The 72,089-nt window shown below is 38.7% G+C and overlaps 1 protein-coding gene across 3 annotated transcripts; it reads right to left on the reverse strand.

Moving 5' to 3' along the window:
- Positions 1 to 14,694: 14,694 nt before the first annotated feature.
- On the reverse strand, positions 14,695 to 33,798 carry ISOC1 (isochorismatase domain containing 1). 3 transcript variants are annotated; one of them, XM_024757178.1, is made up of 6 exons: positions 33,409 to 33,798; positions 23,395 to 23,514; positions 23,092 to 23,295; positions 22,148 to 22,251; positions 21,371 to 21,487; positions 15,769 to 15,901 (listed from the first exon to the last, which is right to left on the reverse strand). In XM_024757178.1, the coding sequence occupies exons 1-5, from the start codon at positions 33,709 to 33,711 to the stop codon at positions 21,394 to 21,396; spliced, it is 825 nt and encodes a 274-aa protein (XP_024612946.1). In that variant the 5' UTR covers positions 33,712 to 33,798; the 3' UTR covers positions 15,769 to 15,901; positions 21,371 to 21,393. The 3 variants fall into 3 exon arrangements, with proteins under 3 accessions (XP_024612945.1, XP_024612944.1, XP_024612946.1); XM_024757177.1 differs by lacking the exon at positions 22,148 to 22,251 and having other exon boundaries at positions 14,695 to 15,901; positions 33,454 to 33,789; XM_024757176.1 differs by lacking the exon at positions 22,148 to 22,251 and having other exon boundaries at positions 14,695 to 15,901; positions 33,409 to 33,787.
- Between the last annotated feature and the right edge of the window lie 38,291 nt (positions 33,799 to 72,089).

Below are 72,089 nucleotides of genomic sequence, written 5' to 3' on the forward strand. Positions count from 1 at the left end.
ACAAAGTACATTTAAGTACACCAATATGTGACGAGTTTACATAACCAGTCTCTAGTGTTTCATTAGTGAATGCAGCTGTTTTCTTGCTTTTTTACCCCAGCACATTTTTTCAACATGATATGTATGTCTCCACTGTCCTATGTCTCCATGACACAAGACAACAAACACAATTCTGGCACAATAATTTAAATAGTCCATGCAAAAAGCCATTACTTGAAAGTAATCTCTATTTTTATAGCAATTTATAGGAAATATGGGAATGCTTATATATACATATTATCTACTCGTGAATTTATATAAATTCATATTCATGTGTTTAATTTGCTTTAAGAAACTCTTAAGGGAAAATAGAACACGTACTCATACTAGACACATTTTAGTATCTATGGTTAGTACGGTATTTTTATGACTAACATTAACAAAATGCTAAGGAAGGAATATCAAAGGTCAAGGTGCTTTCACAGGGGGAAAGAAGACTATCATGGATTTTTATTTCAGGGCAAAACCCTTAGGCCCTGACAAATGTTTTCTGAACTCCTGCTACTATTCAACATCCTTCCTGAATTGCATTTACTGGATGAAAACTTCTTTGCTGAAGTCCCAGGAAGAAGTAGAACATCTACTTCTATTTGAGAACTTAATGTCAGCAGCTAAGAAAGGCAAATTTGAGAGTACGTGGCAGAGCTTTGGTGGCCCTGGTACCAGAGGACAGGAGAAATAGACACTTCCCTAAACAGAACAATCAGGAAGCAGAGATGAGGGACCACCTCAGTCTACTTCACAATGTAATCCAATGTTAGGTCATGACCATGCTTTACGTATCATCACTTAAAGAGATTTTAAACACGTATCTTAAATTGGCAATGAAGGATCATTTGCATATATATTTAGGAGTCCCTCAACACTGAGAATTTATTTTCATGTATTCATTTTGATGCTAAATAAAAGGAAAATTTGTTTTGCTATTGAAAAGCCAAAAATTCTCTTTTGCAATAATACTTCCAACTGGAAGACATTTTCAGAGAATAATGTTACAGCTCCTCAGGTTAGTATTTGTCAAACAGAGGTATTTGGAAGACTATTAAGTCTGAAAGATTTTTCCCCTTGAGCATGGAGAGCTCAAGTCTGACTTGACAAAGACTAAATAGGGAGACCTACAAAGAACAACTGTTGATGCTGAAGGTGACCTTAACATTTCTATTCAGTCCGAAATAGATTCAGGAAAAAAACAAACCCTCTGCAGGTAGACCTTCAAGAAATGCTCAGCGGGCTTTCCTGGTGGCACAGTGGTTGAGAGTCCGCCTGCCGATGCAGGGGACACGGGTTCGTGCCCCGGTCTGGCAGGATCCCACATGCCGCGGAGCGGCTGGGCCCATGAGTCATGGCCGCTGAGCCTGTGCGTCTTGAGCCTGTGATCCGCAACAGAAGAGCCCACAACAGTGAGAGGCCCACGTACCGCCAAAAGAAAAAAAGAAATGCTCAGCGTAAAATTGTGCAGAGGACTTAGAAAGCCACTACAGTAATGGGATATCAGAGAGTTAAGCTAAGGGGAAAAGCTTTTTTGGAGACAATAATTAAACATCCTAAAACTTACTGGGATAGATGCTTCAAGCCCTATGGCACTTACTACTCTCAGTGTTTTCCAGTATGTGGCTACTGCCATCAGAACCACTTGATAAAAAAAACCAGATGCTTGGCCCAGACCCAGACCTACTGAATCACAATTTCTTGGGCAGGGGCCTGAAAACCTGATTTATATTAAGCTCCCCAGGTCATTCTGATGCACAAAGAGATTAAGAACTACCACTCAGTTTTAAAAGGTACTTAGGAAATACCACATACCCCTGCATAATCCCGTTTCTTCCTCCCCACTATGGCTAAGACATAGAATATACTGAAAATGGCAACAATGTCAGATACATCTCAGGACTATGTAATGATCCAGGGGCATCAGTGATGAGAGAAATGTCTCTGTAGCTTCTTCATTAGTTTTCTCATTCTTGAAATTCTCAGAATGCTTTACTGTCAGAAGAAGTTTGGAAAAATGATGTTTAGAGAGCCTAATATTAGCTTGACAATGATGGTTGTAAATAAACTTAATACACAGTCATACATTCTTGTATACAGCTAAGGCCTCTGTGGCCCAGTTCAATACATAACATCTCAGAACACTTAAGAGAGCAGGAAATTGTTTAGCCAAAATATTTGAACCTGATATTTAAAAAGAACAGATGTTCATCTTTTAACTAGAATGAATTAAGTAACATGTATTTCTGATTAAGTACATTCACTGAAGAAATTTGGAGAACACTGAAAAGCATAAAAACCAAATCTAAATACATTAAATATCAGCCTCAACTAGAATGTAAGTTCTATAAGCAGATATTTTTGTTTCAGGCATTGCTGTATATACAGTACTTTGACTAGGTCCTGGCACTCAAATTGACTATTCAGTATTTTATATGGTTGAAAAGAAAATAACGATTGATATTTTGACAAATATCCATCCATGTCTCTTCTCTCATAAGCAAACATCCATTTATGTATCCCTTAATGTTTCACTCCCTAGAACTTACTAAAATTTAAAGAACATGTCTATACATATACTTTTAAATTTACCATCTTCCCTCTGGAAAGTTTTTACTAATTACACACAAAACTGTACCAGATTGTCTTTCTGTTTGTTTGCTTCCTTTTCCAAGTACCGTGGATAGTAATAATTTCCTATTTTCACTTATATATATATATATTTTTTTTTTGCAGTACGCGGGCCTCTCACTGTGTGGCCTCTCCTGTTGCGGAGCACAGGCTCTGGACGCGCAGGCTCAGCGGCCATGGCTCACTGGCCCAGCCGCTCCGCGGCATGTGGGATCCTCCCGGACCAGGGCACGAACCTGCGTCGCCTGCATCAGCAGGCGGACTCTCAACCACTGTACCACGAGGGAAGCCCCACTTACATTTTTCATGATAATTTTTCATGCTGTGGTCATCTGCATTCTTTTTTGGTAAACATCTGGCAATTTCCTATTTGCCCATATTTCTAATATGAAAAAAAGAGCTGCCAGTTTAAAAAAAAATTGCTAACAAATCTTTACGTTAAAAAGTGTAAGTTCTTTTTAATTATATGCTGCAGAATTTTCCAAAGTTGATGTTTGCTTTTTAATATTACAGAGTTATAAGATTTCACTTATTTTGTGGTTACACTTCATAGTATTTTATTACTTTTTTCAATGCTGAGATAAGCTTAAAGTAATCAAATGTGCCTATCTGCTCATTATGTATGGGGGATCATTAGTTTAGAGTTCAATTTGGTGAAGCTGTCTTTATTTTGGGAAATGAGACCTGACTTACGGTATCAAACTATCAATAAATGAGTAAAGTATGCTGCAACTTCAAAATTATGAGAAATTTGTGAAGAGTTGGTCATGTAGTGAGTTAATAACTGATGAAAGAAATACAAGTTATAAGCATGCGTATTTGGAATACTTTTTACAACGTGGTACTTAAATGAGCTTATTATCATTCTCTCTTCCTTAAGATTGAATGAGGTAAGCTTAGAAAATGAGCATTGATCCTCTGGCCCTAGTGGGCATCTTTTCAAATCTCCCTTGTTAATGGATATTCTCAGTCTCTGACTTCTTTCTGACATTATGGATGACCTTTCCACGTAAGCCCAGGCTACCCTGTCAATTAGCTTCTGAGTGTGCTTCCTTGAGAGAATACAAACAGTGTATTTAGAGGCTACAGGTATAACCTTATATTTCCCTGAACTTACCAGCTTACCTTTGTCCTCATTTTAGGACTGACAGTAAAATCGGCTATGAGAATGCAAATGGATTTAGTTAAATTTTATTTTTAAAGTACAAAAAGAATTCTCTCTGTATTGCTTTGAAAATGACCTAGAAAGTAGGTCCAATTCAGGATAGTGAAAATTCACTTTGGTTTTAATATTTAGGTGAAATAATGCATACAAACTAATGATTTGTTATAAAATTTAAATAATTCTCAATATTACTCCTAAATTTCATATAAAGTTTGTTTTTAATAATCTGAGATCACAGAAATCACTAGAAATCACTGGGAAAAAATGCACTGTTGTATTATGACTTTGCCAAAAGTCTTTATCTGATTAAATTTATTATGTTTCCTAGCATTCCCTAAACTGACACAGTGTCTAACTCCATTTTTTTAAAAAGTAACATTTCTGAACTCCTAAACCTAAAAATTGATTACTAGCAGGAATTACGGCTAAGTCTCACTTTTGAATTCTTTGATGATTAGAAATTACCTCACGAGTAGATAAGTGCCTTAAGATGGGGCAGTTTCATATTATGTCTTTGTATCTTCAGAGTTCATCTGACATGCAGAACATACACACACATACAAATCATTGTTGAAAAATTAAATCTGCAGAGAGAAGGATGGCTGGAGACAGAACGCAACCAGGAGAAAGAAATATTAGCTCTGCCAGCCCTGTTTCAGTCATACTTTTGACTATTTATAATAAAGGAAAGTTAACAGATTGGAAAGCACCACCAAATACCAATAATTAGGTCCGCAAAACTCTCAGCAAAGCTGTGGAGTTTTACTCAAGTCACTCATGTCCTCTCTCCTACACGACTGCCTTATTCAGGCCTCACTGCTTTCACAGTGCACAAGGAAGCACTGAATCCAAATATCCAAATGTATGCATTTATACAGAACACAAATAAGTAGTTCAAAATCTCAGGAATTTGTATCAAATACTGTATACTTCTTATAGCTAAAGACAGTAGGCACACCGATTAAAAAATGATTTTCTGATTTATAAATTTGTATTTAACTAAACAGTAAGTAGTGAGTCCTCATTTTTCATACCTTGGATCAGCTTTTCTTAATGTGAAGTCACCAGGTCTTTGAGCTTTGGTTAGCAAATAAACAATATCCCCTCAAAGCTCTGAGGAAATGTGAACAGCCTTGATGTGGCCTGGTTAGGAAGACATGAAAACCCGATGAACAAATCACTCGTGGAGGAGATGAGTTTGCATTTCAGTATCTCATCCGTAAAGGAAATTCGATGAGTTAATTTCTAAGGCTAGATTTACTGAAAAATTCTTAATTTCTAATTAGGCATTCACTATTTCTCAGTGTATTTCACCATCTAGGTTCATAACAAATCACATACAAGATACATGCCTTTCCACAAACAAACAGAAAGCCGGGGGGAAATACTAAGAAACTTGTTATCAAAACAGACTCCAAAAGGAATGTCTGAAAATACTGGATCTCCTTTCACTGAGCTATTACCACTTTCTTCAAGTGATATTTAGATTACATGATCCATTTTTATAAAGTGAAAGCCGAGATACCATCATAAGTTACATCCCACAAAGGCAAGGACTTCACTTTTCTGTAAATGAAGATTTATATGGAAGATAAATAATAAAACATGAGAGATGAGCTGCTCTGGACGAAGCAGTGTTGAGAGCCCTATTCCCATATCATGCCCCGAAGGGGTGCCATAGAGCTTCTAGTGCACGTGTTCCTGGACTAGGATCCAAGCGTGCTTGTACTGAGATACGGATGTTTCCAGCCCTCTGAGCAGCCAAAGCATTTCAGTACGTTGCCTCTCCTGATCAAGCTTTATCAGTTTACCCTAAAGTACTCTAGAAATGTTAGTTTTCTTTTTTACTTGCACTGTGATAGAAAGATTGAAAACCACTGTAGCACGACAGATAAATTAGCCAGTCAAACTTGAGTTAACAGGTGTGACCTGTTGCCACTGACAGAACAACCTTAATATGGTTCTTAAAGTACTTGTGATTGGGATTGCAGGCCCACCCACCTGAATTTGCTTGCCAGCCTGCCCCACAAGGCTGAAAAAACTGAATCGCTCAATTCAACTGCTTACTTGGGCGGGGGGCGGGGGCGGGCACTTAATTTTTCTCAGATCATTTGGCTTATTGGGGTACCTCTAGCTCTTTATGATAAGCCATGCCATCTATGCATAAGAAAAGGTAGCTATTTTTCTATTTTTTGATTGGAAGGCATGCAACTAGTTCATTAAGGGGGAAAAAATGCCTTAATTTGGGTAGAAGTTAAAGAAATTGGAGCCAAGGTCTTTGATATACACCACTTGAGGTGAATATCTTCCATCAGGAGAAGACCTGCCCTGTCAGATTAGACTTTCAGAAGTATTCAGAGTTGAGACTGTGTTAAGTGCTTTATAAACATTATATGAAGTTCTCATAAGTAACAAGATCTTCTTTTTTAACAGTTGAAAAATCTGGAGTTCACAGGAGTGATGATAAAATTCGATTTATTCCAGGTGATCTCTAAGTCCTAACAGATAAGACAACCTGGTTGGTTGAACTGTTCCAGTAGCTTACTGTGGGCCTGTGTGTGGGTGACTAAAAGCACGTGCCCTTCACCCCATCAGAATTCTGAGCTCTGTGAAAGTACACTAAATGTGGATGCAAGGTCCCCAGATGGTTTTGCTGTATAGATAGACTGAAAACCAAAGTGAAGGGCTGCCTGTTCACGAACGAAGGCAGACTAATTCTTAAGTCCATCTTCAAGAGTGGCAGATGAAGAGTTACTTAATATCAATGATCAGAAAACATTCAGACCTAGTTCAACTAACAGCTAACAACATTCAGCTAACAGTTTTGGAAGCAGGCAAAATTCTCCCAGTGCCTTTTTCAATATGAAGTAATTATCAGATGACTCCATACAAGAAAGATGTATTGGGTGAAGACAGTTTCATAGAATTTCAAAGTGGAAAAAAAAAAAAACGTGAATTACAGGTGTTTTTTTTTTTTTTCTAACCCTGGCATATTAAGATTCACTGTGGGACAATTTTTTAAAATATTGATTCCAGGATTTTAACCAGAGATCAATTAAAACAGAATTTCCAATGACAGATGTGAATATTAGTGCCTTTTTGAAACTCCCTGCTGATTTTTATGCGTAGCCGTCATTTAAGAACCACTGTTCTAAGGCTTTAGAGTGAGGTTCAACCTGTCACTTGATTATTAGGCAATGCTTCTCTAATTTTAGCCTGCATAGAATCACCTGGGAATTTTGGTAAACCACAGATTATGTACTAATAGTACTAGCATGGGGCTTGAGATTCTCTATTGCCCACAGGTATGACGGTGATGATTTGAGGGGCTCGTTGAGGAGCGAAGTCTCAGAGCACTGGTTCTCAAACTTAGCTGCACACTTATCAGGCCTACCTGTCCCATTTCATTTATTTGTATTGCTTGCCTCACCCCATGGGCAATCAGGTTTGAGCGCTCTGGGTTATGCAATGCCTACTGCACATTAACCCCCAGTCACCCGGCACGACTAGCAACACCCCAGCAGAGCTGTCTTTAATCGATACATACCACGAATAATTGGTCTACTCAACAGAATTTTTTTAGACACTGCCCTGGTATACGTATCGTGAGCTGTCCTTCCCCATAGCTGATATTTAGGAATATTCAAGGCTATGCAGTTAGTGGGAGAGCCCGTAAAACAGGGTTCATTCATACCAACTCCTAGCTCCAGGTTCTTAACCTCTCCGTGTAAGGATAACAGAAACAACCTGACAAGGTTATGAGTATTAGGGAAGTCACAGCATCTAAGTACCTGGCTCAGAGTAAGTGGTATCAAGCTCCTATTACTGCCCATTTTGTACGAAGCCCTTCACCTGTGTTGGGCATGGCCAGTGCAGGTTGTGCAGCTCTTTTTAGACAACTAGATTGTAAGCTCCTTCAAGGAGTAAAATGTCCTAACCTGTTAAGGCAGGAAATGTTACAAATATTAAAACGAACTATAATATAGATTATATATTACAATATAATTGTATCTATTAAACCAAACTAACCAGCCAAAGGCCAAAGAAACAAACCCTGCCAGAAAGAATTAAAATGAAAAGGTTCCAGGCCCTGGATTTAAAAAGCCGTAACCCATCTGGGGAGAATTTGTTTTCCAGCATTCCCCAATTATGTCCAGGACCTCATCTTTGTACGAACCACCCTGTGTGACCTGTTTTGTCTCTCATTAGACTGAAGTTCTTCAGAACAGCTCTCTCTTCTGGAGATATTCCCCGGCAGGGAGGCTTTCACTGGGTAGGTAGTCAATAAAGCAGTACTGAAGAACAGACAAACCCGTATATACTCACTCCAGAAAACTCTTGGTAGCCAAGGTTTGCTTGCAGTCTATTTCTTATGTGTTAAAGTACTTCAAAACCTGTGCTGCTGGTCTATCAGTGACAGAACGTGTTTGCTGGATGATGTTAATATAAATAAACCCCATGTACCGGAACATCTTTCCACATTCTAAGTAGCCAAAACAGTTTTGTGTACAATCTAAATTTTAACAGTGAGAGCATGATTGGATTTTCCAGAACTATTTTTGCTATTTTGCAAGTTAATGTGGACTCAAATCATTTAACATCTTCCCAAGTATCTTTCATTTAAAAATTTAGTAGTTCTTTCGAGTAGAATTTTTCAAGGGGTGAAAAGTAGATGCTTAACCTATTTTTGAGAAGTTTCGACCAACAAAGCTGATGTTAATGTAGTAATCTTCAGCAAAATTTGTGAATTCACAGAATCTATTCCAAAATCTAAAATAAAAAATCTATAAAATGTGTTTCACAAGATTAAGTAATGAGCTCTCATTCATTTGTTCTTGAAAAAAAATCTCAAACAATGCATTCAATCTAAAATCTCTTAAGCTGGTCCAGACATTCCATAAAGATGATAATTTTTTTAATGAATGCCCTTATGCCTTATATAATCATTGGAATTTTTTTGTTTATCAAAGAAAATGAGGTAACATTTCTTGTTCACGCTTTTATAATTGTGTTTGCGTTAAGGTATGTCTCTTAAAATTATAAAGGGCATCCTTGTTTGAACCAATACAATGATTCATCTTCTCTCCTAAGAATCCATTTAACACTTGAGGGGAATCAGCCATTCTGTGCTCGTGTTGCTTGATTTTGTAAAAATTCTGAGGCTCAATTTTTAGCCTTAGGCAACCTGTTCAGTCTTATTTTAAATGAAGGTTTTCAGAAAAGTATAACCCTAATATCTAGATGAAAGAGTAGATATTTTTTGTCATCTCATCCAACTCCATTTCCTATACATTTCAAGAGAACCTAGAGATGTCTCAGAAAGGCTTGTTGAAGGCTGCTGCAGAGAGCTAGGACAAGAACCAGAGCCCTGCCTCACTACCCTTTCCACTAAGGTTCACCACACCTGTCTGCTGGGAGGTAAGTCCTCCTTTGAGCTCTTGTACTCCTCCAGGTCTTGCTGGGTGTGCCATGTCTTCAAGGCCCTGAACACTACTACCCAGCCCACTTCTCAGTCTTGTTTATGCAGCCGGTAACCTTGAGTAATGAGGTAACAGCTTTTTATGGACAAAGAACAGGTTTGCTTACTGTTTGCTATAAAAGTTCAGTGTAAACCCACTGAGCACATGGCATCCATCTGGTACATACTGCATCGCCCCTGTGGGACTTAGGTGTAAAGGGAACCAATGCACACATGCTACTGCTCACAGTGCTTGCATAATTAAGTCCTTTGTCTCTGATCCAGGAATGTCATGTCTTCTGCTAGCATCCATGAAACAGTAGCATGGTCATTATCTTATAAGAAGTGTACAATCAAATCCCAAGCCTGCCACTGATTTTAGCTTGAAAAGTCATGTCTACAGGTTGTTATAGCAAATGATTTAACTAGATTTATTCAGAACATATGAGATTGGTCAACATGGAAAGAGAACAAGGGCGACCGCATAGGTGTGTTCCCACTCCTCTATAATTCTAAAAAGCTTTTATGCTAATTTTGGTTCTAATCATGTCACTGAAGACTTTTTATTCAAAGCTAACTAAAATATTCAGGTATTTAAAAGAGATGGATTTAGTTTTAGCTAAGTATAGTTATTTTGTAATTAAAATATGCAGAAAGTAATTTGTCAAAGTCAATATTCGCCAGACAAATTAAGCTTCTATTTATCTCTGGAAGATTTGAACACAGAGGTTGGGCGAGTTGACAAAATTTCTAATTACTTTTTTGAATGCATAGCTAAATCAATTTAATATTTAAAGGAAGACTAAAGACAGCAAGACGGTTGGCATATAATGGAACTCACCTTTCTCAATGAGCTCTCTAAAGAATATTTTAAAATGTTTAGTCTTCAAAAAAGCTATTTATAGCAAACAGAGCATAAAGTTGTCTATACAGAAATTTTTTTAAAACTTGGAAATAAAGAATCCCCACTTGCCACCCATGCCTCACACATCATTACTTGCTCACAGAGGCTTCCCTCGCACAATGACTGGCTCTCATGATGGCCAGAGGGAGTACAGCATAGTAGTTATGGCAGTTACAGCAGTTTCTAAATTCTAGGTTAAAATCTCAGCCTTCTCACTTCCAACCAGATGGATGACCTTGGGCAAGTTACTTATTCACTTAGTTCTTCAGTTACATTATATGGTTGTTATCAGGATTGAGTTACTTAATATGACAGACGTTCAAATATTAAATTTGATTCACTGTAAAAATCTGAAGTATACAATTTAGAACTGCAATGAACCTTACACATGGTACAGTTCAGTCCAACCTCTTCATTGTACAAATGAGACATTTGCTCCCAGTGTTAAAGCTATTAAGAATGAAGCTGGGTCTACCATTTCAAAGCTTTTCATTACACGATGCATCACATAACCAGTGGCTCTTTCTCCAGTATTTAAAGGCAATCCCCCATTCTTCTCTTTCCTGCCAATTCCCTCCACCAACAACTCCAACCATTTTTTTTTAATACGAAAAGAAAGGTATGTAATAGATAAACACACACAATGTTAACATCTACACCATGCTGTCTACCTGCAGGAATGAATTGCTGAAATCCAATATGGACATCATAGGACCCAGTATTTAAGTTTTGCCAAATTCTCCAAAAGAAAAAAGCACTTATTGGCATACAAACAATACAACCAAAAAGATGTTAACATTTGGGTAACAGCTAACAATGTACACCTGCCTTCTTTGTATGTTTCATGTATTATTTCTAGGTCTTAATTTCTTGGAAAAATCCCCACATTTCTGACATTTACAAAGCATTCCACATTTTTAGTTGGGGCTGCCAAACAGGCTATTTTGTGAAAGCACAATATGTATCTTCCAGAAGTCCAATTAAAAGCTGCATGTATTCAAAATACGTTAACAGTGAGCATTTGTGTATTAACCATAGGTTCTGAGACACGTCACCTTTCATTTCTTGCATTTACTGTCTCAAGTGGGAGGAACAATTCAGCAAGGAAACAGCTGTGAGAACAATGAACAAATCTGAAGCCAAGGGACTTCTACAGTTTAGTGAAATATACCGTGCAACTAACAATTATATCAAGAAACAAAGCCTCATCTATGACAGGTATGCTCTAAGTTGACTATTTTCTGCAATAAGAATGACAAAAAGCTAACCTTACAATGAAAAATGCTACATAATTAATACAACAGACATACACTTTCCCTCCCATCCCACTTTTCTGGAAATAAATGAATAGAAGCTAGATTTACTGTCTTGATGGCATCCCACTTATTTTCTTCCTCTTTTTCTTCATATAAACATGATTGCAAATCAAAAAAAACCACAACAAACAAAAAAAGTACATTAATTTTCTATTGCTGTGTAATGAATTATCACTAATTTAGCAGCTTAAGAGACGTTTACTACCTCATAGTTCTGGAGATCAGAAGTCCTGGCACAGCATGGGGGCCATCTCGGCTCAGGGTCTCACAAGGCAGAAATCAAGGCATTGGGGGTCCCGCCCGCATTCTTACCTGGGGGCTCTGGGGGAAAACTTGCTTCCAGACTCACTGAGGTTCTTTGCTAAATTGAGTTCCTTGTGCTTGTACAACTTAGGAGCCTGTTTCCTTGCTGGCCTCCCAAATCCTCAGCCTTGTAGTAAGCAACAGAGAATCTTCTAAGTCAGCAACAGGGAATCTCCCTCCCACGGAATCCCTCCCACAGACTGAATCTCTTTTGCCAGGAACAGCCCAGTCCCTTTTAAGAGCTCACCTGATTCAATCAAGAACACAAAGGCAGTCTCCCTATCTTAAGTTGAAATGATTTGAAGCCTTAATTACTTGAGCAAACCCTTTACAGCTGAACAGAGATTAGTATTTGCCTGTCAGGGGCAAAGTGTGTGTACACCAGAGTGGGAACCTTGGGGCCCAATCCAAAATTCTGTTTCCTACAACAGGGAAATCAAGATTACAGTCTCTTTAACCGGAATTAATAGGTTATTTTACTTGACCACCACTTTGGACTTTAATCTCTTCTAAAAATAAATTTTCAATAAGATGTCTGCTATTCAGGCTTAAAAGATAAAGAAAAGCAACATGGTAATAAGAATTCTAAAAGCCAACTGCAATTATTTCATAACCATATCAAAGTAATCGATGTATCTCATTATGGTAGCCTAGTGATTTTTAAATTTTTTAAGTGGGAACCTTGGGGCCCAATCCAAAATTCTGTTTCCTACAACAGGGAAATCAAGATTACAGTCTCTTTAACCGGAATTAATAGGTTATTTTACTTGACCACCACTTTGGACTTTAATCTCTTCTAAAAATAAATTTTCAATAAGATGTCTGCTATTCAGGCTTAAAAGATAAAGAAAAGCAACATGGTAATAAGAATTCTAAAAGCCAACTGCAATTATTTCATAACCATATCAAAGTAATCGATGTATCTCATTATGGTAGCCTAGTGATTTTTAAATTTTTTAATAATCATGGGTTAAACAGTGACAATAATGCTCCATGGAGGATCAAGGAAGCATTAGTGATGTAAGAATATTGATTTGTAGTTATCTGAGGATGAAAATAATGGTAATTTTCATATGATCAGCCATTCTCCCAAATTAGTTCAAAACCATCTGGAAAGAAGTAAGGCTAGACTGAAGATGGGGCACAGGGAAAGTTCTCGGCGCTGGAAGCAGCCCTTTAGCTTTGCGAATGTAAACAGTGTACTGTTTTATAGATTCTAAAATGGATCCTTTTTACTGTTCTCCCCCCTTTCCTCCTGAAAATCTCTAGCGTTGTCAACTAATGTAAGGAAGCCCAGGGCAACGTGTTAAGTAATGTAGTTGTCATCTTGCTGAGCCTTTCCTCACCTCTGCAACTAGAAACATCTATCTCTGGGTCTCACTAGCCACACTTGTGAAAGAAAACCGTTCTAGAATTTTACAGCTGAAATGGACCTGAGATCATGATCTTTAAAGTTCCACCCAGATCTAAAGTCATATTTACCCAAATATCAACTTTCAAAAAGAGAAAATATTCTTCCTAATTAGAGAAATGTGGTAATTAAATGGATGTTATAGGGTATTTGGTTTCCTGGTTAGAATAACTTTTATTACTTTTAATTTGTTTAATTTAATTTGAAATGCATATGTTTTAGCATTTCAATAAACGATGTGTCTTGATCTTATTTCTAACCCCCTTGCAATTCAAGACACTGGACTATTCTTTTGCTTATGTTCTCAAGGTCTTTATTTACATCAGTTAAAAGAATTTTGTTACCTTACAAAATTGGAGACACTTCCAATTCAAAGACTAATGTATTAAAATCAATTCAGGTTTCCTATAATTAGGCCTCATCACCTTGCTTGCATGATCTGCAAAAAAGAAGGGAGAACGCAGAATTCACAAGTATATTACTCTAAACTTTGTTGTACTGACATTCCTGAACCTTTGACATAATTCAATTCACTTTTACTGAAAGGTTATGATACATCTGATTTTGTACCAGACCCTAAGCTTCCTTGGGGCATCTTTCTATCCTCAGCACATGTTTAGAACTTAGTAGGTTCTCAAAATGAGTTTCCAGAATGAGTATAGAATGCACAGGTCCTGTTTTCAAGAAGCTTAGAATCTAGTGGGAAAGACAGATTTTAGCCCCGTGAAACCCATTTCAGATTTCTAACCTACTGAACTGGAAGATAATAAATTTGCATTGTTTTAAACCTCAAAGTTTGTGGTAATTTAATATGGTAGCCATAGGAAACTGACTCAAGTTCACAGAATTGTTTCAGCTGTGAAAAGGCTTCATTGGGGTGGTGTTTCATGAGAGGAAGGGCCAGGACTCAGTGGAGGAAAACAGGTGATGTTATATAAATCTTTGCTACTCATAAAGTATGGTTGGTCTCTTCTGAGCAGGGCTGGTAGAAACTGGCTTTTTTTTTTTTTGGAAATGCAAAATGTCAGGCACAGAAGCCAGACCTATTGAACCAGAGTCAGCATTTTAACAAGATCCCCCAGGTGATGTGTATTCATATTAGAGTTTGAGAAGCACTAGGTTAAATTTATTAAAAACTATTTTAAAACGTGTAGAAATCTTTGATTCTTCTTTTTTGACACACAAGTTTGCTGGGAAAAAAATTTAAACATAACCCTAAGAAGAATGCTAGATTACTGTTTGTTATACTGACCAGAAAAAAAACAACAACAAAAAAATTCTACTGCTCTTAAATAAGAAGGCCCTTCAATAAAATCCATTTACCCCCATGGACAAAACATTTTCATTCTTCGAAAATTTCCATGAGTTGAAAGATTACAAATGTCAAAATTTTTACACCTTTAAATAAATATTAGAATCCCTGGAAGAGTACTCAAAGAGCCATGTTGTGGCAGACAAAAGAACTTCATTCACATAATACGTTTTCTTTAATTACTTTAATATAAAAGACACCAATGTTTCATATTTCACATAATATTTTTTAAAAAGTTTTAAAACCCTATAATAAGTATTTAATGAAAATAAATTTATTGAATGGTAGTAATGACTGCAAAAGCAATACTACCAAATGATTACTGAGGCCTTTTGCATTAACAGTAATTGGAAGGTAGGTGGAAAAAATTTCAAACAAGAATATGGATGTTTTAAAACTACATTTTATCCAGCCTTTCCCTTTTTGCTAAATCTTGTGCATATTAGATGTATTCAAGATGGTTATAAAGCTATTCAGCTAAAGTAATACTTCAAAGATGTTAAAACAGCCCTCCATTAATGATATGGTGTTGCAAATCCTCCCATCTGTTTACAAAATTAAAACAAGCAATGAGCGAATGAGTCTTTCTGGGTAAAAGATTCAGTTAAAAAAGAGAACATTAACAGAGAATTAGTGATGGTGAGCAGAATAAGAAAACTAGCATAATTAAGAAAGATATGTAATTATTCAACATAAGTTTGTCTGGTTAAACCAGTGCAACGTAATGAATAACTTGACTGCATCGTGAGCGAAAGGGGCAACACGATCCAGAGTCCTGTTTGTAAATTCTCGTTTAATAATCCTATTTCAATCAACCTGTAAAGTAAAAGCACTGAATCCACATTAACATTATAACATACCTCTTACAATAAGACAAAAGTCAAACTATTACTGGTAGATCTTTGTCTTTAACTGTGCACAACTGAAGAAAATTTCACAAGAGTGCACTTTGGAAAGTATGATCAGTGTATACGGTATAGAGAAAACAGGCACCTCCATTATAATTTTTTTAATAAATAAAAGCACATTAACATAAGAAGAAGGTAAGCAGCACCTAAAACCTTTGACATCTGTAACCCAAATGGTCTAATTGGTTAAGTTTTACTAAGAGGCGCAAAAAAGAGCCAATTTTTGACTTAACGTTTTAATTCTACTAGAGACATGAGCTTGTCCAGGCTTGCAGTCCTGTCACCTGATGGTGAGTAGCACACCCGTTCTTCACATGTCTTATACTTTGGAAAGCAGACCCGACTCTGGAGCACTCGCCTTAATTAGATTCTGAATTTCCTTGAATTTTGGATGATCTTTATCAGCCACCAGCTGTAGCAGAACAGCTTCACTTGTAGTCACTATGATCCCAGTTCGAGCAAGACGCTTTAAAAAAAAAAAAGACAAATCAAGAAATTAAGCATGAGAATGAACACCGTATTAAAACAGCAAAAAGCATGCCAGGACACAATGATTAGTGTCCTCTATCAAAACCAGGGCCCTTAGCCATACCATCAAATTCAGAGATGAGGAGAGATTTCAAACTAGCCACACCACAAACCCTTTATGATGGTTCTCAATATTAGTAATAAGGACTAGAAACAAGTAAAAGAGAATAGGCAGCCAATATTCTCACTTGCCAATATTCTCACTTACATGCACCAGGGACAGAGGGAAATCAAGGCTAAGGACTGTAAAACAATGATTCTTAAGTTCTTTTTTTCCTCTCTGCAAATATCTGACATTAAACTGCATGCCCTTCCCGTAAGTAAGAAATGCTGGTGGTAGAGGAGCCTCATGTGAGGTTTAAGAACGTGCCCCTGGACGACAACAGAACCACTACCATTGCCACCATTGTAAGCTTTTTAGAATCATAAACAGGAGTATAAAATGTAAGGTTGTATAGAGTTTCACTGACAGGTGAAAGAACATCCTTGCCAAATTGTTCCAGTGGAATCATAATAAAGAGCTAAGGACAGAAATCTCAAGGAAGGGGAGGAGGGAAAGGGAAGGAGGAGGGCAAAGAAGAGAAAGTGGAGAAAAGGGTGGGAGAGGGGAATGGGAGGAGAATTCTAGAGCAGAGATCCATTTTCTGGATGTATTTATCAGAAACCTCAGGGAAAAAAACAGACCAACTGTTTGTTACCCCAAGCAACATTCACTGTAAGAGCCTTAGAAGATGAGGTGGTTAGACACGATTCCTATGCAAGTTAGAGGAAAAGACGTGGATCAGTGTCTCGTCATAAAGGGAGTCACCTGAATAAACAGGACATCCCAATGGAGCCAAAGTAAACCCTTCAAATGGCTGCAGATCCAGAGACACAACCTTCCCACTGGCAGACTCTTCCTTTTTATCCCCAAGGATGCAGAAGGGAGCGTAAGCCATAGCCTACTTATCAGATAGCAAGCTTGGACCTCAAACACCAGCACAGGAGTGTGCAGAGCAGGCTGACCACAGCTCTGGAGAAATGAAAAAACAGCAGAGGGTTACATAGGAAAGAGGAAGAAATAAGTGAGGCTGCTAGTGTCCTTTATGTTGGGACAAATCCCAGAGGATGAGTCATCACTGAGCTCTTTAAAGACGTCTGGAGACTAATTTCCTCCTCCTCGCTTTTCAGTCAACTCCTGACTATCGTATCAAACCCTCAGAAATCTCAAAGGACTGTGTGCTTGCTTCAGACAGCAGGGTGGGGAATAAGACTAGCTGCAGCTCGATGCCGTGAATGTCCAGCCATCCAAATGCAGCTCTCTCCCTGGCTGCCTGCCTTCCTTACTGCTCCCTGTTGAATCAACGGACTTTCAATCAGTCAGTCTGAATCTGAATCATACTTTCAATGTCTGTGAAAGTGCCTTCTATATTCCAAAGTGCAAACAAAGGTCAGTTCTCAGTAATCTTTCTAGTTCCTTCATGAGGCAGGAAGGACAGAAAACTGTTTCCAGGTCTGAGGAAGAAATGTGATGACCCAGGAAGAAGGCAGCTTTTGTCCATAGTGCTCTCCTGACCAGACTAGAGCAGCACCGGATCCACCCTAAGCCAGCAACCCTCAGGGATGCTGTGAGTCCGTACACTGTGGCAGGGGCAAGCTGGGACACTAGAGGCACACAGAAAAACTTCAGTAAACAGAAACATAAAATTACTTAACTTCAAGACGGAGATATGCCCAATACTGATTGCATTCGAAAGTAATCAAGCCAAGAACCTGTGTTAGGGGAAGGCGTGGCTCACGCCTTTGCTAAGATTGCAAAGTCTTTAGATCAGACTAACAGATCTTCCCACGGTGCCTTCCCAGCCCCAACCCAGAAGGGTACCTGAGCAGAAAGAGAACAGCAGCACTTTTTCCAGACACCGGCAGCTTCCTGCCCACCACCTTGAGCTATGAGGACACCTACAATACTGGTCCCACACTCACTTTATCTCCTGGCTTTAGAAGGGGCAATTAAAACTCCAGCTGTTTAATGCAAATGGGTACACGGCTTAACAGGCTTCCTGAGTTCTTCCCTTACACTTGCAAAACCAGTCCAACTAGGCCAAAGGAAAGGTTACTCTGACCCACAAACCTAAAAATGCAAGAACACAAAGCCAAGATGGCCTCAGAGAGGGTGGGGAAAAAAAAGACTAAACCCATTAAATTCCCAAGTAACACTAACAACTCCCCAGAAGTACAAGGACATCAAGCTCATGAGACGGTTTTAGTCTATTTTATCTCACATTTACTCTACAATTGTAAGTTGAAAGAAAAATGCCTGACAGATGGTAGGTGCTCAAAAAATTTTGTGGAATAAAGCACACACCACAGATCCCGGCAGAGAAGTTTTAATAACGGTAACTATAAATCTTATTAGTACAATGGTCTTAACAGGTAATATGGGGAGTCTCAGGAATGACCTTAAGTAGTTGCGTTCTCAAGGAAAAAAAGAAGGGGAGCAGACCAGATCTCTATTTCACTTTCATAGTCACAGAAGAAAAAAGGAGACTTAACATTTCTCCCAAGGACTGAGGGACTAAAGCACCTCCATAGCAAATTAAGACTAAGAGGGAAAATCTGAAATGTGGCACACATCTTCCCCCATCACCACCTGACCTGCTTCTTCTCTCCCTTTCAACCTCAGCACTTTAAGCCAAGGCAATGCTGGCTGCTCCAGGCTCTTCCAAATCCACCCCAGACCATATTCCTTCCTTCCCTCCTCAGAACTTCTCAGGACTAGTCCATTCTGGGTCTTGGGAGCTGATAAATGCTTATACTTTTCTGATCAGATGAACCTCATGAAGACAACAAAAACAAATAATAGCTACAGTAAAAATAAAAGCAACAGCTAACATTTGAGTGTTTACCATATCAGACACTGTACTAAGTGCTATCGATACATTATTTCATTGATTCTTCACAAAAATCCTCCCACGTAATGACTATTATTTCTATTTCACAGTCGACAAAAAATTAATCCATCAATCTAAGAAAGAAACAGATGAACCTATTTGCAAGGCAGGAATAGAGACACAGACTTAGAGAACGGACATGTGGACACAGGGGTGAAAGGTGAGGGTGGGATGAATTGGGAGATTAGGATCGATATATATACACTACCATGCATAAAATAGATAGCTAGCGGGAACATGCTATAAAGCACAGGAAGCTCAGCTCGGTGCTTTGTGACGACCTAGGTGGGTGGGAGGGAGGTCCAAGGGGGAGGGGACATAGGTATACATATAGCTGACTCACTTCATTGTACAGCAGAAACTAACACAACATGGTAAAGCAATTATACTCCAATAAAAAAAAAGGAAGAAATGGAAAATTTTATTCAAGCCAAAGTGAGGATTATAACCTGGGAACAGCCCCTCAGAAAGCTCTGAGAACTGGTCCACCCGTTAGAAGTCAAAGCACAGTTACATAAATTGAGACAGAGGGCTGTACATTAAATAGCCTATTATTGACAGTTTACATAATCCAGATCTAAGTGCCATTGTCGTGGGTCATGTGACCCTTTAGAAGATCAAGAAGGAACGTTATCTTTTAAGGGGTTGTCTGCTCTTTATGGTTGAGCAGGTATTTCTGCTGATGGGAGGTTTGGTCGATGCATACTTTAGATACACAATGCACAGTAGGGAGGAGAGAGGAGGCCAAAGGGCAAAGAAAATTTTTTCATGTTTAAATTTTTCTTGTCTTGCCATAAAAATATGAATTTTATTTCACATCACCAATGAGAAATCTGAGGCAAAGATATTGGGTAATTTGTCCAAGGACACTAATTTACAAAATGCCGGAACCTGAATTCAAACCCATATTACCGCTCCACTGTTTAGACTCCTCCTAATCAGTAAGATTACAGACTACCTCCAAAAGAATGAGGCTCAGATGGTAAATGGCTGTTTTTATTCTGAGTCTTGGTAGAACATAGAACTGCCAACAATCAAGATTTTCTGTAATAAATGGCATAATAAAGACATCTAAAAAACGAATGTAGGACGAAAGTTCTTGAAATCGCTTTACAAGCAAGGAAAATTTTTGGTTTTGTATGTTCTTAGTTTTTCGCTTCCTTGGAAACACTTCAAGTTCTGGACCTCAGCATTACCATAAAGGTATTCAAAGAAGAAAAGAGCTGCCTGCCGAGGTAGTACGGATCTGACAGTGGAAGTGTTTAAACTCAGATTACTAAGGAAATTTGAAAACTGGAAGCTAACTATGACTGTAAGAACAGCGTAAAGATCTCTGCTGAGAGGGGAAGAAGCAACACTTAGTATCTAACCAACCAGAGAACCCAGTAGTCCAAGTGGATTTCAAAATAGTTGAATAAAATAAATAAAACCATTTCCACCTATAATCGCAAAATAGGACTCACTGCTCAGGAATAAGAGAAGGGATGGCCAACCAGGGCCTTAAAACCACTGCTGCTGACAGCTACCCGCCTGCTTCTATATCAGCCCTCCCCACTGACGTGAGTCTCCTTTCTTTCCTCTCTTTCTTATTTGCCCAACTCACCACCCTAGGGAACATTTTAGGCTAGAGAGGTGATTGCGCAATCCTACAGAGAAAGTGGTTCACAGGTCAGCTTATGCATGGAACACTGGAGGGTCTCAAAAAAATATCTACATTTCCCATTCTCAATAAAAATAATCAGTTAAAAATTCAGCAATTCAATCCAGATTGACATCACTTTAAAGCTATTATAGAATTAGAATTAAACATGAAAGAGAGAGATGCACAACGCGGAGTGAAGGTTCAAAGGATTAATTGTGGGAGTTTGTTTTTCAACAGTCTCGGAATAGGCAATGCTTACGTAAGGCTACTGTTATGCAACACTGATGAAAGTCATCAACTCCCTGACTCTGAAGTATATCTTGACACTCCACGCAGAGAGCCATTAAACACTGTGTGTGAGTGGTGTCCACAGTCAGAGACACACCTCCTATCCCCAGAAATTCAAGTCTGAGGAAATCTAACAAGTGGCTGAACCAGGCTTCGGCCCACCATACCCTAGGTGTTGGCTAGACCCTGGACGAGTTAAGCCTAGGTGAACTGTTGTTAATTTGCAAATCTTTCAGCAGTTCAGAGTAAGCTGACTGGAATACCTCTTAGTTGATGTGCAAAACTAGCAAAGTTACGAAAGAAGATGTAAAGGAGCATTTGGCTTTACTAGACATCTAGAAATAAAGACAGAAGATGTAAAACAGGATATGATGGTGAGACCTCAGAGGTTTCTCGTGCGTAGTAGAGACCCCGGAAATCAGCCTGATTGTTGTCAGACCAAGCTCAAATTTAAGAGGTAAATCTTTCACTGCTGTTACATATTTGATACTCTCCAAAGTTACTTGGAAGCCTTGGCTAATGATTTATTTTAAAGCAGGACAATTACCTCAAGAGCAAACATCCTGTCCATCATGCTTCTCGACGACGTGGCATCAGCAACAATATGAACCTCAATACCTCTGCCAACGAGCTCCAGAGCTGTCTGTTGGATACACACATGGGTCTAGTAGGAAAGTAAAAACCATATGTAATAACGTGGTAAACTACAAGTATTTTACAAATGTGCAGCAACACGGTAGAGCAGAAAGAGCACTACAGGTCTAATGGCCTTGTCCACATCTAGTTTTGCCTCCAACTCACTAGTGATCTTGAGCATAAACAGCATTTCTGGCTTTGGCTGCCTCTTTGTTAAGTCAGGGACTGCATTACATCAATGTTCTTTGTACTGGGAACCTTGAACATATTCTTAGAGCTCTGTGAGCGCTTTTTTTAAAGATTTTCATCTATGTCATCTGGACGACCTTCATATGGCTGACTACTACTACTCAGTTTTGATGCCACTCGCAGTTGGGTTTATTTCTGTATTCACACCAAGTGCCTAACACAAAGAACGCGTTTGCAGTACTGCCAATTGAGATAATGGTGGGAAAACTGAGTTGTTGTAAGGCACCCAGTAGTATAAAGGTAAGCCAAGTTAAAAATAACTTGCAGCACAGGCAAAAAATACCCAGTATACATCACCAGAAAATGAATTATACAGATTCCATCTTTGTAAGTATGAACTTGTAACAATTCATCAGCAGAGAATAAAGAGTAAAAACAGGCTCCAACAATAAGTGGATTATATAACCAATGAAAGCAGATTTTAATAATGCCAACCAACCTTATTTTCATATGACAAGAGGGCTGTGGAGAATTATCAACTGACAACTCATTAAAATTAGCACTGGAGGACTGCCCAAAGATGATTTTGATTAGACATGAGCTCTAATGATGAACAAGCAAGAAAAGTGCAAAAGTCAGCATTTGGTGTGACATATTTATACAAATAGGCTTCCTTTATTTTATCATTATTTAAGTCAAAATACAGAAATATTTTATATCTAAACCTGAGGCTATTAAAACCTACTACTCTGAAACCTACTATCAAAACATCATGGATGTCTTAAATATTATTTGGATTTCACTGTTTTCATGGTTTTCATAATTTTAAAATTTTAGTTCAAGAGGTGTTTAAAAGCTATGAATAAATACTTATATTCTGTTTCTACATGTCAAAAAAACAAACCAAACAAAAAATCATTTTAATCAGCATTAGGAATCCATGAGTATTTTTTTTCCTTTAAAAAAATAGGTACACATGATTCAAATGTGAAGGACAATGAACTACATGACTTCTAAGGTTTTTCTAAAACAAAAGCATGACCAAGGTGAGCTCCTATAACACATAAATAAACATACTGTCTTTGGTGAAAATGTGTTCCAAAAGTTGAGGTTCAAAGTAAAGGCCCAAGAATCTATCAACCTACATTCAAATGCAGCTTCATCGAACTTTAACTAACTCTATGACCTTGGGCAAGACACACAGCACCTGTGTTTGAGTTTTCTCACCTACAATATGAGACCAAAAGTACTTAGCTCAGAGGATTGCTGTGAGAGTTCAACAAATTAATATAGATCAGTGCCATGCAAGTACTCAACACTTAAAAAATGGTAGCTGTTTTCTATCAGATACCTACATGGTATTCTATATACAAAATTACATTCTGGAAATAACAAGTTTTCTACAAATGATATTGTGTCCAAAACAGAACAAGAGGTACTCACTTCTACTCCAAATAACACAACACTCCTGACTCCAGGAATCTCTGCTAATGCTGCTTCTACTTCTGGTAATACCATTGAAAACTTGGTCTTTGGAAGTACCAGTTTTACACCCGCTAAATCAATTTCTTGAACAGTGCTTCCAAGACCTTTAGGGTACTGTTCTGTTACAATAACTGGAATTCCTAAAATCCGGGCCCCTTGTAACTGGAGGAAAAAAAACACACAAAGATAAGTAGCAATATACATATGTTTGTGTATGAATCATGCTTTAGCAAATTGGAAAAAATGAACAAGCAAGCATACCAATCTCTGTCCCACACTAATAATATCTCCAAAATACTTGATGGCTGGTCTGAACCTTTCCTGCATATCACAGCAGAAAAACACAGTGCTTGAAGGTGTAAGATTTCCCAGGGTAGTAAGCTGAAGAAAAAAGAAAAAAAGAATGATTTAGCATTTGTTATACAATGACATTTATTTTCAGCTGGAGGTCAGTAAAGAGAAAAACATTCCTACTGTTTGACCCATTAAATCCATTTCTACAACTATTGTCTAAGAGAAATGATATGAATAACAGGGAAAAAAATTATGCGCAAAGATGTCCACTGAATTGCTTTTAATAGTGAAAATTAGAAATAAACCAAGAACCAACAATACAAAAATGATTTCACAAATTTTAACACATTCACATAACATTTTTTAGCCTATTAAAATAACGTATGTATATGTTTTCAAAAACTGTGCACCATCTAAGAAGAAATGCCATAATCTAATGTTAATTTTAAAAACAGAGCACAGTTCAATAGTATTTCAATAATGTAAAAATATGCATAAAAAGTAGAAGCAAATATATGAAAATATGAACACGTGGTTATATAGTTAGGGATGCTGATAACATTTTTCTTAATACCTTTCTTTTATTTTTCAAATGCTATTTTAAAACATTTGCTAAATGTTATTTTAAAAGATGTATTACTTTTATAATAAAAAAACAGTAAAAAACTTAAATCTGTTGATGGCATTGCTTACAAGAACAAAGAATAAAATTTAAGTAATCTGTAGCAAAGATTATGGAACAAAAAACTAAAAAAACAGAAACAAATCTAGATATACTGCTATCATCAACACAGAAATATTAAGTTGGTATTCTCAAGAATAACTTCTTAGACTTCAAATAAAATGCAATGAAATGATGCCAAGCACATCACCACTGTCAAATGGAAAGACGTAAATTTGACATCTGAATTCTTACACATATTTATCACAATCAGGAAAGTCAATGAATTAAGATGAAAACTGGGTATTAGATTACCATGCTTTACATTAATTGCTGCAGTTGGTCTATTATAACAACTTGGGCCCAATATGGATCTACCAAAAAGGGGAAAATCACTGTTGAATACAAGAATTTAATTCTTAAAAGTCCATGGTACTTTTCTTTCTACCTTCTCAAATGAGAGAAAGCTCTGGAAAGGATGCAGTCTGACCATGAATGAACCCATGCCACTACTCTTACTAGGCACCCCGTTAAGTCTCCCCTCTAATTAACCTAAACCACCCACAGACAATAATTACTCATAATTTTATAGAGGAACCTGAGTCCTGATTACATGGTGGTGGCTTCACCACCAGCCTGGCCCTAGACTCTGCCTTAGTATCTGTGCACATGGCATACTCCCAAGAAACAATTACTACAAGAATTAAATGAATCATCAAAAGGAATCTTTTATCCTTAACAGTATGACTGTTCTAGTCAGTTTGCACTTTTATTTATCTGTGTCCTGGTCTGAAGGACTCCGACACCTTAATCTCCCTCTGGTATTAACTCTATAGGTGTGCACTGATTAACCGTGTGCAGTCCAACACCAAGTTCATGTCAGAATGCGAGTGCCATCTTTAATTCTAACACTATGTGGACGGTTTTCCTACTCTGCCAATAAAGTATGTTTAAAATAAATATTCAGGCTGCTTCCTTACTTAAATTTTTAATGCAAGTACCATGCTTCCATTTTGGTCATTATCAAAAGCAATGAGTCTGATGTATAGGTAAGTACTTAGGGTACTTGGTTGAAAACCAGTCACTATGACCATGTATCTTAAATTTCAGTAAACATTAAATCTTGGCTCAAAAGGCTTAAAATCCATATATATATATTCTTTTAGAAATTTGAACCAGGGGTCCCTAGTCATCCACAATGTGTTGAGGGGACACTATGAAAAGCAGTTTAGCTGTAACTGTCTTGTTTCAAGTAACTGTAACGCACCTTAGCCATCTTGCCATTCTACCACATGGGAATACCAGCAAGCAGGCAAAATAAAACTCCCAGGCAGCTGCCCAAGTATGCTGGATGGCCATGCACTAACACACAGCCGACACTTGCTTCGATCTCCAGCTTTCAGATCTTATCTCAGACGGTACTGACTAACTCTGTATACATTCCTAACAAGTTTGGTTGTCTGGATTATAAATTAACACAGGATTGGAAACAGCAAATCTGAAAGGGAACTGCTGAAGACAGGCAAACTGATAGCAGCAAGAAATGACAGCTGAGGAAGCAAAGATTAAAAATACAATAAAAGCAGATCAAAACTCAACTAGTTCTCAGTCTAGACTCCAATGAAGGAGTAGCAAGCTGTATATAAGTTATAAATTGGGACAAAATCATTTTATCACACTCATTAAGAAAATAAGTTACATAATATTTTAGGACTACCATATAAAGTGGTCAAAATACAGAAAATTGGGATATTTAAAGTAATAAAACCTTACCTACTCAGAAATCCTAGAATATTCAGACTTGCGGTCTCCTGGGGTTCCTGTTACCTGGTGCTTCCCTATACCTCATTTCAGCTGTGATGTATCTGTTCTAGGCAGGGGACCACATCAGACGTATGTCATATTAGACACAGATTGAGGAGGTCAGAAAATGCAGCCCTGAAATCCTTAGCACCCTGCAAATCCTTTCTAGCAGAGGAATTCATCACCTATAAACCTTCAGTTAAAGAAAGAAACCATAGAGATAAGCGGGAGAGGCATATTTTTATGCAGAAATGACTGGTTATAATTTCATGAAACAAAAATGCCTTAGATATTCTCCTCTCCAGGAGTTGACATCCCCTTGAATATGACCTGCACTTAGCAATTTGCTTCTTCAGAGTATAGAGGGAGGATAATGGTGAACACGGCCTCAGCCAGGTGATCAAGATTCAGGTAATCCATGGTGACAGTATTCAGCTTTGATATGTGATGAGAATGACCTTCATGATCTTCCTCTCAAAATCTCACAACCCTGGCTGAAGCCTGAGGAAAACATCAGATAAACCCAAAATGAGGTCATTCTACAAAAATATCTAATCAGGGCTTCCCTGGTGGCGCAGTGGTTGAGAGTCCGCCTGCCGATGCAGGGGACACGGGTTCGTGCCCTGGTCTGGGAAGATCCCACGTGCCGTGGAGCGGCTGGGCCCGTGAGCCATGGCCGCTGAGCCTGCGTGTCCGGAGCCTGTGCTCCGCAACGGGAGAGGCCACAACAGTGAGAGGCCCACATACAGCAAAAAAAAAAAAGGAATAAAAAATATCTAATCAGTACTCCTTAAAACTGTCAAGGTCATTAAAAACAATGAAACTCTGAGAAACTGCCATAACCCACAGGAGTCGAAGAAGACATGACAACTAAACGTAATCGGTATCCTGAATTGGATCCTGGGACAGAAAAAGGACATTAGGGAAAAGCTAGTGAAATCTGACTAAAGTGTGGTGCTCGGCTTATAGTAATGTACCAATGTTGGTTCCTTAGCTATGACAAATATGCCACAGTAATGTAAGATGTTAGCAAGAAGGGAAACTAGGTCAGGTATAAAGGAGCTAGCTCTCTGTACTATCCTTTGCAACTTTGTTGTAAATCAACACTATTCTAAAATTAAAAGTTTATGGAAAAAAAAAAAGGTCTCCCTATGCCATAGTAGTAGGGGGAAAAGATGCTACTTTATGAATAAACTCCATATCTTACAAGACAGAAAAAGGAGGATTTGAGGCTACCAAAACAAAGAACAAACAAATAAAAAACTACTGAAAAACTCTAACCAAACCCCCCATCCACCCCAAATCCACATGAATTTCAGTAATTGTTGTTAAATTACACACTGACTCTATAATTCAGGGACTTTGTAACTTGACTCAGAAATTCCTCTTAAACCAAAACCTTGTACATAACTAAAGTGCTGCTCATTGTCAAACATGCTGCAACTGCAAGACAGCAAATTAAAAGTGACCTTGACCAAGTGCCATCATGAGTAAAAGCGAAGCAATTACAGATCAACACATATTCAAGAAGTATGAAGAAATCACATATAAAAGTAAATATGTGTATACACACACACCTTCATATATTTATACACATAAATCCCTACACATACACATATACATAAAAAATACGTATTTCAATATACATATTTCAACACAAAAAGTTGATCACAACCAATGGCTTCCTCAAGCAACAGTTTTAAGAGATAAATTTCAAGTATAAATTTTTTGTCCACTTTCTTAAGAACTGTCTTAGCTGGCATTCAACCTTAGATTTCATATTCAAAAGACTCTTCATCCCCAAGTCTCATTATTACCACGATCATAACAGTATTTACCCTCCTTCACTTCCACATGTGCTCTGACCATTTTCTAACAATGGCTGCTACATCTGCAAGGAATCTGCTCCTCCCTTGCTCGGTTACTCAGGACAGGCACATACACAGTGGCTGGCCTTGCTTAGTGATACATGGTGCCCCACTTCTGTTCTCTCCATAAACGTAATGCATGGTGAGTGTTGTATGTTGAATGGTGTGCTCTAAAATTCATATGTTGAATTCCTAACCACCAGTACTGTACCTCAGAAAGTGGCCTTATTTGGAAATAGTCACTGAAAACATAATTAGTTAAGATGAGGTCATACTGGAGTGGGGTGGGTGCCTAATCCAACATGAGTGGCATCCTTATTAAAAGGGGAAATCCAGGCACAGAGAAGGCCATGTGAACATGAAGGGAGAGATCAAGGTGACATGTCTACAAGCCACACAATGCCAAAGACTCCCAACAAACCACCAAAAGCCAGGAGGGAGGCATGGAATGGCTTCTTCTTCACAGCGCTCAGAAGGAACCAAACCTGATCTAAACCCTCCAGAATTATGAGAAAATAAATTTCTGTTGTATAAGCCACTCAGTCTGTAGTACTATACTTTGTTACAGCAGCAACCTAGCGAACGACTACAGTGAGTAAATTGTATATCTTTAGGAATGATTAAAGTTTGGAATTGTAAATGTGATGTTTTCAAAATTTTAGTAGTCTATTATAGTCACAATATAGGCATGATGTGCTTGGGAGAGGGGTCTAGAAGGGGATATGAGGTATCATTATTTCACTGAGAAGTGTTTCCAAGGAAACCCGATTACCACAGGCATAGTAAGGCTTTGTTCCAATACTGACTCAAAACAGAGGTCTGTGACATGACTCTCCCAGGTTACAAGAGTGCCTACACAGGACAGCCCAGGCGCATTAGAATCTGAGTCCAAATGTCAATTTCACTAATTTCAATTACATGAAATGCAGCAAATCATTAACATCTCCAAACAGCTGCTTCTTAATCTGTAACAAAGTAATAAAAATAGTATCTACCTCACAGGGCTATTTCAAGGATTAAATCAGCTTCATGTAAATCAATCAATAAATGTATTAGGTTATTGTGTATCCCTCCTATAGGAAACATACGCTCTGAAGGTCAGCACATGTTAAAAACAGTTCTTCTGTAATGAGGTTAAAATACCACTTACTACGAAAATCCCTTATGAAAACAATAAATATATAGAAAGAAATACTGATATTGCCTCACTTATGTTAACATAGTCTACAGAATTAAGAAATGATTCATAAAGTGGATTTCTAAATGTCACCAAAAGACTGACAATTACATGATCTGCTCCTGGCAAAACGGTTTGGGGCTTTTTAATTTAGACTACAAAAGAATATTTATTTCACTCTTATTTTACAACCTACTCACCTGCTGTAAGCACTTGTGTCACTTGCACTGAGGTTACAACTCCAGCGAGCTGTCTAACTGCCTAAGGGAAGCCAGCCAACTGGCTCCATCAATTTCAGTGTTAAGGACGATGGATTTCTTTAGACTGTACCTGAGGTTGGAGTGAAGGTGAAGCTGGCCAGATCCCAGGAACACAGTGATATCTGAATCTACTTTGAATTCCCCTTGGCAAACTAAATGACAGAAAAAAATTTCCAAACACAGTTTGGAAATTGTGTTTAGCTCCCACTCAAACACAGTTTATTTATAGGTAGCCTCTAATGTATCCACAAGAGGCAAAATGTGTACAATGCTTTGGGCAGTAATCTGCAATGTTAAATTCTTAAAAAGTGGGCGGGCAGACAATATCATACCCTCAGGATCCAGCTGTTTTCTCCAGTGCCCCTGACACTGTGCGCCTCCCAAGATAGTTCCTGCCTGCTTCTCTAACTCAAGAGTTCTGAGCATTAGCTTATCTACCTGCTCCTCCTACACGCTCCACAGTAAAGGTTCTGAAATCAAAAATCACCACCTTCCAGGCTTCCCTGGTGGCGCAGTGGTTGGGAGTCCACCTGCTGATGCAGGGGACATGGGTTCGTGCCCCGGTCTGGGAGGATCCCACATGCCGCGGAGCGGCTGGGCCCGTGAGCCATGGCCGCTGAGCCTGCACGTCTGGAGCCTGTGCTCCGTAACGGGAGAGGCCGCAACGGTGAGAGGCCCGCATACTGCAAAAGAAAAAAAAAAAAAAAATCACCACCTTCCAACTAGTAAGCCCAAGGGAGACCCAAGTCCTTTCCCCTTTCTTTCCAAACCCTGCCTTCTCTCCCTTCCCACCATGTACTCTGGGGTCTCTTCTAGCTATAAAACGTCTACCCCGCTGTTTAAAATAATCATAGTACTAATAAACTTCCAAGAAGTAAAACCTGGAGCAGGATCCCTTCCAAATTAACTACCTCAGGAAAAAGTCGAAATAACCTTCCCAGGGAAGCCCTTATCTTCTGCCCAGACGAAGCTGCCAGAGCCTTCCCTCCTACATACCGAAGTAAAATCCTCTCGTTGGTGTCATTCTTACTATGTCCTTTTCTTCCTCTCTTCTACTTGGGCTCTGCCCAAGTGTCCAGGGTTGAATTCTCCGTTAGTTAAAACTTGGGAAATACCTTGTGAAAAATTAACACTTATAAGTCATGAAAATGACCTAAATTCCCACTGTATAATCCTCTCATTTACATTTCTTCCCCTGACTTCAAGCATTTTGACAAGGCTGAAGACTCATAAACCGTGCTTGAAACATGAGCTGTCTTCAGCTACCTGAGCTGTCAGCAGACACTCGGTCACTTGGACAGAATATTTCAGAAAAGAAGACACTAAAAAGTTACCAGAGCCTAATACTGGCAATGGGGGTCTTAAAGATCAATCCCCACAGAACCACTAACCAACCACCAGCGCAGACAGTGTGGCACAAGCAGCCACTGTGTTTTACAAGGTCACTAGCAACGTCAGTCAGAACAAGCGTGAAAGCAAACTCGGACCCCTGTGTAAATTAAGAATACATTCTAGAATATTTTGTATGTTAGCCAGGGCCACAGAGGCTATAAGGCCTATTCTTGGAGAAATAATAAATGGCATTATTTAAGCTGTGGATTACATGTGGCCAAACATGCTCTTCATCCCTGCCTCTGGGAGAAGGGGCCTATACCCAGAGCATGGCCTCACTGACAGGCCACCTTGAGTCTTGCTGAGTGACAGGCATCTGTTCCCCAGAAACAACGAATAGCATCAAAACAAATGATGTTACAAGCTCAAGTGTGCGGCTTGTTTTCCATTCTGCTTGCTATTTTCATTAAGCGTGAAAAGAGAACATAAATGCTATGCCCAGCTGTAGGACCTTCACACGCTTTGCCATGGAACCTCAGGCAATTTCCTACATGTTCTGCTCTTTGGTAAAACGAAGGAGTTAGATTACTAGGTACGGAACAAGAATTGGGTCTTACCGATGTTTACATTCACTGGGCCAGGCACTTACAGCTGCCACTCAAATGGGGAGTGAACTCTATGTTCTCATCCAGCCATAAAATGTCCATGTCTCTAGGATTACACAGCCAGGTTCCAAAAAAATATAGTAAAACGGTCATGAAAAGAAGTATCTTCCCTTTTTCTTCTGAGAATATCCATACACATATACACACACACATATATATCTCTTTTCAAATAAATAGGTATCAGAATAAGTATATGGATATATATGATATGTGTGTATATTCCTCCACATTACCTATTTTTAAGCTGGGGGAGGCACCTGGCTGAAGAAGTCAAGCTATTGTGATTACTAAAATGAAAGAATATAAAAATATTTTTAAATACTTTAAAATATATAAAGTATCCTATAACAGATGCTTAAGAATTATTGGACTATTTAGTGGGGAAAAAAATAACATTTTTAAAAGAATGGGACAGAGTAGTGATATTATCATTATTATTTTAAACATCACCACAAAAAAATAACTATATTTTATCTCCAATACCAAGCAAAAGACTTCAAAAGCCACATGTGACCTGAATTATATAATGCCTTTTGAGAATGTACAAGACATTTCAGGTATATACAAATATTTCATTAACTTCTAAACTGATAAGTTAAAAAGAGTTCTCAGATCCAGGCTTTAAATTTTTCAAAATAAGAAATCCCATTGTTTGGGGAGGGGGAAGTCTTAAAGACTTGGGGAGGGTGCTAGTTTGGCATAACATCTTATTAGGTAACAGCCCACTCTCCCTCCCAACCACTACAGGAAATGCATCACAAAGAAGTCTGCATCCTCAGTAAAGCTCCAGATCTCTTCAGCTAGTATTTGGATTCTCCCCTTTATTAATGGATTTGTCAAAGGTGCATCCAGCTTCTTCCATATTTTGGCAGCAATAATCTAAACAGACTGACAAGGAAGGCTGCAGAGAGGTGTCAGTCATGAAAACTCTTGAAGGCATAAAAATGGGTGGTAGTAAACACCTACCAACCACAACTCTCCCAAGAACAGGGCAAATTCTAGGGTATCAGACACCAACTGCCTCCCTTTTGGCTCTCCAAAGGTTGACCACAGAATCTCACAGCCTTTGCCCTCTGGTTAAAGTATCTGCTTTGGAAGCTTCTGGCCTTCCTTTGCCATCACTTGCTGGAATAATAGCAAACAAGACCAATTCCACAGACAACTACAAATGAAAAACAAACAAACAAACAAAAAAACCACCAAAAACTACATAATAGTCCTCAGAAAATGACACTTGAATATTAAAATGCCTTCTAATCCTGAATCCCACATTTCAGTTTGGTCTTCCAAAGAAATGGCTTACCGGTTTCTCAACCAAAAAAAATGGTGGTGGTGTAGTACCTAAAATACACCTTTTGTTCTTGCTTTTCAACAGGATAAATCTTCCGGTGAATCCTCTGAGCTGAGCATAAAAAGAACACAGGAGGCAGATCTGCGCAGTATTAGAGCACGGCTTTTTAAAAATATTAAAAAGGCATAAAATAATCCTCAAGTATGACAACTTTTTCTGCCAGCACGACCAGGAAAAAATGGTCTAGCTAAAGTTGGGTATTTAAGAAGGTGCTGCAGTGCTGAGTCAAACGACTTTTTCAAGGTAGGCAACGTATATATGTAATCAACAGATTCAGTTGACAGTTACTTGGAAGAGGCTAAACAAGGTTATTTCACTTAAGGTTAGGAAAGACTTAAGATCAAAGGAGCAGAAAACTGGGGAAGAGGATGGGTGAAAGGATAGGACTCCTGAAGTTTCTGTTTCCGCAAGTGGTAAACACAACTCCGGGAACAAACCCTAAGGCCGATACTCCCCCACAATCTCTTTTCCCCGGTTCTGCATCAACCCAAATAAAAACACAGCTTACTCTGCACAGCCCTTCGGTTACGCAGGAGGCTAGGACTCGCTCCCAGCACACAAAGCGGATGCGGGCGGCTGAGGACCACACACGTGGGGGCGTTCGCGCGCGCCGCCAATAGCCGGGAGGCCCACGCCCCGTCCTCGGCCGAGGACAGCCGGTGACCGTCACCTTCGGACAGGCGCCTTCGCTGGGCCATCCCGGACGCTTGCGACAGCGGCACGACCCTTCCCAGCGGGCGCGGTGCGCAGGGCCCGCCGCCACGGGGCACCTGAGGAGCGCCGCGGGGACGGGGACGCGCGGGGACGGGGACGCACGGGGACCGGGAGCTGCGGCTCGGCGCGCGGCCCTCCCGCGGGACCCACCTGGATCTGCAGCGGCACGAGGCGCACCTTGCAGCGCTCGCTCACCGTGAAGCCCTTGGGCAGGTCCACGTACTGGCCCCACTCCTCCGCGAAGAGCTGCATCACGAATTTGCGGTGCATGTCGATCTGGTCGCCGTACAGACTGAGGAACTTCTGGATGAGCAGCTCGTAGCCCGCGCCGTGCGGCACGGCTGAGGGCCGCGCGAAGACCGAGAAGCAGAAAAGCACGGGGACCGTGCCCGACGGCGCCCCCAAGCCACCGCCGCTGGGGAGCGCTGGGACCGCGGGCTCCGCCGCCGCCATGTTCCCCGAGCGTCTGCTAGCTCCGAAACCGCGAGGCGCAGACACCGCCAGCAGCCGCGGCCCCGCCTCCTCGCGCCGCCTGTCGCCTGCTCTGGAAAGCGAGGGGGCGGGTCCTGGCGGCCGCGGCTGCCGCGCCCTCCTCCATGCCCGGCGGGGGGCGGACCCTGCGGAGGGCTTGGCTGTGGGGCCGGCGCTCGGACGAGCGACCCCTCCAACTTCCGGCAGCGCGCGGCCCCTCCGGCGGGCCGCGAGGGGCTCGGTCGCCTCGCAGACCCTCGACCTGCCTGCGCTGCCCGGTGCTCTAGTCCTCAGAGGAGATGTGTGGCCCGCCTTCCACCCCGCTCCGCCCACCGTCGAGCAGTGTGCTCCGGAAGTTTGGGCCTGTGCTTGGGGACACGGGGCTGCCCGGCTAAAACTGCTGGGAGGCGTTACCTGTCGCTCTTGTCCAGAGGCAAGCAGTACTTGAGGACGGCGGCAGTAATCTTAAAACCAATCGGGCAGGCTGATCGATGCTAAGAAGAGTGGTGAGAGTCGATGCTTCCTTAGGAGGGCCATCCGAGACTCAGAATTTCATGTTTTTCCACCCCATGAAACACAGTTATCTCTCTAGTCGTGGATTTGAGGTCTTGCCCTCCCTTTATCTCAACCCAATTTCCAGGAGAACTTGGATGGGGAATTGCAAAAAATATAAAGGGTAAAAAGAGTAAAAATCAGGACTTTATATTCAAACTGAGGATTCTGTTTTTGAGCGAGTAAAAGCAATCACCCTCAAATAACTTCTGACTTATGAACACTGTAAGGCACTATAATTAGCTGGAATTAGAAAAGTATACATTATGAACAAAGTTTCCTTAAACAGAAGGTCCTGGGAAGATAGGCTTATGACTCTAAACATACAATTCGATTTTAGATATTAGGGGTTTCTTCTTTTAGAAAGAAAGAAATGTCAGGGTTTCTCAATTGGCATTGCTGACATTTAGAATGGATACTATTTCATTCTAAATGACGGGGGTGGCTATCTTGTGTATTTGTAGAATGTTTAGCAGCATCCCTGCCTCTACCCACTAGATGCCAGTATCACCATGCACCTCCCTAATTTTGACAATCAAAAATGTTTCCAGACATTGCCAAATATCCCCCAGGGGGCAAATTTGCCCCCATTTGAGAACCATTGCTTTAAAATAATGCCAATACCATCCTTTGGCCTTTACTGCTCACTTGTATCCAACCTACTGAAAATAGTCTGTTTTCTGTCTTCTCATCAAACTTGGAGATTCCATTTAAAACTGCTGTCTGAACCCATCAAACCAAAATGATATTTTTGCAGATATCATTCCACTGAAAGTCTTCTGTAGGCAGATGTGCAAATCTGTGCTAAGAGAAAGGTACTTTCTCTAGACTAACTAATTACAAAAACGTACCTGTTCTAGGGGGACTAATTATAAAAGTGTTCCTTCTACTCACTAATGCCTTCTGGGACAGAGCAGATTGGAGATTGGAAATTGGTCTGGACCTCAGTCCCCCTCAACAAGCACCTCTGCATCTGCACAGTCTCTTCTGATGGCCCCGAGTCAACATACTTATTCCACTCAGATTTTGTAAATGGTTTCTTTACTGAAAGTCAGGAACGTAATTTCCATATCCATTGTACTACCTGAGATTGGCCTTTGGCCATTTAATAGTGCAGTCTCTGTGGTAATAACACATCAAATAACATTAATAAAACAGGTATTTGATGGACATATTCACATTTATTGAGTACCAACTGTGTCAAGCAGTGCATTCCTATGCTAGAAAAGCGCCATGAGTGCACCTTTCACTGATAATTTACTATTCTCAGGAAGCTAATTATTAGAGTATTAAGTTTTATAAATGTTGTTGGAGTCAATGAATAAGAATCCATAAGCAGATATTCTAATGACAAGAAGAAAATAACTATCCTAATTGACAAATCATTACAGGTAAAATGCCCAAAATGATCTCACATAGGACTCTAAGGACGTTTATTAGTTGAATTTAAGCACTTACTTTCAGAATTTAAATTCAAAGCAATTCAAGAAGTTAGTTTATACAGTATTGATTAATATGCTAATGCACTGCAGAAACAAACTTCAAAATCTCAGTGGTTTAATACAACAAAGGCTTATTTCTTACTCCCCCTAATTAGCAGTAACTTTTTTTTTTTTTTTTTGCGGTACGCGGGCCTCTCACTGTTGTGGCCTCTCCCATTGAGGAGCACAGGCTCTGGATGCGCAGACTCAGTGGCCATGGCTCACAGGCCTAGCCACTCCGTGGCATGTGGGATCCTCCCGGACCGGGGCATGAACCTGTGTCCCCTGCATCGGCAGGCGGACTCAACCACTGCGCCACTAGGGTAGCCCAGCAGTAACATTTGACAAGCTGATTACTCCTTCCATTTTGAATCATATTCTTTACTTCATCTCCTGGATACCATTCTCTTTTATTTCTCCTTCTACTTCATTTTTAAGTTCTTTTCCCACGTTCTCCTCATTTCCCAGACCTCTAAACATTTGAGTACACCAGGGCTTAGTCCTCACACCCCTTCTTTAAGACCCATGGCTTTAAATACCACCCACAGACTTTTGACTGCCAAATTTATGTCATGCAAGATCTCACTCCTGAATGCCAGACTCATATACAAGTGGCTATTCGATATCCCCACTTGGAACTCTAACAGATTTCTCACATTTAATTTGGTTTTGCACCCTCTCCAAACATTCTCCTGCCTGTGTTAGCATGTAAGCAAATGTCAACCTCATTTTAGTCACTAAGCACAATAACCATGAGCTTATCCTTTATTCCTCTTTCTCTCTCCCTCCAATCTATCAACAAGACCTGATCATCAAAATCCAAAACTTCTCATCCATACCAGTGCTACCACCCAAGGCCAAACCACCATCATCCCTCATCTGACTAAAACACTATCCTCTTGGACTGTGCCTATTTGTTGATTTTTGTACCCCAAAAGGCCACTTACCACACTGCAATCAGAGTAGTACTTTAAAATCGTGATTTCACAGTACATCACTCATCTGTTCAAAATTCTCCAGTACATAGAAACAGACCTCAAGAAAATCCAGATGTTGGAATTAAGAGAAAAGAGCTTTAAGGTAGTTATTATATAACTATATTTAAGAATTCAAAGGATATTTATAAGAATGAACAGAGAATATCGGCAGATATTGCTGCATATCAGCAGAGAAATGAAAATGACAAAAAATAAACAAATGTATGTTTTAACACTAAAAAGTACAATATTTGTGAAAAAATTCACTGGATAGTCTAAATATCAGATTATAAGTTACAGAATAAATGATTAGTGAAATTACAAAAAAGATTTATAGAGTTTATCCAAGGTGAAGAACACAAGGAGATTTTTAAAATATGAAGATAGCCTTAGAGATCTGTAGGACACTATCAAGTGGTCTAATGTATGTGTAATTGGAGTCCAAAAAGGAGAATCAAGACATAGTGGGACAGAAAGAATATGATGAAATATTGGCCCAAAATAGCACTTCTTAGTAAGTCCTCAGCATGCTAACATTTATCTCACAGTATGGTATCAAGGAAACCCACATGTGACATTTGGTGTGAGGAATGATTCAAGAAAGTCACCGTGAATGGGATTTGAAAGCTGTCAAGCTAGTAATGAATACCTTACCATTTCCAGAGAGTGGAACACAGATAGTTCCTGGCAACTGTCCTGGCAACTGTTAAAACTTCACCAAGAGTGAACTTGGATCATATTCCAGTAGAACGAAGTGCCTTAGCTTTATCAACCATTTGAAAAGTATGGGGGAAAGAATAATTATAGAGATATAGGAATAATAATTATAGAGATAAAGAAAACTTGTGACAGTTACATGTCTTTATTGATGCTCTAGAAAAAGATGATAGAAAGATAATTGCCAATTAAAAGATAAGTGTGAAATCCAGAATGCCTTTCTTGGTAGCATTGATAGAGGCTCTCTATTCCTACAGTGAGCAGATAGAGAATGCTGAGGGCAAGGACTAGGACTTAAATATAAAGAGTAGCAGAGCTCCAAAAAACATTAAACTCTTTTTAACAATACATATTTTCTATGCCAAGGTCAGGGCCCTGGTTGGGAAATGGAACCATGACACACGAGATGGGACTGATAACACCAAAAATCATGAGTCCTCAGACTCTTTAATGACTAGCATTCCCCAATATTTTGAAGACAGTGCAGAGGCTTTTCCTCAGCAAGACATGAACTCTCCCAGGATTTTCCCTTCACCTTCCCTCCTGGTACCTAGGCCCACACGTAGGCTTAAGCAATAGCAAAACCAGGCCATAGATGTACTGGGCCTGATAAGGAAGGAAAGGAATGATATCTCAAAGGAATTGTAGAATCTAACCAGCAGGAGCTGAGACCATGCATGGCACTGGAGTATGAGGGTGCATGATCAAGGAGGTGGAGCATAAGTTTATCAATCAAGAAACTTCCAGCATACAGAACTTAACACCCTCGTAAAGCTTTTGGGAGATAGACCAGACCCAGTGCTTCTAGGGCAGCTCCTCCATGGACCACACATTTACATTTCTCAGTCCAAAACTATGGTAGCTGTCTTTCCCTCTGAAGAGATAAAAAGTGCCTGGACATCCTGCAGAACATCACACTCATCTACTATATTGATAACATCATGCTAATTGGAGAAGATAAGGAAGAAGTAATTATTCCTGGCAGGGTTTGGTGAGACCAAAGAGCTCCAGAGGGGAGAGAGAAACTCTCAGAAGTTTCAAGGACCAATCACATTCGTAAAATTTTAGGGTCCAGTATCTAGGGCATTCTAAGACACCCCCGTCAAAGTCCAGGACAAATTACTGCTTCTTGCACTCGCTATTCCCACCGTGGAGAGGGAAGCACACAGCCTAGGAGACCTCTTTAGTATATCATAGAGACAGCATATTCCACAACTGAGCATAAGCCAAGACTCATGCTGCACAACATGAAATGCTGCCAGCTTTGAGTGGGGCCGAGAGTAGTAGAAATGGCTTTGCAGTAGGTCCCAGCAGTGGTGCAAGCAGCCCTGCCTCTCAGACCATACAACCTGACAAATCCTATGTTACTGGACGTACTAATAGTACAAAAGGGTGATGTTAGATTTATGGTAAACCCCAGGGCAAGATTCACAATGCAGACACCATAAGTTTTGGAACAAAGCCATGCCACCTGCAGCAGAAATCTATATTCTGATAGGACATAAAGTAACCATGCAGATGGAACTGCCCATCCTGAGTTGATTTCTGTCAGATCCACCAAAACCTAAGGTTAAGAAAGCCAAGAGGAAACCCATAGAAAGCTGGAAGTGATTTTTATGGGATCGATAATAAGCAAGAATGGACAGAACAACTGAACTACGTGAGCAGCTAGTCTAAATACCCACTTCATCCACCAGTGTTTCACCAGTGCCTGTCCCTCAGGTCAGATAGGGAATTCACTATCACTAGCTGATGGCGTATAAAAAGTTTGAGCTTGGTTCACAAATGGATTGGCTTAGTATGTTGGTATAAGTCTTGGAAGTCAGGAATGAGGGGAAATCCTCCCAGTGGGCAAAACTTTGAGCAGCAAGCTGGTCATCTACTTCGCATGGAAAGAGAAGTTGCCTGAGCTGAGCTTAGAAAAAACAGAGAATCATGGGCTGTGCAAATGGCTTGGCAAGCTAGTCAGGAACCTGGAAGAAGAAAGATTGGAAAATCAGGAACAAAGAGATCTGGGATAGACACATGAATGTGTTCATATGGGAATAAGCACCAAGTGTGACAATTTTCATATTGTATGGTAATGCTCACTAAGAGGAGCCTCTAGAAGAGAGATACTATCCCACCAGGTAGACAAACAGAATATATAAAGGATTCCTATTAATCAATGATAAAAAGACAGCCCAATTAAAATAGGAGAAAAAGACTGGAACAGAGCCTTCATAAAAAAAGATAAATGTCCAAAAAGTACATGAAAAAGTGCTTAATGTCACAAGTTGTAAGGCAAGTAAACATAAATCAACAACAACAGGGCTTCCCTGGTTGCGCAGTGGTTGGGAGTTCGCCTGCCGATGCAGGGGACACGGGTTCGTGCCCCGGTCCGGGAGGATCCCACATGCCGCGGAGAGGCTGGGCCCGTGAGCCATGGCCGCTGAGCCTGTGCGTCTGGAGCCTGTGCTCCGCAACGGGAGAGGCCACAACAGTGAGAGGCCCGCGTACCGCAAAAATAAATAAATAAATAAATAAGTAAATAAATCAACAACAAAAAATACTACTTCACCGCACTAAAATAGCTAAAATTAAAAAGACAATGACAATACAGAGCTAAAATTTTTATACACTGTAGTGGGTATGTAAATGGCACAGCCATTTTGGAAAAATTGATAAGGAAGCTTTTTACACAGGTAAATACATACCTGGCCTTTAATCACAAAATCTCAATCCTCACTATTTATGCAAAAGACATGACAACATATATCCACAAAAGGGCTTATACATCAACATTCATGGAAGCTCCATTCACAATTTCCCCAAACTGGAAATAACCCAGATATCAATGAGATCTGAGAAACAGATGGTGATATATTTATACAATGGAGTACTACACAGAAATAAAAAAGAATGAATATCTGATACCCTAAGAATGTGGTTGAATCTAAAAACAAAAACAAAAAACAAAACCAGGAAGCCAGACACCAAAAAGTGTGTGTTGTGTGATTCCATTCAAATGAAGTTCAAAAAGAGATAAAATTAATCTCTGGTGATAGAAGTCAGAATAACGATTCCCTGTGGGAAGAAGTGGAATGATTGGAAGGGGTGACAGTATTTTCTGGGATAATGGAAATATTCTGTATTTTACCTGTGTACTTAAGATCTGTGCATTTTACTGTATGGGAATTTTTATCCTAAAATATTTAAAAATAAAAAGTACAGTTCAATGTCTTATTTCTCTGATCCTAATTTCTGTCACTCACCCTCTTCTCCAGCCCCATGGACCCCCTGTCGGTCTCAATCTTTGTACTTGCTGCTCTTTCTGCCTGAAAACTATTCTCCCAGACAGCCACACTCGCTGAGCTTTATATGAGTCTATATGAGTTTTGGCGTCCTCATTTAATTTAGATCTGTGTTCAAATAAGGACCTCAAATCAAAGCCATCTACCCTTGCTATCTTATATAAAATATATCACTTACTGTGATCACAATCTATACCCATTTCCTACTTCATTATTTCTTCTCTTTCTTAACACTTATCACCATTTGCATAGATTGTGAGAGCAGAGACTTGCTTGTGTTGTTCCATGCTGTATCACAACCCAGCACACAGTAGGCTCTCTACAAATATTTGGTGAAGGGTTGTTACACTGAATTTGTCTTCAAGCTTATCATACTTCAAATCCAAGGTATATTTAGTCAAAGGGGATTTGTTTCTAGGTGACTGCTCTGTCTGCATTGTAAATGAATCCTGAGACAACTATTATTGGATTATTGGATTTCTCAGCAGGCTCCAAACAAGATTATCTGACTCCATTTGTGTTTTCTGGAAAGTTTGTGGTAAGGAAAGCAAAGAAAGTCAAATATCAAAACAGCTTTTATACTCTCCTCTCTGGAGAATTCTGACAATTTTCTGCAAAGGAATGGGAAGCGTGTCAAGATGTCATTTTATACATAGATAGATTATGGTACAGTCAAATGATTTGAAGAGCTACCGGATAAATTTTAGGACCAGAGGAGACCTTAGAGATCACTTAGTAGAGACATCTAGCAGAACCTTATTGCTAGGATTTATTATTATTATTTGATCACAACATCACCAAAGATCTTACAGTTAATTGCTGGTGCATCCAGCTGTGAGTGCCAGTCATAATCTTATTCAAACTCACATTAATATAAAATTGAATTGTTTGAATTTTTCATCAATTTATTCAATCAGTGAATAAGATTGAAGGGAGTTCGGGCTTCTTGTAGGACCAGAGACAGTTGTTCTATTGAGAATGAAATTTGGTTAAACATACAGGCAGGTTAATAATTTTGGAATAAGAAAATGAGGGAGTTGCTTAATTATATTTTCTTTTGTATTATTTACAACAAGGTCTTAAATGTCTATTATCCTTATTTCTTGGCATAATTTAGATATATATTACTATATTAAAGGTAGTCATAATTTTGGCCCGGTCAGGTATTCCTAACTCTGTCTTTCCTTATTTTCTTTTCAAAGAACATACTTTCAGAGTCACATTTCTATTTTAAAACATTCACCTTACCATGATCATATTTTGAAGACAGAAAGGTGTTTATAATTTATTCTACTTTGTATTTTAGAATGTCCACAAATCTCATCAGGAAGTTTCTGTGCATTGCTGAGTCTGGCTCATTTTTCAATAAAGGGGTTCCTAGAGTAGAAAGGAAAAAGCAGAATTATAAACTCTTTCCTAAATCCAGAACTCCTATTGTGTCCAAAATTTATCTTAAGATCTTGAAATCATCAACCTAAGACAGTTTAGCAACATCTCACTAATCCCAATTAATTTTAATCACAATTTGCATGGCTTTAATTTCCTCAAGTTCGGTTATGGCTGGATTGGAATCCTTAATCACATTGTTGCTTGTCTTCACTGCTCTGCTGCAAATGGCTGTGTCATGCCTGGCAAATGCAGTTTTGTGATTTGCCATTCTTTGACAAAAGTTAGTACAGTTGTCCCTTAGTATCCATGGGGGAATAGTTCCAAGACACCCCCCACCTCAGATACCAAAATCTGTGGATGCTGAAGTCCCTTATGTAAGACGGCATAGTACGCAGAGCTTTTCAGGTCAGCACAGCATTTACCATCCACATCTTCCCTCCTCAGAAGCTGAAGGAAGCACCCTTGCTCCTACCAAGTGCTCCACTTGGGCTCTGGATCTTCCATCTCTCAGAGACTTCTGTTCTTCAATTATCCCCACTGCTGTTCTACATGAAAAATTTCTCCCTCTCTACTGATCTCTCTCATTAGACATGAAGTGAGGTGATAATGAATTAACTCTTTTCCTCTTCTCCTATTAATATGAACCCATTTCTCTGCTCTCCATAGAAAAACTTCTTGGAAGAGGTAATTCCGATTCTCTTTCCATTTACTCCTTAACTCACCCCGCTATGGCTTCTATGTTCCTCAGTCCACTGCTCTTGTCAAGGTCACCAGTGATCTTTTTGCCAAATCCTGTGACCATGCCTATGGCTAAGGACCGTATCTGTGCCCTGAACTTACCAGACTTTTCAAATATATTCAACACATCTCTGATCACTCTCTGCTTTTTGAAACCTTTTTAGGTTGTAGCTGCCATTACTTTATATTCCCCTAATTTTCCTTCTTGCTGACTGCTTTCACCAGCCTTTTTTTTTTTTTTTTTAATGTTGTTCTTTCATTATCTGACTTTTAAATGTCAGCACACAGCAGGCCTCAGTCCTGGATCCTCTCTTCTTCTCTGCACACTTTCCTCAAATGATTATGATCTATTCCCATCATTTTCATGCCATCCAGATGTTACAAAAACCAAATTTATTTCTCCAGTGCCGACTCCTCCTTGACCTTCAGACGCATGTGTCAAACTGCCGGCTTGACCCCTCCACCCATGTCTCCAGGACTTCTCAAACATACCATGGTCAAAGCAGAACTTTTAATTTTCATTCTGTAAATAGTTTTTTTCTAAGTCTTCCCCATCTTAGAAAGTGGCACTAACTCAGAGAGTGACACTGCTTCACAGTGATCAAGCTAGAAACATGTGAGTCCTTCTTGACTTATCCCCCTCCAGCACGACAACATTCATTTCACGAGCAAAGTCCATTGCTTCTACCAACTATTGACCCTCAGGTTGCAACACTCCTAGTCGAAGCACATCAGCTCTTATTGGATTAGTGCCAAGTGGTTTCCCTGATTCCACTCTTGCCCCCTAGCCCTCGCTCCAGACAAAGTGAACTGTTGAAAACATAATTGAGAACATCCTACTTCTCTCCTTAAAAACCCTCATTAGCTTCCAATTTAAAGTGAGATAAAATCCATTTCCTCACCTTCGTCTGCTAGGGCTCACAAAGTCTGACTTAGGCGCTGCCTCTCTGTGCTCACCTCATGTCTGTGCTTATATCACACTGCCCCAGCCACACTGAATTCTCTAGGAATTTTCCTGCTTCAAAGCTTTGTACTTACTCTGCTTGCAAGGTTGTTTCCCAAGATTTTACCATGCTGGGCTCCTTCTCATCCTTCAATTCTATCTAGAGGAGATTCCGGCAGTGGAACCCCCTCACTCATCATATTATTATCTTTGTTTTTCTTTTAAGCACTTGCCATCCAGTATTCATCTTTTCCATAAGTCTATTTATGAAGTGTACACACTACACAAAGGCAGATACTTTGTTCACCTCTTTCATCAAATTATTCTCAGTAGCACAGTACCAGTCAAATACAACTCAATAAATACTCGAACAAACTAATGAATAACTAAATTTAATTGATTAGTCTTTCTCCTTAACACTCTTTTCTATTCTCCTTAACATTCCTTTCTGTTCTCTGGTTGAGTAATTCAAAGTCATTTCCCATTCTCTCCCCAAAGATGTTGTAATATAGTTACATCATGGTGGGCTCCGAGGTCTCTGAACCTAAATTACTGACAATCTGAATTTATTTATATGTATTGTTTACATTTTACTTGCAAGAAATAGAATTCCAGGCAAAGAGTTTACATTTTGCATGTAACTAGAAGTCCAGAGGAGGCTTGTGGCTGCAGTGATGTCTAGTTTAAGGTTGGCATCTAATTCTCTCACCTTTCCTCTCCTGGTCCCACAGTAGGTGCTGCAGTTCCAAGCACCACACAATTATATTCAGTGCCTGGAAGCAAGCGTAACTCAAGGCAGAGACAGTTTTCTGTCACTCCCTTGCCACTACTGAAGGAAAAAATCTTTTCCAGAAACCCCTGAGCAAACTTGTGCTGGCATGCCATTGGCCAGAAGTGGGGCACATACCCACCTGTAGAAATAAAAGTAGGTATTTTGGTACTAAGGAGAAAGGAGGGAATAGCTTCTGGTGGACAATAAAGAATAAGGGCTATAAACTATCACAACTTTAGCCAAATTTCAGCCTTCCCTCTTTGGCTTTGCTTAGCAAAGGTGGCAGATGGCAGTTGCCCCAGGTTCCACTCCACTACTCTACTTGCAAACCTGCAATGTTTTCAACACATGAGCACTGTGATTGAAGCAGACAGGGAGGCCTTGTGCTTTCTTCACTGTGGTAATACATGTGGGCTCTGTGGCCACTTTAAATTGTCAATTCTGTCATCTCCTTAAATTTTAAAATCAAGCTATGAAGAGTTAAAGTGATTTCTCATAACTTCCTTTCTGGAGCTACAACTTGGCAAAAATAGAATTTCTATAATTAATATTGCTTTGAAGCCAGCATCTACTTTCATAGGCAGGATTTTACCCCAATTTTTAAAAAAAATTATTTATTTTTTAGCTGCATTGGGTCTTCGTTGCTGCACGTGGGTTTTCTCTAGTTGCTGTGAGCAGGGGCTACTCTTCGTTGTGGTGCGTGGGCTTCTCATTGTGGTGGCTTCTCTTGTTGCAGAGCACGGGTTCTAGGCACACCAGCTCGGTAGATGTGGTGCACGGGCTCAGTTGCTGCGCTACACGTGGGCTCTTCTTCCCGGGCCAGGGCTCCAACCTGTGTCCCCTGCATTGGCAGGTGGATTCTTAACCACTGCACCACTAGGAAAGTGCCTTTCCCCCAATTTAAGCTTACTGAAAGACTGGACTATCTCCTATTACCTTCCTTTTCAGAAACAACCTCTCCAATCCTATTCTGATACCCCCAGATATTGTGCTACTGGATTTGTAAGCTTTAGGAGTGAAGAAAACAATATATGGGGCTAGTGTGGAGAAGAGGTTCTTGGTGCTCTAGCCAGGCATCATGCTGTGCCACTGCGGTGGGAGAGCCAAGTTCAGGACGCTGGTCCACAAGACACCTCCCAGCTCCACGTAATATCAAATGGCAAAAATCTCCCAGAGATCTCCATCTCAACGCCAAGACCCAGCTCCACTAAACGACCAGCAAGCTACAGTGCAGGACACCCTATGCCAAACAACTAGCAAGACAGGAACACAACCCCATCCATTAGCAGAGAGGCTGCCTAAAATCATAATAAGTCCACAGACACCCCAAAACACACCACCAGACGTGGACCTGCCCACCAGAAAGACAAGATCCAGCCTCATCCACCAGAACACAGGCACTAGTCCCCTCCACCAGGAAGCATACACAAGTCACTAAAACAACCTTAGTCCCAGGGGACAGACACCAAAAACAATGGAAACTATGAACCTGCAGCCTGTGATAAAGGAAACCCCACTTTCACCAATCGATAGATCATCCAAAATGAAAATAAATAAGGAAACACAAGCTTTAAATGATACATTAAACAAGATGTACTTAATTGATATTTATAGGACATTCCATCCAAAAACAACAGAATACACATTCTTCTCAAGTGCTCATGGAACATTCTCCAGGATAGATCATATCTTCGGTCACAAAACAAGCCGTGGTAAATTTAAGAAAATTGAAATCGTATCAAGTATCTTTTCCGACCACAATGCTACAAGACTAGATATCAATTACAGGGAAAAATCTGTAAGAAATACAAACACATGGAGGCTAAACAACACACTACTTAATAACTAAGAGATCACTGAAGAAATCAAAGAGGAAATCAAAAATAGCTAGAAACAAATGAGAATGAAAACATAATGACTCAAAACCTATGGGATGCAGCAAAAGCAGTTCCAAGAGGGAATTGAAACCAGTTCCACTAAGATCAAGAACAAGACAAGGATGTCCACTCTTGCCACTATTATTCAACACAGTTTTGGAAGTCCTAGCCCTGGCAATCGAGAAGAACAAGAAATAAAAGGAATCCAAACTGGAAAAGAAGTAAAATTGTCATTGTTTGCAGATGACATGATACTATACATAGAGAATCCTAAAGATGCTACCAGCAAACTACTGGAGCTAATGAATTTGGTAAAGTTGCAAGATACAAAATTAATGCACAGAAATCTCTTGCGTTCCTATACACTAATGATGAAAAATGTGAAAGTGAAATTAAGAAGACACTCCCATTTACCATTGCAAACAAAAGAATAAAATATCTAGGAATAAACCTACCTAAGGAGACAAAAGACCTGTATGCAGAAAATAAGACGATAAGACAACCCTCAGAATGGGAGAAAATATTTGCAAATGAAGCAACTGACAAAGGGTTAATCTCCAATACATACAAGCAACTCATGGAGCTGAATATCAAAAAAACAAACAATCCAATCCAAAATGGGCAGAAGACCTAAATAGACATTTCTTCAAAGAAGACATACAGATTGCCAACAAACACATGAAAGATGCTCAACATCATTAATCATTAGAGAAATGCAAATCAAAACTACAATGAGGTATCACCTCACACTAGTCAGAATGGCCATCATCAAAAAATCTACGAACAGTAAATGCTGAAGAGGGTGTGGAGAAAAGGGAACCCTCTTGCACTGCTGGTGGGAATGTAAATTGATACAGCCACTATGGAGAACAGTATGGAGGTTCCTTAAAAAACTACAAATAGAACTACCATACGACCCATCAATCTCACTACTGGGCATATACTCTGAGAAAACCATAATTCAAAAAGAGTCATGTACCAAAATGTTCATTGCAGCTCTATTTACAATAGCCAGGACATGGAAGCAACCTAAGTGTCCATCAACAGATGAATGGATAAAGAAGATGTGGCACATATATACAATGGAATATTACTCAGCCATAAAAAGGAACGAAACTGAGTTATTTGTAGTGAGGTGGATGGACCTAGAGATTGTCATACAGAGTGAAGTAAGTCAAAACGAGAAAAACAAACACCGTATGCTAATACATATATATGGAATCTAAAAAAAAAGAAAAGAAAAGAAAAGAAAATGGTCAGAAGAATCTAGGGGAAAGACAGGAATAAAGATGCAGACCTACTAGAGAATGGACTTGAGGATACAGGGAGGGGGAAGGGTAAGCTGGGACAAAGTGAGAGAGTGGCATGGACATATATACACTACCAAACGTAAAATAGATAGCTAGTTGGAAGCAGCCGCATAGCAAAGGGAGATCAGCTCAGTGCTTTGTGACCACCTAGAGGGGTTGGATTGGGAGGGTGGGACGGAGGGAGATGCAAGAGGGAAGCGATATGGGGACATTGCATATGTATAACTGATTCACTTTGTTATAAAGCAGAAACTGACACCATTGTAAAGCAATTATACTCTGATAAACATGTTAAAAAAAAAACAATATATGGGGCTAAAACAAATAAAGAAAAAACCTATCGGGACTTTTTGTGCACAGATTTTTTACAATCCCTTAGCCTTATTGAACTTAGTTGTCTACTTAATCCTCAGTGTTTCTGAATGAATTGCTGCTTTGGCCTCACCTTTTCTGGAGACTATTTATTGAGTATTTCCTGCTTACCAGTCCAAGACTAAGCATTTTACATGCATTATTTAATTTGATTCCTATAATAATCCAATGAGGCAATGTTGTCTTCCTCTCCCTTAATTCCCCACCCCAACCCCAAGTTTACAGAGAAAATGGAGGTCCAGAGAGGAGAGACAGCTGTATGAGGTCATGTAATTTGTAAGTACAGATCAGGGGTTCAGTCAGAGGTCAGTTTCACTCTAAAGGCTCTTAATCACTGCAGTAGACCACCTTCTCTTGAATGGGTTTCGCATTGTTATTTGGGAGGCAAATTTTAGCTCAAGATACTATTCAGGGCCATTGTTTTCAAGGCTTTGAAAAATACTTCACATACCTCCCAGGTGATTTTGCCGCCTGGAATACATATGGGATATCTTCTTAGTTGAGCAGAAGGAGAGGGCATTGCAGTATGGCCACTGTCTCCCTCTAAGTTTCCACAGGTCCCTCTTCCTTGCTGCACCTGATTGGAAGGTCTTCTGGTGGAAGGAGCCACATGGAATGTTCTATTCACTTCCCACGTCAGAATTCGCTTCTTTCTTGAATTCACTTTTGTACCCAAACAGACACAAATAAGTTCCTTGAAAATACACAGTTAATGGTCTTTGAGCTGTCCAGTTCTGTACTTCAGAGTGTGACCTTATGGACATTTTCTTAGAATACTAATAGCATATAGTATTTATACTATACTTTTATAATCCTTAGTATGTTACAAGCATGGGTCTAAGCATTCATATTAGTTTCCTGTGGCCTTTATCAAATTACCATAAACTAAGTGACTTAAAACAAAGGAAATATATTGTGTCACAGTCCTAGAGGCCAGATGTCCAAACTCAGTATCATTGGGCTGAAATTAAAATGTCACCAAGGCCATGCTCTCTCTGGAGACTCTGGAGGAGGATCTACTTCTTTCCTCTTCCAGATTCGGGTGGGTACTGGCATCCCTTGGCTTGTGGTCATATCATTCCAATCTCCACCTCCATCTTCACATCACCTTCTTCTATGTCTGTCTGTGGTCAAATCTTCCTCCCTCTTATATATACCTGTGATACATTTATATACATGTGATCACTTCTAGTGTCCACCTGGATAATCTCGGCATCTCAAGATCCTTTACTTAATCACATCTACAAAGTCACTGTTTACCATATAAAGAGACATTTACAGGTTCCAGGGATTAGGACCAGATATCTTTGGGAGCCGTGATTCAGACCACTACAGCACATTACACATATAATTCACTTAATCACACAGCCATTGAGAGAAATATAGTCATTATCTCCATTTACTGGTGAGGAAATTGAGACAGAGAGAGATTATACAACTCATCCAAGATCAAATAGTCATTAAATGGCAGTATCTGGATTTGAACCCAGGTTCCATCATTCCTGTAGAAGAATTCTCCAGACTGATGTGCCAAGATAGAAATCAAATGAAAAGAAGTTTCTCCTTTAAAGGCAGTACTCCTAGGTTATGGAATTTCCCCACTTCCTCATCTTTGGCAGGACTCTTTGTTCTATTGTGTACTTTATCATCTTATATACACAAAATCACTTTAAGTGCAGGGTTTTTAGAATAATGTGAGAAAAGTATGCTATATAAACTGTATCCAGTTGAAGTATTTGCTGAATGAATGGACTTTCAACCAATCTATCAAAGGAACACCATTGTTGGCAATAAGCAGTAAATAAGCTAGATACTCCTTAACATTTAAAATTTTTAAGACAGACCCTTCTGGAAAAGCTTTCTAGACCCCTGTACTCCCAATATTTCAGCCCTAAATCTTCTTCGGTAACCCATAGAATCCAGGGAAGGGTTTTCTAGACTAAACATCCCATGGTATCAAATGTGTCACACTTCTAGTAGACAATCCTGTAACCTTTGGGCTATGGAGACCTATAGCCTTTGCCCTTTGAAGTCTTTGACCTACCTATCTCTGCTTTTCTTGCTCAGGTGAGGCTATTTTAACCAATCAGCTTTTCTCTTCCAGGAAGCTCTATATTTATATCCTTTCCCAAGTCTACATTCTTTATAGCACCATTCAAACCAAATCATTTTCTATTTCTCTCCCCCATACACCCAGTTTCACCAAAGCAAATTTCATAGTTCTTCACATCACCACGCTCTTAGGGTCAGGTCACTTGGCCCAAAGGCCACATCTTCCTTCCACAGAATCTCATTCTCCTTTGACCAAACTAGCACAAGAGCTCACGTGCACTTCAGTGTATAGCCTTAAGCTGTCCCACCAGTTCTGAGACACCACAGGTATTGCTATTCTACAAAATACTGGAAAAATGTATTCAAAGAATAATACCACATCATATAAAAATATTTTTAAAACTAATATATGTTGGTAGGTGGAATAAGACAATCTTTCATATATTTCCAGTCAGCATGTAAATTAATATAATCATTTTAAAACACAACTTGACATCATGTATCAAAAACCTTGAACATATTAATGATCTTTGATCTAAGAATTCTATTGTGTAAATTGCTGTAGGTTAAGGTGCTGTAACTGCTTCCAAACATGTAAACTGGTTTAAACACAAAAGAGGTTTATTTCTCACTCATGTGACAGCCCTGGGAGGGTGACTTTCCTAGACATCCTGATTTAAAGATGAGGAGGCTTCTTTCTAAAGCATTGCCATCCCCTATGTCATCATCTGCACCTGGAAAACAGAAGAGACAAGAGAGCACGGGGAAGCTATATTCACTTAAAGCCTTAATCCAGAAGTGACAGATATCACTTTCCCCCACCTTCCACTGGTAAAAGTGATGCAAAGTCTATACAATACAATATGAAAACATTTAAAATATAAAAAATTAAAAGCAAGAGACATTTGTAAAGAGAATAAATTTAATTAGGTTAAAATACTCTTATCTATGGAAAAATTTTTAATGCAACAAAATTTTAACTGATATTATCTATGATTTTTCACTTTGTTTTGACTTTTTATATTTAAAATTTTTAGTGATTATTTTACTGCTTTTCCCTTGGTTTTTTTGTCTGCTTATCATAAAAGTTCCTTTAAGTAATAAAATATGACAGATGTAGTTGAAATCCCTTTACAATGTCTCCTGAGAACCCTCTCCTCACCCCAGAGAAAACCTTTTCTGGAGTTGGTGTATATTTTTCCTGATCAAGTATTTTACTCTGGGTATGCAAGTATGTTTGAATAAAAATCTATGATTACTGGAATTTTTTAAATTACTTGAATGGTATCCATTTTTTATTTATTTTCCATGTAACATTATCTATTCAATATATATCCACATTTATTCTACAGCTCTAGTTCATTTATTCCAACACTTCCATAGTGTTTCAATGAATGAATATAATACAATCCCTTCATTCATTCACTATATATGGATATTTAGGGGTCTTCAATATTTTGCTATTCCAAAGAAATATTGCAGTGAACATTCTTTTATATGCTCCTTGTGAACTTGTGATAGATTCCCTAGAATATATTATCAGAAATGAAATTTGTCGGTCACAGGTTAGGATCATATGGAGGTTTATTAAATATGGCCAAATTGGTTTCTTATTGAGTTCATATTCTACTAGGAAAATATGAGATTCAATTTTCCATACCTTTTGGCCAATTCTTTGACTTTTTCTCTATTTTTGACAGTCTTACAGCATTTAATGATATTTCTGTGGTTTTAATTTTCCTTTCATTGATTAATTATAAGGTTAAACATTCTTATATTTTTGTTAGACATTTAGATTTCATCTAATAACTGCCTATTTTAATTCTTTGCTATTTGTGTTTATTTTTTACTAATTGATTGCCAGCATTCTATATGTGTATGTGTATATATATATATATATATATATATATATATATTTTAAAAACTCAACTCATTTTAAAATATAAGCATCCCAAATGTCATTGCTGATTTTGTGGTCTGATATACTGCTTGACAAATTAACCTAAAAGTCAAACTGATATTTGCTAACTCTAGTGGGAAATTATAATTATTTTCAAGTTGTTTTTATTGTCATTAATACATGTAGTTCACTAAAGGAATTTCTTGGGACATAGACTCTACACAGATCAAAGAAAGACAAGCACTGAACTTCTTATAGTTCACCTTCCCTGTAGCTAAACATAACAGAATCTAAACATGCTGCCAACTGTCGAGGAATTTCGTACTGCTCATCCAGGCTTAAATATCTGCTAATTGAGATAATGGCTGCAGTCCATCAGTTAATAGTATTTACAACAAAAACATATGGCCAGTACTTGGAAGGCCAGACATTAGCTAATGTGAGTCATTTCCAGATGATAGAGATCATTTATATCGTCCGTATGAATTCCGCTTGAGTACTGTGGCATCTCCCAAGCTTGACCTTAAAAGTAGATATTGGTGGCTCCTTATTTGTTGACTATTGGGAGACTCTGAAAAAGCCTACGTGTTCATCACAGATTATGAGGTACAGACTGAAAGAAACTCTAGAGTTTGAGAGAGGTAGGGGAGAGATGAGAGAAAGAAGAGTCAGAAAAGATTAGAACAGAGATTGAGCAAATTAAGTCTACTTTAGCCAGAATAGGTGGTAGTTTATGCTACAGCAATAACAGACAAACCCTAATATAATGACTTAACCCAATAAATAATTTTTCCTTAAGTACATTACATATTCAGCATGGGTTAGAGAAGGCTCTGACCAATGTAATTATCTGGGAGGTAAAAGCTTCTGTGATCATCAGAGCTTTCTCTCCAAATTGATATATATCGTTTCTGACCACACTTGGTTGTCCCTAGCAAATCTCATGGCCACCTATAACTTCAACGGGAACTGATAGACTTTCCATGATATGCCTGGAAAGAAATTGGAAATATTTGATAAGCAGCATAGTGACTATATAAAACCATCATTCTGTTTATCAAATGTGGTTCAACTGCTTCACTCTCTGTCCCACAAAGAGAATACATCTACCCCTACTCCAAGAAAGACAGTCCAAAAATCCTACTCATGGGACTTCCCTGGCAGTCCAGTGGTTAAGACTGTGAACTTTCACTGCAGGGGGCATGGGTTTGACCCCTGCTCAGGTTCTAAAGATTCCCCATGCCACATGGCACAGCCAAAAAAAAAAAAAAATCCCACTCTGTCATGGCATTAAGCTCAATACCTTGGCTTTCTGCATTACATTCATCAGTCTCTACCTCAAATTTGGATGTGGCTACTCTAGAAATGGAGACCTGCCAACTAAAACAAGTTAAATTCCAACACACGTACACACACACACACACACACACACACACACACACACACACACACACACACACACATTAGGGTATACATAGGCTAATGCTGGAAGCAATAGGAGGCCAGTTCAGGAAGTTAAGAACTGCTGAAAAATACTAGTTTGGTGATTTTTCTGTGACTTTTATCAATGAGCAGGATCAGGAAGCAGTCTGGCATTTTATTCATGCTAAACTAGGCCTAGGGTGATACCTGGAAAGGATAGACACAAGGAGCTTCCAATGCTTTGCCAATTAATATGATGAAGTTAAAACCCTATGTAGCCTGTATAAACATAGATAGGCAGCAGGATATGACACAATTTACTTTTATCCCAGGGATGTCTGTCAGTTTCTAGGTCTGCAAAATTAAATTCCCTTGTGGGCTAACTAAATTTAAACTCCAGGACTCCTTTAGCAAATGCGTTTCTCATCTATTTCTACCTCATTTTCTTCCCGTTGTCCTGCCTGTGCAGTCTACAGCCCCTGAGCTCATTTGGACTGAAGTCTCATATCTGTGCTTCTGGCATCTAGTTTGTTTGGTCCCAACTGAGTTTTCCCCTACAGAAGATAGATCTATAAAAAGAGAGGGAATATTTTTCACAAGGATGGGGAACTTTCACAGAGCAACTGTTTTCATTAACTGATGGCACAGTTGGCTGAAAAATAAATGAGAAAGTATGGGGTATCTTTTAATATGTAGATTACACTTCAAGAGCAGTAACACCAGGAAGTAAGGAAATAACCTTGTAACAAGTACAGAATGCCAAACACCAAGGGGAATAAACAATTGAAAAGAAAAAAACCTGGGGAACTTTTAAACAGAAGTCAGTGAAGGAGGCTTGCCCTTGCTGTCAAAGCATGACCTTTGCACTAGCAACATGGGGATAATCTGGGAATATGTTAGAAATGCATAATCTTGGGTCCTGAAATTTACAGAATGAGAATCTGCATTTTAACCTCATCATCTGGTGATTCATGTGTGTTTCAATGTTGACACTCATCTAGATTATAATTATTAAAAGTTATTAAAATGAAAAAATATAATTGTTCATATGTTCTTGCCTTCAGAAAGCAGCATTGAACACAATGCCTGACAACTAGTTGGTTATCAGTGACTATTTATTATTAAGATCAAACTATCCCTTTTGGACTAGAAGTATTTCTTTTCCTGTGTAGAATATAATTGCTGAGATAAAGTATATGTGGATGGCTAAGCAATAACATAAAATCTGAAAAACAATTTTAAGTAGAGGAATTTCTTACCATTTGTATATTTACATATTCCTGTCCATGTACACATACATAAATCATGTATACAAATATGTAAAATTGTTATATAAATTTAAAAGTATATCCGGGGGCGTGGGGTGGTGGTGTGATGAATCGGATGATTGGGATTGACGTGTATACACTGATGTGTATAAAATGGGTGACTAATAAGAACCTGCTGTATAAAAAAATAAAATGAAATTTAAAAAATAATAATAATAAAATAAAAGTATAACCTTTGTCACTAAGTATTTTTATATAATAAAGGATACTTGGGACTTCCCTGGTGGCACAGTGATTAAGAATCCGCCTGCCAATGCAGGGGACACGGGTTCGAGCCCTGGACCAGGAAGATCTCACATGCCGCGGAGAAACTGAGCCCGTGCACCACAACTACTGAGCCTGCGCTCTAGAGCCCGCGATCCACAACTACTGAAGCCTGCGTGCCTAGAGCCCGCACTCCGCAACAAGAGAAGCCACCGCAATGAGAAGCCCGCGCACCACAAAGAACAGTAGCCCCAGCTCACCGCAACTAGAGAAAACCCGTGCGCAGCAACGAAGACCCAACGCGGCCAAATAAATAAATATTAAAAAACAATAAAGGATACTTGGACACAGCGATGGATAAGTGTATACATCACATATAAGTGGCAGAATATGGAATAGGATCTAGTTCCCCTGATCATAATCTTACATTATATCTAATAATTTTGAGGCTTAAATATTTTAATTAAGGTTAATTACAGTAGTATTCCATGATGAATTTCAAACAAGAATCAAGTTACAGCTTGAATGGTTTGGTTTTATGGTCATGTTCTTCTGGAATTTTAAACTAATAAATAAAAATTTCATCTTCAGTTTAAAAATATTTGTCATTATTTATAATCATATATTTCTAATATTTGTTATTTTATGACTATGGGCTACTCTTCTGCTTTCTAAATAAGATGGGTTAAATCTAATTTGAATGTTAAGGCTTTATCTCAGGGAAATTTAAATTTTACTAAATGTTATCACAAAGTTCTAAATCTGAAAGCTTTCTTATACTTGATTTATTTTAATCTATTTAATTTTTATAATGAAAACCATAAAACATAAAGTGATAAAACTAATTTATTTAATATTTTCCATGTGTTATCCACTTATGCCCGACTGTTTTTCATGAGTAAAGTTCCTTTGCTTTAAAACGTAAATATACATTAACACCAGCTTTTATTATGCATAATACCTTATTATTTACATCTATGAAGGCTTTAAAAATAGGGAATATAGAAAATTAAAACATATTTATTCTAAAGTAATCCAAAATTTTATGTATTCCATGATTACAATATAAGAATATTTGTGCACATAGAGGCTAAAATGCAAAATGCAAAAATAAGTTTATTTTAATATAGGATTATAGATTTTTGCTATTCTAGCCATTTACCTAATGTTATATTCTTTTCAATAAAAAGTGAGTTTTCTCTGTGTGTGTACATGTGCCCTCATAATCTGTGGCTGGAATTTTCATCTTCTTAATGATAGATTTAGAAAAACATAAAGTCTTAATTTGAATTGAATTAGAGACATTAGCCTTCTTCATAGCTACTGTTTTGGTTCTGTTTAAAATTTTTCACCTCCCGAGTTCATATTCTCTCATCATCTAAAAAGTTTCTTGTTTTTGCTTTCACATTGAGATTTGCAATCAATTTGTATTGATTTTTGCTTGTGGCATGATGCTGAAACAGGCTTCATTATTTTCCCACATGGATATCCAATTTTCACAGCATAATATTTTGAAATCAATGTAATTTTCCCACCACTCTCTAGTGCTAGTTTTCATAAGTCAAATGTCTATATGTACGCAGGTATGTTAATGGTTTCTGTATTTTCTTTTTTCTTTTATTTTTCTGTTTGTGATGCTATGATAATATATTAAGTATTTTAACTGTATGATAGATCTTTAATTAAAGATTGAATTTACTTAATAGAATATTCAGATTTACTATCTTCTTTTGTATCACTTTAAGTAAGTTGTGTTTTTCTGAATGTCTAACATACATTTAGCTAAAGTTACAGAAAGAAAAAAAAGAGAAAGAAAGAATGGGACAGAAGGAGTATTTGAAGAGATAACAACTAAGAATTTCCTAAAACTAATGGAAGACTTCAATCGTTAGATTTAAGAAACTCAAATTCTAATCAAGATAAAATTTAAGTTAGTGACAAATAGGAAGATGGTTAAAGAAGTCACAAAAATAGAGAAAGGAAAAGCAAAGAGATAGACTATGTAGAAAGCAAGTAGCAAGATTGTAAAGTTTAACTCAAATACTATTGATACTGGTTATAATTTTAAGTACTAGTTACGTTAAATGTAAATTACTAAGTGCTAGGATTGGGATTTTTCAGAACGTCTCAGATGCCTTAAAGCTGTTCTAAGGTCTCTGCAAGAGCTGATTCATTCCCAGTTTATGCTAACTCCTAGAATGCAATTTTTTGAGCCTTAATCTATGGCATTGGGTGTTTATAAGGGTCCCCACAATTGGTGGGCTCTGGAGGATAACTTTTGTTCCCATATCCCCTAATTTCTTCAGTAGTGTTGCTCAGCTTCTCTACCACCACTTCAGAGTTGACCAAAGACCTCTGGGCCAAAGCAGCCCCAAAGGGATGCTGCATTTCTCTGCATTTGTGTCAAGATTTAATTCTCTGCATTTCTGTCTTCTCATCCATTAATTTTTTACTGTCTTGTTAGGACAGTGATCACTTCAAGTAAATGTTTTACAGCAAATTTTATGCAAGTTTTCTAGCTGTTCTCAGTGAGAAGAGTGGTTTTAATTACCTAGTTTGCTACTATCAGTAAAGATAATTCCCCTTTCGTTTTTTTTACATGTCATTTCATCTCTTTCTAATCTAGTTAAAATGGTTTCTTCATTTCTTAAACTTATTAAAAATAAGAGTTTTAATAGAATAGCATAAGATCCATTGAAAGTCAGAATCTCAGAATTCAATCATTAATATTATATTTAATATTTATAAGCCAAGGGTTTAACAGATTCATGGTATCCAATGCCCCATATCCAATTCTATCAATATTAAAATGGGCATAAGTTTCATGCAAGCACATTTAACATCAATTTCCTTTACCTTAGCTAACTCTAAGGAAAAACATAGTGAACATAGATATAATATTAGGGACATGGGGAAAGTAGACTCCAAATATTTATAGCTTAGAAGACACACGAGAGATAGAAGTACCATGAAGCTGAAAGAAAGGATAGAAATAAAGGTAGATATGTGCAGAAGACAAATTCCACTTTCTCTCAGTTTTCCTAGGATCTGCTATGGCTCTTTGAAGCTGTTCTAGAATAGCTGGCAGTTCTCCTAGTATGCAAATAATGTTGAACTGTGGACTCATATGAATCCTTCTCCCATCTCAGATTCACAGCTTTATGCTTGGTTATTCTTGATAATGAAAACAAGGCCAGATTGTATGGCCAGTTAACAGGCTGGATGAGACAGCTACCAGAACTTAAATAAATAGAAGTTAGTCTTAAATAACTCAAAGGTTTTCAGTTGCTTTTCTTAGTGTGAATGAGCAATGTGCAGTCAGTTGGCAACAGATGGACTCAGTTACTTTAATACTTCAAGTTTTGCTTAATGCAGATTTGTTCAGAAACTGCTTATGGAGTAGGGAAGATTTCCTGGTTAAGACAAAGTCTCTGATGACTGTTGAATAATGAGTATGAATTAGAAAGGTTGAAAAGGGCATGGGGGAAGGGCAATCGATGCGGGGAGACATATAAGAGATATATTTTAAGATCTCATTATCTGAGAACCAAAGGAGCAATTTCTGACTCTAAAAAGACAAAAGTTTCTGACTTGAGTAATTGGGTGGGTGGATAATGGTCACGTTTACTGTTATCAGAAATGCAGTAGGTTGAAATACTGAGATGCATCCATATTTAAGAACTGAGTTGAGAAAGAGAAGCAAAGCACTTTGAGATAACATAGAAAACCCAGAGAGGGCTTCCCTGGTGGCGCAGTGGTTGACAGTCCGCCTATATTAGAAGCCAAGAGATTCGAGAGTTTCAAGAAGAAATAAGCACTCAAAGATGTCAAAGAAACCCTATATATCTAAAGAAAAAATTTAACAATAAATTTTGTTTACTGTTACCCAATAAATAATAAATAAATATTGGATTTAATAATAAGTTGATTAAGTACTTTTATAGAGCAATTTTGGCATCAAAAATAAGATATCACTGAGTTAAGATGCAAAGGAAGTAAGTAACTGGAAATAACAAGGTCAGAGTAGACTTTCAAGACTTTATCTTAGTTATAGTGAGACGGGATGGTAGCTGTAAAGAGGTGCAAGATTGACAGAGGGTTTGTTTGTTTGTTTTCCTCCAGAAGGAATAAACTTAGAGACTGCGAAAGACCCAAGGGAGTGACAGGATAAATATAAGAGAAAAAGTTCATAACTGATGGAGAAAATATCAAGTGAGAAAGAGGAGTCTTGATCGGAAGTAATAGAAAGTGGTTGGCCGTAAAAAGGAGAGGACATTTTTAACAACTGAGGATAGGCGAAACTGCTTAATGAAGATGCAGATGTGAACATGTTTGTAGAAGATTAGTTGTGTAGATGATGCATGATCAGACGCTAAACCAAGCAAGATACATTGATTAAGCCGCACTCCGAAAACTCAGTTGATTTTAATATAAATGTTATAATTATGAGGAATGACAATTTGTAATAGTCATCCACATAATGAAGTCTCTAAATAAGATAAATTATACGGCGAACAAATCCAATAATAGATTTTCATAAAAATCTTGCATGCAAGACTGAAGTTGAACGACCATTATGGGATATAAGGGAGTTGCTAATGTTCCACAAAGGTTACATTCTCGTCAGTTAGGCTACCCTGAGACTTCAAGGACATCCAGTCCGTCAACTAAAGAAAATGCCAGTTGTCAGGATACAGCAAATATATGAGACGGCAGAAATCAAAGAAGAGGACATGCCTAAAGATAGGATACAACATAAGAGCTCAGAAAAGGCGTTTTGAAGCTTTCACTACAACTCACTGCACCTAGTAATCTTTTATTTATATTAGCCTTTGCTATTTAGATAGAGATCACACATCCTTGTTTGCCTGGTCTACAAGTGTTGTCCCAGCCTCCTTTTCTATTCAGCATTTGTCATATGGAGAACCTAGATTTAGGCACTCCTAGCTGAATGTTAAAACTAAGAAAGATCACGCTGGAGTTGAGTGAATATGCCAAGTTAGGAGAGCCAAGAAATTTAAATCAGATGGCCATGCCTGTTGGAGTTTGTCCTAAGCCACTCCTAGCCAATGCAGTTTGCTTTAATCTAATTTGACCTTGTTATGCTTGGTATTATAAATTTAGCTGCTCAGACTATAGGAAATTAGCTAAGGCTGAACTATTGACCTGATGGTAAAAATCTAATCTCAGGAAAAATGCCTAAGAGGCTCATAAACCCCTGGAAGCTTTCTCAGGGTCTCCTAGGTTAAGAGCCAGTGCCCTAGATAGAAGTAATTATTTGGCACCACAAGTGATCAGGAAAGGATTGTATTAACATTTTTTTTTTAAGGAGAGAAAAGGGGCGAAAAAAGAAAAGAAAGATCAAATTAACTTCTCCTCTTTTCCTGTTAACTTGCATTGCCTTCCTTCTTTTCCTTCCCCATCTCCCTCCCCATCCTGGAAAACTAACTTATAATTTGAATATTGTTTCTTGAATACAAAAATCAATGCAAAATATTCAATAAGCAGGTAAGGGATTTTATGCTTTAGCTCAATGATTTGCCAACGTTCACACTGTAAACACCTGGAGGGTTGTTAAAACACATTGCTGGGCCTGCCTTCAGAGTTTGATTCAATAGGTTTGGAGAATAGCCAGATAATTGCATTTCTAAGGTTCCCAGGTGCTGCTGCTGCTGCCCCAGAACAACACCTGAGAACCACTGCCTAGTTCTAGGTAGCTGCACAAAATACCCTCTCCCTTGTGTGGTACTTGAGGAAATCCCCATTCATTTTCCCCCCACCACATGGCTTCTGAGAGTCAATGAAAATTCAGGTGTGCACTGAAACCCCAGATCACTCCCGATTAGCCACGTGCTTCAGGAGACTCTTTGTGACCCTCAGGATGCTCTTGTAAGAATTAAATTAGAACATGTTAAGTTAAATGGCTACCAAGCTGCCTGATCACAAATCCAAAAGTCCATTGTTACCAACACAATGCCTGTAGGAGACAAAGAGCGTAAACGAGAGCATCCTGTGTAAGCGTGCACAGCTCGGACATCTCAGCAGGCCAGAAAGAACTTGTGGGCAGTCACTGAAGCGACAGTTATTTCACATCCTCGTAGGACTGCAATTTTAATGATAATTGGCGATTTTAAAGACTCCTTAATAAAATTAAACAGTAAACCACCGTTCTAATTTAGTGCTTCTTAAATTTTGGGGGGGTTCCAGACTTACTTTGAGAAACTGAGGAAAGCTATGGCCCCTTTTCCCAGGTCGGTGCATCCAATTCATTGGGGAAACAGAGCTCTCCTGCGGGATCTATGTTTTCCAAATTCAGAACCTCTGGCTCTCAGTGCTTCAGGTTGATCCCTTCCTGATGAACGAGCAGTCCCGCAATCCTATGGGCTACATCTGAGAAGATTTCAAAATCAGAAGGCAGGCGCCTACTGACCAGTCTCTGTTTTTAACTCAATCCTCTTTTGTCCTAGAACTCAGCATCTATATTAGTTTCAGCTGTTGGGACAAACTACCATGAACTTTGCGGCCTAAAACAACACAGATTTATCTTATACCTCTGGAAGTCCAAAGTCCTAAAATCAGAGTGTTGGCAGGGCTTCCTTCCTTCTGGAGGTTCTCGGAGAACCTGTTTTCTTGCCTTTTCCAGATTCTTGCTAGACACCACTAGCATTCTTTGGTCTATGGCATGGGCCTCCATCCTCAAAGACAGCCGTTTAGCATCTTCAAATCTCTTTGCTTTCATCTTCCTGCCTCTGGCTTTGATTTTGATTCCTCTGCTTTCCTCTCTTCCTTTATAGGGCCTCCTGTGATTACACTGGGCCCACCCAGATAAGCTAGGCTACACCTCCCATCTCAATATCTTTAACTAAATTGTATCTGTAAAGTCCCTTTTGTACTTAAGGTAGCATATTCACAGGTTGTGGAAATTAGGACATAGAAATCTTAGCGTGTATGTGGGGGAGACATTATTCTCTCTGCCCCAGGATTCATTTCATTTACATCTTTCTAACATGCACTAGCTCTTGCTTGATTACCTTTACTTTCAAGACCAGTCAAATAAAATGAATAATAACTGTGGATTTCAGCTAATATCTTAAACTTACTTCTAACATTTGGTAGAAGTTAGAAGTTCTAACAGTACTTAGTAGAAGTTATTACTTCTAACAACAGCCTCTCCAATGAATTGTGAAAAACTTCTAAAATTATATGCTGGTAGCCACAAGTTAATAATTTTGCTTCCAATTCTCTAATGTAAAACCTGTACACTATGGAAACATGGTCTAATGATGCTATATTTTGAGATCAATTGAGAAAATATAGAAAAAGAACAAAGTAGGGGCTTCCCTGGTGGCACAGTGGTTAAGAATCTGCCTGCCAATGCAGGAGACATGGGTTCAATCCCTGGTCCGGGAAGATACCACATGCCGCGGAGCAACTAACCCTGTGCGCCACAACTACTGAGCCTGTGCTTTAGAGCCCACGTGCCACAACTACTGAAGCCTACACACCTAGAGCCCGTGCTCCCAACAAGAGAAGCCACCACAATGAGAAGCCTGCGCACCACAACGAAGAGCAGCCCCCGCTCACTGCAACCAGAGAAAAGCCCACGTGCAGCAACGAAGACCCAAGGCAGCCAAAAATAAAATAAAATAAATAAAAATTTATTTAAATAAATACATTTATTTTTTAAAAAAGAAAAAGAACAAAGTAGTGGGCAGCTTATCTTAAAAGTACAATGTAATCAATCAAAGCTCTTGCACTTAAAGTGTAAAAAACACCATGAACATGCAATGAGAAAGACATGACTTCACAGAAATATTGTCAAAAATAAACTGTTATAATTTTTTTAGCTGACTCCGTGATCAATACGAGTTTTTTTAAGATAATGCAATTTTAAGCTGCATTAATAGTACTATATTTAGAAAAGGGGATAACATTCATTCATTCATAAAAGATCATTTTGAAAGCATCTATGTGCCAAGTACTATGCTAGACAATGGAGATACTCTCCACTTTGTACTGCTACTCTGTCTTCATTTAAAAAAAAAGAAAAAGTTAGGTTAATATAACCTGGATAAAAAAATGACATTACCGTCATAGGAAAACGCTTAAACTTTAAACTCAATAAAATCTTTGTGCAACAATTTTTTCTGAATTATTACAACTGATCATAAAGATTTATTAGCAAAAATGCACTTTAAAATGTTTATTATCATCTACATAATGCAATATTATGATTTTAAGCCATCTGTTTTTCAAAATGTTCAAACATCATCAACAGTTTGAAAATTGTTTCCTGTTTTAATTTTGCTTATATTCCTCCCAAATATCTCTCACCATGAACTGTAATCATTTATAGAATTTTAATTCTATTATAATTATTATTTATTTATTTTTTTTTTTGCGGTACGCGGGCGTCTCACTGCTGTGGCCTCTCCCGTTGCGGAGCACAGGTTCCGGACGCACAGGCTCAGCGGCCATGGCTCACGGGCCCAGCCGCTCCACGTCATGTGGGATCTTCCCGGACCGGGGCACGAACCCACGTCCCCTGCATCGGCAGGCGGACTCTCAACCACTGCGCCACCAGGGAAGCCCTAATTCTATTATTTTTAACTAAACTTTTAATATATTGCAATTTTATGCTGCAATAAGAGTAGTAAAGGAGATATTTTAAAATAAAAGATAATTTTTAAGCAAATGATTATGTAGGTGACACTCTAAATTGTCTCAACTTTTTCCAGAGACTCAAATCTCTGTTTTATTATTATATTTCAGATATACACATATTCTTAAAATTCCAAGTTGATACGTAAGTGAGCAGATGCTATTTGTGTTAAAAGTTTTATGACAAAGAAGTAATTAATTCCTCTCCAGTAAAGTAAACACAGAAGAAGATGGGAAAACATGAGCAGTGACTGGTGAATGTATCAGGTCACAAACTCAGGTGCACAGGAAGTGAAACTAGTTCTGGTTAACTTTTGATCACTGCACTTCACTTCACTTCACCTGCTGAGTTGTCCGTCATTCCGTTAGCCCATCTGATCTGCAGATCAGACCTGTGGCACATCAGTGGCAGCTGAGTTGTCCTTCTCCCCAACTTCATAGCTTTTTATTCCAATTCTTTCATTACTATCATGCCCCTCTTATAAGCTTGGGAAAATACTTTGCTGTGCTCCCAAGCCATGCTGGCACAAGAAGAAATTCTCCCATGCTATCTCAGACCACTTTTGCCTAAACGTGCAACAGGTAATTCCTACCCACACCACACCAGATTGGATAAAGCGGCTCTTGATGTCTTGCTGCCTCCCGGGGCTTTACTTGAACTGGGGTTCAGATGCCCCACTGTTCTAATTAGGGTTTCTATTGTTCTTCACTTCCCTGGTACTTGGCCTCAGACATCAGCCAAGGCACAGAGCCCATTCTCTGGGAATCACACCAATATCCAACCCTTTTGTAACTGCCCATCCCCTTTCCAGTCTAGCAAACTCGAATATTATCTCCAGAGACAAGAAACAGTGGCTCTGACTGACTTCGCAGCTTGCAATTCTGAAGCACAGAAGCTAAGTACTGACTTCTTTGTTCTGTGTTCTGCTATAATTAATAGGCCCACTTTGATGGAACAGGTGCCTCTTGCCCTAGCTCTTTAAGAGGGTGGCGAGGAGGGAAGGGAGAGGGGTGAAAGGGTGGTTCTTGGATAACGAAGAGGTGGATTCATAGTGCAGTCTTAGTCTCAAACTCATATAGACTAGGAAAAGGACAACTATGAGAGTGGATGTTTGGAGAGGAAGCTCTTCAATTATGTGGAATTATTGATATTAGAAGAGTTGTGAAGTGTAAATGGCTCTACTTGAAAGGGAATGGGATTAGAGTTAAATCCAGGCTAGGAAAGAATTTTATCTGTTCAGGGAAGAGAGAGAAAAGTGCTAGTTAATTAGTTAGTTTTTAAATGTGTGTATAATTTTACTAATTGTAATTTTTCTTGAAATAAGTTAAAATGTAAGTTTTTTAAATGCTATGAGAAATGGAACATGCTGGGGCAGAAAATTCACTCATTTTTATAGCCTGTTCTCTTCTGGTCACATGGTGATAACAAAATTTAACTCAGGAAAAATTGAAAAAAAAAACCAGAGTTCTCAACATCCTTTCCCCTTCTTATTGAAGACATTCAATCCTAAATCTCAGATGCTACCAAATATTATGGGATGGAGTTCTCTTTCTCTTTTTCTTAAATGTGTATTTTTGTATTGTTACTAAAGTAATACTTGTGTTCTTGCTAGATGATTGTATTTTTCAAATGACAATGTAAATTTTATTTTACACAGGAATGGGAAAAGAATTCAGACACCAGTCCATAAAAGCATTATAGGCTCCTGGTATAAGTACACAATCTGCTTAGCTCTACAGAGAATGTAAAGCTACAATTCCATAAAGGGAACAGTCTGAAACTGGCAACCTAGGCATGCTTGCCTGGGCCACACAGGCCAACCCCAGCCATTACTGGGCACTCAGAAACTAGGATGCCAGCTACTGATACCAGGGAGCAGCAAAGCAGTATACCGATATCTTTACTCAGGTTGTCTATTTTGGCATTTGAAAGTTTATTTCATCCATCTTTGAAAGTACCATTTATGCAAGGTAATATGTGGCAAAATATGTTCTTATAAGTGATTTTTGCACAATAACGGCCACTTCTAATTTCATTCTCCTTTTTTCCTTCTGGTTATGGTTTATTACTGCTGCTAACACTGTTAGACTTTGTGCTTGACTTACATGTGAACCTGACTTAGCTGCTCTCCTGAAAGTCCCTGATGTGTTTCCTAGTATTGATAGATAGTGAGCACCTCAGGATACTTTCTTTTTTTAACTTTTTATTTTATATTGGAGTATAGTTGATTAATAATGTGGTGTTAGTTTCAGGTGTACCACAAAGTGATTCAGTTATACGTATACATGTATCTATTGTTTTTCAAATTCTTTTCCCCATTAGGTTGTTATAGAATATTGAGCGGAGTTCCCTGTGCTATACAGTAGGTCCTTGTTGGTTATCCATTTTAAACATAGCAGTGTGAACAAGTCGATCCCAAACTCCCTAACTATACCTCCCAGCACCCTTCCCACCCTGGTAAGCATAAGTTTGTTCTCTAAGTCTGTGAGTCTGTTTCTGTTTTGTAAATAAGTTTATTTGTATCATGTTTTTAGATTCTGCATACAAGCGATATCATACAATATTTCTGTTTCTCTGTCTGACTTACTTCACTTACTTCACTCAGTATGAAAATCTCCATCCATGTTGCTGCAAATGGCATTATTTCTTTTTTTTTTCTTTTTTTTTTTTTTTTTTACTTCTTTATCATACCATATCTTCTTTATCCATTCTTCTGCTGATGGACATTTAGGTTGCTTCCATGTCTTAGCTATTGTAAACAGCCCTCCAATGAACACTGGGGTGCATGTATCCTTTCGGACCATATTTTTCTCCAGGTACATGCCCAGGAGTGGGATTGCTGGATCATATGGTAGCTCTATTTTTAGTTTCTTAAGGATCCTCCATACTGTTCTCCATAGTGGCTACACCAATTTACATTCCCACCAACAGTATAGAAGGGTTCTCAGGATGCTTTTTTTTTTTTTTAATAAATTATTTTATTTATTTATTTTTGGTTGCATTGGGCCTTCATTGCTGTGTGTGGGCTTTCTCATTGCGGTGGCTTCTCTTGCCACGGAGCACGGGCTCTAGGCTCGCAGGCTCTAGAACACAGGCTCAGTAGTTGCAGCACATGGGCTTAGTTGCTCGGCGGCATGCGGGATCTTCCCAGATCAGGGCTCGAACCCGTGTCCCCTGCATTAGCAGGCAGATTCTTAACCACTGCACCACCAGGGAAGCCCCTCTCAGGATATTTTCAATGACAGCTAACTAAAGGGACTTTATTGCCTCCCATAAATAAAAGTCCAGATGAAGAACAAATTGTAGTGTGGTCCAGTTAGGGCCTTTGCTCCAGTTCTCTGCAGTTGTCAACTCTGCGCTTCCGTATGTATGTGTCAGGTTTTTTTTTTTTTGGCTGATTCCCCTTATCATTGTAACAGAACTGCCATCACCAATTATGGCAACCTGCCTCCTCATTCACATCTGGCTGGAAAGTCTGGCTTTCCATTGCTGCCCATTAAAAGTAAGGAAGGGGGCTTCCCTGGTGGTGCAGTGGTTGAGAAGTCTGCCTGCCGATGCAGGGGACGTGGGTTCGTGCCCCGGTCCGGGAGGATCCCACATGCCGTGGAGCGGCTGGGCCCGTGAGCCATGGCCGCTGAGCCTGCGCGTCTGGAGCCTGTGCCCTGCAACGGGAGAGGCCACAACAGTGAGAGGCCCGCGTACCGAAAAAAAAAAAAAAAAAAAAGTAAGGAAGGACTTTCTCAGAAAATCTGCCCTGGTGTCTCATTAATTAGAACATGAGGCTCATTTCTATTCTTAACAAGTCACTGGTAAAGGCAATAGCAAGACCAACCACTTCTAGCCCATGAAATCATTACACAAATCTTATAAATGGAAGGAGAAAATCATCATTATCATCACCATCACTATAATCAGCATTTCAGACAGGTTTAGGAAATTAAACATATTGGTCATTTATGGACTTATTTTTTCTACTAGAGACCCCCACTCCTGCATCTTGACAGTTACACTCCAGGGACCTATTCCCTAAGCATGCAGCTTCAAGCAGGCTTTTTCTAAATTTCTTATATCCAAATCTTTCCTTCTCATGCCCCTCCTGCAAGCCTTCCCCATCAAGCACATTCTCTCTCCTTGGGGGTCTTCTAAACAAAAGTAAATAAATATACTATATACTATTCATTCATTTAATTGCTATTTAATTAAACTCCTTGTTTTTACTGACCTTGATAGCTTTAAAGAATACAAGACAGATATTTTGTAGAATGTTCTTAACTGGGATTTGTCTGATTTCTTTTTCATGATAAGACTGGGGTTGTCTATAGGTTATTGCCTACATATTGTCTTTTTTTAGTCCAGTGTCAGTAAGTAACATCTAAGGAAAGCATATGAGAAATCTGTATTATTGCTTTCCTCTTCTCATATACAGAACTTTCCCACATGTCCTGTAAAAAATTGATTCATTTTACTACAAAACTCCGTTTGATCTAAACATCTTTCATGTTTTCATACAGCACAAAATTAGATCATAACACCTTCAAATAACGTTCTCTTTTTGGATTTAAATAGTTTATGAAGGTAATTAAATAGTTAAATCAGGTATTTTGATGCAGATCAAAGACAACTGACCATTCATGGACTTCCTCTTTAAGCTTAATAGTTTGGCTTGCTTACCAATCACCAAAATATTTGACTGACACAGGATTTACAGGCATAGGTTTGATCACTAGCTTTGATATAAACCAATTAGTTCATATTTCTCCCTTACTGGTTTTCTTGGCACTATCAAAAAAGAATCGCCTTTTTGTTTACTTACCTCAGTCTGACAGAAATTTGTTCATTATGTTATTGCCTTTTTGGCATAAGCTTTCATGTATCATCTTCAATATTTTTAGCTTGTCTTCCTGAGAATATAATATCTGGTCTCAATACTGCAGCTCTTAATATATGGAGAATTGCTTTAATTTTCCATTAAGTTATTGACAATTTATAAAGCATATATCTATAGAAAATGGTATTTTTGGGTCTCAGATGTCCAGTTAGAGATAATAGTACATTCAAGAAATAGCACAAAGAGCCACAAGATAAAAAGATAGCAAATGCGTTACCTATTTCCATTCCCACATCTGGCAGCTCGGGGTCAGCCCAAGTTTATCTTTGACCCACCCATTACTGATAAAGCATTCCTTGTTCTCATTCATCGTGCACAATGAAGCCATAGTAATTGCTTGGCTGCTCTTCCTATTCCAGACGTAATTCACAAACAACTAGAAAGGAGTAAAATAGCCATCAATTGTGAATCAACCTAGAAGACCCCCAGAAGCACAGTCAATGAACAGTCCTCTGAGTATCTATCGGTAGAGAGGCTTCTTTGTAATTCTGTCAAGAATCAAAAGTTAAGGAATTTAAGTTCAAGCCAGAATTAACCTAATTTCCATTTGAAAAGGCAAGATTGCAGCACTTAATTTCAGGCAATTTTGGCTTCTCTTCCATCTATCATTTCTCTTGACATTGGGTCTTAAGTTTTTGAGAGTGTGCTAAGGATACTTGGGGAGGAGGGGGGCACTGGGACTGCTTAAATAAAGTATGATATAGGCATCAAAAACAACTGTAAAAAGTGAGAAAGCTCTTTGTATACTAATTGGGAAAGATCTCCCATATACATTATTAAATGGAAAACTTGAGGGACAGAATAGTATTTTATATGCTTGAAATGGGCACAGAGATAAGAATATGTATTTATACTTATTATATCTTCATAAAGACACACTGAAAGTTTTCACAAGAAATGAATAAAAATGGTTCTCTACTAAGGGCAGGAGACAAGTCAGGATGGAATCAAGACTTATCAATGTATCTTTTCATCTTGTTTTATGTATTGTTTTATTTAAAACCAGATGGTCTATTTAAAAGAAAATACAAATAAAATATTTAAATTCTCTCTTGACGCCACATACACTTCAAGCTCTTTATTTCTATGTCCCCATTTAATGCAAAATTTCATAAAATTATCTCCACTTTCTCACCTACCATTCACTCTTCAACCTATTTGAACCTGTCTTATTGCCTCCCCACCAGTACTCTTGCTGAAGTCATTAATGATACATATTTTGCCAAACCCATGTAACAGTTTTCTTTCTAGCCCTGTCTTTCTAGATCAATCTGTATCATTCTACACTATTGACTATTACCTTGTTAGGTCTGTGACACTGTAGCACTCACTTACCTCTTACTTCTCTGATCACTCCGGTGTTTCCACTTCCATCTGAGCTCTAACTGTTGGTTCTCCTTATACGTTGGTCGTAGGCTCTCTGGGCTTGGTCTTGGGTCATCTTTCATTCTGCTACTAGAAGGTGTCCTTGAGCTCCTTAACATTTACATTTATGTGGCAATTCCAAAATTTTATCTGTAACTCAGACCACCCACTGAGCTCTAGACTGGTGGGGACATGCACTCTTGGATTGTTCCCAGTACCGTGTTACTACAGACAACGCCCAAGTCAATGACCTTGTAAATATTTCTTTCTGCGTACAGCCAGGTGCATCTGTTTGAATAAAGTCCCAGAAATAAGATCACCAGACCAAAGATACATGTTTTAAAATGTTAATAGATATTGCTAAACTGATTTCTATGGGGTTATATAACTTTACACTTGCATTGGCAATATATGAGGGCCTGTTTCCTTATTCCCTTGCCAACTGTTGTGAAATTTTTGAATTTTGCCAATGTGATAAGTGAAAAATAGAAGCAAAGTGTATTTCCAGTACATGTTTCCCTTATTATGAATAAGGTTGAACATTTTTTACACACTTATTTTCTCTGAACTGCTTATGTTCATAACCTTTGTTTTTTTTTGTTGTTGTTTTTTGGTTGTTTTTTTTTTTTTTACTGTGTTACTTATCTTTTCTAAGAGATCTTTATTTAAGAGATTATCTCTTATCTGTGATACAAGTTGCAGATATTCCCCCAGTTTTTCATTTGTCATTTGATTTGGTGGTGATTTTTTTCCCCAAGCAGAAATTTCTCTTTTTTTCTTTTCTTTTTTTTTTCTTTCTCCACCTCCTCTTTCTCCTCCTTCTCTTCTTCTCTCTCTTTCATGTTTCCTCCCCACTCTCTCCCACCCCTTTCAGTCTCTTCTCTTTCCTGTCCTTCCTTTTATATAGTCAAATATCTTTCTTTATCTTTCCATTTTGATTTGCAAATTTTGAGTTATAGTTGGAAAGGCCTTTGCCTCTCCAGTGTTATAAAGGAATTGGTCCATATTTTCTTTCAGTGTTTCACATTTAAATATTTCAAGTGCTTAGAGGTTATCCTCATATACAGTGTGGGGTATGAATTTATCTTTTCCAGATGGCAATCTTGTTGTTTCAAGAAGATTTATTTAAAATTTCATCTTTGTCCTATTGCTGTCATACTGTGTACTAAATTCTTGTCTTTGTTTCAAACTTTTGATCATTTTCCATTGGCCTACCTGTCTATTCATGAACCAGGGACACACTACTTTAATTGCTGAGAGTTGATAATATGTCTTATTTATTTATTTTTAAAATTAATTAATTTATTTTTGGCTGCATTGGGTTTTTGTTGCTGCATGCGGGCTTCTCATTGTGGTGGCTTCTCTCGTTGTGGTGCACGGGCTCTAAGTGTGTGGGCTTCAGTAGTTGTGGCTCATTGGCTTCAGTAGTTGTGGCTTTTTGGCTTCAGTAGTTGTGGCTCACGGGCTCTAGAGCACAGGCTCAGTAATTGTGGCACATGGGCTTAGTTGCTCTATGGCATGTGGGATCTTCCTGGACAAGGGATTGAACCCATGTCCCCTGCATTGGTAGGCAGATTCTTAACCACTGTGCCACCAGGGAAGCCCTTATAATATGTTTTAATATGAGATATGACTCATTAGCCCTCATGGCTTTTCTATTTTCAAAATTATCTTAGATATTTTTCCACACATACTTTAAAATCACCTTGTCTAGTTCTAGAAAAGGGAAAACTTTTTAAACATGGAAAATAACACAACATACTTATATACTGAGGAAAATAATCAAATAGAGAGGAGAGGTTAAATTCAGAGGAGAAAGGGAGATAATCAGGAAGAATTCTTAAGTGGGGCAGAGAAGATGAGTTCCAGAACATATATAATAAGAATGGCTTTTGATAGTAAAAGGAACATTCATTTCATGGCTAGAAAAATGAAAGTAATTAGCATATAGACTTACATTTTTTGAATGCTATGAAAATGATGGTGTTCCCATATGGTGACTTATGTATTCTCAATTAAGTGTGAGGGGAGCTATCAGCTGAATGGAGTGGGGTGGATGAGGAATGGAAGATTGGGAAAGAATGAGGAAGTATTATATGGTGAAGAAAACATGAGAAA

Source organism: Neophocaena asiaeorientalis, unplaced genomic scaffold, assembly GCF_003031525.2.
Source record: "Neophocaena asiaeorientalis asiaeorientalis breed wild unplaced genomic scaffold, Neophocaena_asiaeorientalis_V1.1 scaffold149, whole genome shotgun sequence".
Taxonomy (NCBI): Eukaryota; Metazoa; Chordata; class Mammalia; order Artiodactyla; family Phocoenidae; genus Neophocaena; species Neophocaena asiaeorientalis.

Excerpts from the sequence above, each read along its gene's own strand:
- ISOC1 (XM_024757176.1), bottom strand. The coding sequence starts at position 33,711 with ATGGCGGCGGCGGAGCCCGCGGTCCCAGCGCTCCCCAGCGGCGGTGGC. Across the intron at positions 21,488-23,091 it reads TTGTGTTATTTGGAGTAGAA|ACCCATGTGTGTATCCAACA; the intron begins GTGAGTACCTCT and ends CTTTCCTACTAG. Across the intron at positions 15,902-21,370 it reads ACAGGATGTTTGCTCTTGAG|CGTCTTGCTCGAACTGGGAT; the intron begins GTAATTGTCCTG and ends TTTTTTTTAAAG.